The sequence below is a fragment of the Diadema antillarum genome, unplaced genomic scaffold, assembly GCF_040938485.1.
Source record: "Diadema antillarum isolate AM-2024a unplaced genomic scaffold, OU_Dant_1.0 scf00000014, whole genome shotgun sequence".
In the NCBI taxonomy this organism is placed as follows: domain Eukaryota; kingdom Metazoa; phylum Echinodermata; class Echinoidea; order Diadematoida; family Diadematidae; genus Diadema; species Diadema antillarum.
In genome coordinates, this window is record NW_027270903.1 from 2952900 (window position 1) to 3024988 (window position 72089).

At 38.9% G+C, this 72089-nt stretch overlaps 2 protein-coding genes across 2 annotated transcripts; one reads left to right on the plus strand and one right to left on the minus strand.

The window, feature by feature from the left end:
* Positions 1-3045: 3045 nt before the first annotated feature.
* Positions 3046-10996, minus strand: LOC139722858 (methionine adenosyltransferase 2 subunit beta-like). Its single transcript, XM_071634144.1, has 6 exons — positions 10953-10996; positions 9052-9243; positions 7701-7815; positions 6728-6880; positions 5906-6099; positions 3046-3833 (listed from the first exon to the last, which is right to left on the minus strand). Exons 2-6 carry the CDS (start codon positions 9226-9228, stop codon positions 3573-3575), a joined length of 900 nt encoding a protein of 299 aa, XP_071490245.1. The 5' UTR covers positions 9229-9243; positions 10953-10996; the 3' UTR covers positions 3046-3572.
* Positions 10997-11631: 635 nt separating this feature from the next.
* LOC139722868 (PDZ domain-containing protein 8-like) lies at positions 11632-43666 on the plus strand. The gene is made up of 17 exons (XM_071634151.1): positions 11632-11750; positions 15469-15651; positions 17361-17552; positions 22398-22490; positions 23570-23746; positions 26181-26261; positions 28933-29152; positions 31933-32117; positions 32622-32704; positions 33405-34059; positions 34501-34727; positions 35672-35914; positions 38340-38430; positions 39345-39439; positions 40479-40782; positions 42827-42889; positions 43466-43666. The coding sequence occupies exons 2-17, from the start codon at positions 15505-15507 to the stop codon at positions 43664-43666; spliced, it is 3057 nt and encodes a 1018-aa protein (XP_071490252.1). The 5' UTR covers positions 11632-11750; positions 15469-15504.
* Positions 43667-72089: the final 28423 nt, after the last annotated feature.

Genomic DNA, 72089 nt, shown 5'->3' on the forward strand with positions numbered 1-72089 from the left:
TGATAATCTTAGGCGAATCATCTGGTGATTATGAGGAAGCTATTGACAAGTCATATTATAGTCAAAGCAGTGATTTTGAAGATGAAACGGACACAGATGATGAGCTAGATGCTGCACAAGGTAATTTACAATCTCAGCCGGGTACCAGCGGGGGAAATAGCAGCTGGGATGCCATTAGAGCTCGAGCTGGAGGTGATCATATTGGTGATCGTCGAAGTCAAGGGGCGTGGCACAGTCAGGGAGTGAGGGTATTGTTTTTATAGCTAACATTACTATTGTTGATTATCATAATAATTATAATCATTATTGTCATACTGAGCTATTATTGCAGCTCAAATAAAATTGGAGTAATCATAACCACACTTCACAGACCTGTGGTTATTTGTTTTTGTTGTATTTTTTGTATGTATTACCAATGTATTCAGTCATTTAGCAAAATATGCTCAATATGCACAAATAATGCAGGGTGAGGGTCATGACCATCTCAAATAATGCGGGGTTCAAAGGGTTAATCACTGTAAGATGAATTCACATTCACAATTAAATGGCAGTATAAAAGGCAGTCACAATGTACACAGTCAAATTCTGATATGATGACCATAGACTCACTGAGAAGCATTACTCTGTGTCATGTACAGTCAACCTCTTAAGTCGACCTCGCACCGGTCATATGATCGCCTGAAAGTCGAAGGTCTTTTCAGGTCCTCTTCTCTTTATACTCTCTTGAGCTTAATCCCTCTTAAGTCATATTTTCTCTATTTTTCTTCAGTCCAAATAAATTTGACTCAGGCAAGGTTGACTGTATTCGCTAGTTTCCCTCATTTTCTATACTTTTCTTAGTTTGTTTCACCTCTAAGCATCTTGTCATAAGCAAATAAGTATTATATACTTTCATATATTAGTTCCCCTCACTTTCTATACTTTTCTTAGTGTCTTTCACCTCTTAGCATCTTGTTATAAGCAAATAAGTATTAAATACTTTCATATATTTGTTTCTCTCACTCTCTATACTTTCCTTAGTTTCACCCACCCCTTAGCATATAGTCATAAGCAAATAAGTATTACATCAAATTCATTGACGGTGACGGCGACCGACTGGCTATCAAATTCTAAAAGGCTTTCTTTAAATTCATTCACGTGACCCAATTGTCATCCACTTGACATGAAACATAGGTACAAACGTTAAATTGCCTTTAATACTGAAAAATAAACATTGCATGTATCAGATATATGTTGCTAGAATTAGAAAGACTATGCTCATATGTTGTTGTTTTTTTGTCTCCATAATATGCAATGTTCATGGTGTCTGCTGTTTTCCCCTTTAACCAAGATCAATGCAGTCTTACATCTATGATTGCTAAATGTTGTTCCAAACACTTTTTGATACAGTAGTTTGATTTCACACACGTTAAGCATTCATTGAATGCGAGCTGGCACTGCATTAGATTAACCTTCAATGGCATATGAATATAAGCTTCTGCACAATTATTGATTACTCTTGTCATTATTATTTTATTGTTGTTGAGCCAATTTCAATTTCACTTGTTCATGATTTTGTGGACGGAAGTACTTTAAAACATAAAGTAATATTTCTAAAATGTATTCACATTATCATTTTTGTGATAGATCAGTGAAGCATGTATAGGCTGTAACAAGTTGAAGAAAGACTAAAAAGAAAATTGAAGTGTGCTTCAAAGGGTGCGTTCGAGCACTCTAAAGCGAACCAAAGTGAACTGAACCAAAGCATACCGTACCGAACTGTGCCACATTTGAAGCGTTTGAGAGCTCTGTTGAGAAAGCATACCTCCCCGAGTTATTTTTAGAAAAGGTCATGCATTTTTGTAGCAAGAGGGTCATTCACCTGGTGCTTGAACTACTTACAGCTGTCCAAAACAAAGAGAATTATGTCTTTGCATTGTGATGTATGTGCATGATATGCGCATTCTCACATGCAAACTTTTGGTACGCTTTTGGTACCCTTTTGGAGCACATCTGGAAGTGTTCCACTTTTGGCTTGGTTCAGTACGGTGCGGTACACTTTATCAGTGTTCGAGCGCTCCTCTGGCATAGGTTCGGTACGGTACGTTTCTCTTTAGGAGAGCGCTCAAACGCACCCAAAGTCTTTTCTCAGGATGGGTTGTCATATGATCAAAATGTGAGGGGGAAGAGAGGAAGGGCTTCAAAGAGATATGTGCTAGACGTGGGTCCATCACCCAATGAGGAAAAAAGTGGCAATAGCAGTGGCACATGAAGAAGTGAGTTCTCCACAGAAGACATGATGAGAAAATGGGACGGTGTGTGATATTCATTCAAGTTACTAGGTTCCCATACTTGCCAACCTTAAAAACTAAGAAATAGGAACAATTTGGAGTACTATCTTGAGAAACGGGGACATTCTTGCATTTCCTATACATTACTACATACAGAATTTGAAAAAAAAATTGTAAAAAAAATTAATTAAAAAGTCAAAAGATGGCACTTTCCATTGCCAAAAAATAGGGAATGTCCACATCAAATAAGGACAGTTGGCAAATATGGGTTCCTACCAGAAAATTCTGTCTTTCTCCAACGAAGCATGACACAGTCAAACCTGCCTTAAGGACCACCTGTCCATAGCAGCCATTCTGCAGTTTGCAGCCACTATAAAATTCCTGATGGAAAAAAATGTCATGTTCAAGACCATGTGCACAGTGACCACCTGTCTAAAGGTGGCCAGTGGTCACCAATTGTGCATGGCTGCAGTAGATTATCAACTCTCTGTAAAAGCCACAGACATATTAGGAGCTGCAGCTGAGCTAACAATTTATGGATGGCAAACAGTTTAATGACCCCCATCGCTTATTCGTTCGGCATTCAGGCACAGTAATGCATGGGTAAAAAGCTAGCTTGCTCTGCGCACGCTAGTGTATAATAATAAAATCAATAGTGCTACTATTCAAAGCACTACAAGATATTAACTTATTCATACAGATACATATGATTACTTTATACTAATATACATGTACTATGTACCAGTATCAAAAGTACTTAAAAATGTATAGCAACAATAATACATGTAAATGTATGTGGTACGCATAAAATGTGTGAGAACCTGTGTATAGTGGCCACGCGTCTGTAAAGGCCACTCTTTTTTGTCTCCCTGGGGTGGCTGCAATAGACAGGTTTGATTGTATCATGCAGACATCGGTCCACATTGCCCTTGCCTAGTACCTCCTTGATTGATCTACTCTGTTGTGCATACACATGATACGATATAATGAAATATACTGTATACGCCATATATTTCACGAGTGTAAATTTTCGCAAATCAGGACTTCCCAACGATTTCGCGAGAGATTAAATTTGCGATGGTGGAGTGCTGTACTAAACGGAGAAGTGTACACACATACGTCACATTCACATCGGGATCAGAGTCAATATTTTCGCGTGCCTTTAATTTCGCGAATAGCACCTGACTCACAAAATTTGCAAAAATAAAAACCTCGTGAAATATTCAGCGTATACAGTATCAGATTTCCGTGGACAAAGCAACCATAGAAATCATAAATTTAGGCCTGATCACAATATCAGGATTATGTCTTCATGAACGGAGCCAGGGCTTCCTTCATCCCTTCCCTGAAGGAGGTGGTCTGACCGATGCCCAGCTCTTCCAGCTTTGTGCGGTCCATCGTGCAGTCCTTCGGTCTGAGGGTCCCACCGGTTGGCTGGACCGGGTTCGGCCGGAGGTGCTCGTGGGGGAGCTGGAAGAGGTCGGCAATGGTGGTCGCCATGGCGTACTTGGTCATGAGCTCCCCACCACACCAGTGGAAGATCTGGGTGACTGATGCAGGATCCTGTGGGAAGATGATTAAAAAAAGCACACCATCACCGAGATGTACTGTAAAACGAGGAATGTTTGAGTGCATTTTAATTTCGTGAATTTCTTGAGCGCCACGATTCACGAAATTAAAATGCATGCGAAATTTCTTGTATACACTATCTTGTATACACTATATGCACTGAATGGTAGTGGCAATGCACAAAATTTCATGCTGCAAAGAAGGCTGTCAGCTCCAATTTGTAAAAATTTCATGCTGCGAATATATTCTGTTTTACAATACTTGTCAAACAGGTCAGCACTACCAGATGTTCAAATAATTATAAAATAATATGTTGGCTTGTTGCAGTTTGCTGCTGGCATTTGGTTGATCAGCAAGGCAAACGCCAAGCTATGTCTCACCTGCCTGCGTATCGCAAAAGTGATTATAGTGTTTTTCAATGTAAGTTCATTGACCTTTTGACCTTTGAACTTCTTGGACTTCACCATAATCATTATAGAACTTGACTGGCATTTAACTTCTAGGTTATGTACCTGTGTTGTGAGTTTGGTGGTCATAGCTCAAATCTGTTGAAAAATTATTGAGCGTACACCAAAATACTGTGAGTACAGTACTTATCAGAGAAATTTCATTAACATTTTGACCTTTGACCTTGTCGGACTGCACCCATATAATCAAAATTAACCTGCACTTTAAGGTTATGTACCTGTGGTGTAAGTTTGGTGGTCAAAGCTCATAGTTGTGGAAATTCAAAGAGAGCATACCAAATTGTTGACAATGCCGACAACAATGCTGCCAACTAGGACAACAGACAAGGCAATCGCCAAATTGTCTCGCCCATTCGCGTACAAGGAATTACTATTTTTTATAACTCCCAGAAGTTAATTGACCTGCTGATGACCTTTGACCTTGTGGTGACCTTCAACACCCTAAGGGACATTTACCATCCAAGTTTGGTCACAAACAGACAAAGGGATCAAAAGTAACGAGCCATAATCGAAACGCGCCATAAAAACTTAACATTGGGTCCTAAAAATTTGTTGACCCCTTTCTGTGACCTTTGACCTTTTGATGACCTTTAACTCCCCAAGGGACATCTACCGTCCAAGTTTAGTCACAAACGGACATAGGGATCAAAAGTTATGAGCCACAATCAAAACGCGCCCTAAAAACATAACATTGGGCCCTAAAAGTTTGTTGACCCCTGTCTGTGACCTTTGACCTTGTGAAGACCTTCATCTCCCCAAGGGACATCTTCCATCCAAGTTTGGTCACAAACGGACAAAGGGATCAAAATTTATGAGCCATACACGAAATGCGCCCTAAAAACTTAACATTGGGCCCTAAAAGTTCGTTGACCCCTGTCTGTAACCTTTGACCTTGTGGTTACCTTCAACTTCCCAAGAGACATCTACCATCACCCAAGTTTGATTGCCATTGTAGCAACATGTGCTGAGTGTGATAAGAGAGTCTTGCAAGTAAACTTTAACGTATGACCTCAAATGACCTTTGACCTTATCCTGTGACCTCCAACGGCACCATAACATGAAGGTACCCCCAGTGCATCTATGACCCAAGTTAGGTTGTAATCCAAGCAACTTATGTGAAGTTATTTGTAAAAAGAGAGTCTTGCAGGTAAACTTTAACATAGAAAAGAGAGTCTTGCACATACTCTTTAATATATGACCTCAAATGACCTTTGACATCATCACATGACCTCCGACAACACCATAACATGAAGATACCCCTAGTGCTTCTATCACCCAAGTGTGGCTGCCATTGGTGTAACAGTTGCCAAGTTATGCATCATAAGAGAGTCTTGCAGGTAAACTTTAACATTTGTGACCGACGACGGACGGACGACGGACGGACGCCATTTGGATCCCTTAGTCTCGCCTTCACCTCCAGCGGGCGAGACAAAAATTGATGCCTGTGTCTTACTTCTGCTACTCAGGCAAGACAAAAATTAACCAAATCATAAACACTGTCTGAATTTGTCTTGACCATGGTTAGATTGTTGATTTGATCACTTTTCTTCCCAAGGAGAAGAATGGCATAAGACGATGGATGTCATCGTCAGTACTCACCTTTTCCCATCGCTCACACATCTGTCTGCAGACCACAGCGATGTCCTGTACGTGGGTGGGGCAGCGAGTACAGACGTCATCGATCAGGTCTGTCTTGTCTTTATTCCTGATCGTCTTGACCAGTATCGTGACGGCACTCTCCTCTATCGTCTCCAGTGGTCCATAAAGGATGGGTATTCGAAGAACGGCACTATCTAATCATATTGAAAAGAATGAACAATATTCCAGACAATCTTCACTTAATGCACATTTCATCTAAAACATTTTTTTTAAGGAAATCAATATCTAACACTTGCATGAAAAAGGACTGGACGGACAATCAAAATTGTGTAGCATATACAGCAGAAAACAAATAAATTGATCATTTTGCATAGGTAAATATCCTTCCTAATCATTCACAAGTCAAGTGACAGCTAAAGACATACATAGACACAATCATAAATGTGCACAGAGGATGTGTACACATCTACAGAGAGTTTCAAACACGTAAATAAAAGCGCTTGAGCTAACCTTCATTCGAAACTTTGGGTCATGTAGGCTCTGTTGAGTTGATCCACAAGATAAAGGGAGCATTTACTTGTCATGAAATTATATTCCAGGAAAATATCTGCTAAGCACATACTTCTTCATCTACTAAGAAATTTTGGCTTCTTTCCTATATATTAATGGATTTTCTGTGCTTTTTATTTGCAGGTGTGGTGGGGAGGGGGGGGGGACTCAAATGCAAACGGGAAGCACAAATACAAATCACAATAAGAAATGACTTCAGTGATTACAACAATACCCATGTACATTTCAATGTTCCGTGGAAAAGCAACATACTTTGGTTTGTGGCCCGGATGATCTTTTCCCCTTCCAGTTTCTGACGGCCATATTTGTTGAGTGGGTTGGTGGCATCCGATGGTTTGTAAGGCGGTGATGTGCCATCAAATACATAATCCGTGCTGATAAAAATGACATAGGCGCCAAATTCAGCTGGTAAAAGGGAAAAACAAACACAAAGACATAAAAACAAGAGCTTCAAAACATGCAATCAGCTAAAAGCAAGTAGCATTTTCCCAACATACAGTATGGTAGAACTCTAAAATACTGGTACATGACATGATCTATACAAACTCAGTTTCAGCATCAAGTCACTTGTCTGGATAAGGCTATATATTCCTGAGCATGGATGCTTTTGAAATTGGAATGAAACAACATATTCTTTTTGCAAAAATGATTTGCAGCTCCAAAGGAAGAGATGCATATCTAAAGGTCAATTTTTTCAGAGAAATGTGGATGCAACATCTACGACAAATATAAAGTCGCACATACCAAGTGACCCACTCAGGCATGTCTCAAATAACCTACCTCCTCCACACTGTCTAATAACTCCACAAAAATATGAGTAATGCTTACTAAACATTGGCTACCCATTGGCATACACACTGGAGCGTTTTCTTTGTGGATTTCCTCAGATTTCTGGAAACTAACTGTGAATGCTTTATTCAAAAATAGATTATCTAACCCCCCCCCCCCCCCCCCATTCCCATTGTGTCATCACGGTCTTCTTGTGGACTGACGTTCCCAGCTACATCTGAGAGGACCTGCTGACTTTTAAAAAAAAAAGAAAAATGACAGCTATCAAGTCTAACAGGCAGAGAGAGAGAGAGGAACAAATGCCAATAGAGCCTTGAAATTCTTATGGTGACAGCGACAATTAGCAATATATATTCACAATCTGTTTGCATTGACCGCTGTGTGAACATCAAATTCAGTCATAAAAAAAAAGAATAGAATGCACCTTCCAACATACCACTTAATTTTCCAATGACTTCAGTGGCATCACAATTCACTTTCTTAGCTCTCTCTTCATTCACTTCGACGACATCTGGTCTACGTTCTACGGCTGCATGAATGACAGCATTTGGCTGGAAAATAAAAAAAAAAGAAAAAGAATAAAAGAACAATTTGACATTAATTCTAATAATGAAATGTAACTTTTGGAAGATGGTTTATGGGAGCGATTGGCAGAACAAAATACCTTTCTGGCTATATATATATTTGTTTGATGACGGCTTGGAAAGTTGTCATGACGATTACAAAGTTTGAAGTTGAGTAACATATTTATAGGGCATATTGGAAAAAGTACAACAATTTCTATATGTGGGATCAATGTCAATGTCATCATTTATGCAGCATATTTGTGTGGCCTTTTGTTGTTGGTCTGTTTCATCATTTTTTGTTTTTGTTTAAGCAGAAACTATTTTACTCAGAAAATATTAATTTCAGAGTGAGCCTACAGCAATGAATGAGTACATAAGGATTATAAGCTGGAATGCAGCATTTTCCATCAAATACATTTATTGATTTTTTTTTTAGCTAAAGGTTGAAAACACCACTTTTCATTTGGAGCACAATCAAAGTCTTGAGGTCGGGGTGTAGTTTTTTTTTTCATTCTCTGAGATCAAAAGGCATGGTAAAAAGTAGGATACACGGTATATTACTGAATATGGAATTTGACCACCAAATCTGATAGCACCTTATCTCAAAACAAACAAGCTTGATGATGACCTTCCCTCTGGCTCTTGGTCATAAAGATTCTCATCAAAGTCCACTTGGGTCAGTTCTGTATGTATTCTTGATAAGTTATAGAAATTAGTTTGGCTATACTTCTAGTGTGGGGAGGAACTCATTGAAAATCCTGAGCTTTAAATGGATTTAATGTTGTTTTTCTTCTGATTTTTCACTACATTGTTGTAAGCAAAAACATAGATTCAAAGTGTGTGCGTGCAAGTGTGTGAGAGAGAGGGGGGGGGGGGGGACATTAAGAAACGATTCTTGATATCAAAACACTGATCTACTATTCTACTCAGCTTCCTGAAAAGGCTAGGATATGATAGATACCATTACTTTAAAGGGAAGCTCCTGATGTACACTTGTATTCATGTAGAGTGCAATGTACAGCTACAACATGATTTATACTGAATACTGTAGTGCATTTACTTCATATATTTGCGATGGATAGCTGTATGATCTTTTATTTTAATACTGCCCCATCTTCAACAATTTTCCACATACAATGTGTACATTTACATGCAGTTTACACAAATTACTGTAGCTCAAAATGTATTCCTATCATCACTGTTCTATGGTGGTCCTGTTACCTTGAATTCCTGCATGACGGCCCGAACCTCCTCTTCGCTTCTAATGTCCACTTTCCGGAGACCATCCTTGGCCCGAGAGAAGGCCAGTCCAAGAGGCTCGGTGGTTGGACATGCCTGCAGCTCTTTCATGAGGGCACGCCCCAGAAGACCAGATGCACCTGTTACCAGAATCCTCATGGCTTCACATGAAAACTTAATTTACACACATACACATAGAAGAAAGGAGAAAGAAACAAAAAAGGCCTGGAAGTGTTTTGCTTAGGAACAGGCTGGCCCGGTAGCATTTTATAGTGTCACTATAAACTGTTCATTTACTGGTTCTTACTTTTCTACCATATGTATGCAGACCCATAACTAGGATTTTTATGGGGGGAGGGTTCATAAAAAGAAAAAAGTGGACCTTTTTAGTTCAAATTTAAGATCAAGACAATTTAAAAATCACTTGTGATCACTAATATTCTTAGCCTATATATAATATGGGTACAGGGCACCTACTAAAATCAACTTAATATAAAAGAGTCATTATTCTATTAAGGTGACAATGATGGCTACCTCTGAGGCTGAGTTCTTATACACTGAGCGTGACATAAGAATGGAGAAAAAAACAAAAGATGAGGTTGAAAGCACCTGCACAACTGACAAAATCGATTTGCTTCGGGTTTGGCTCAGTGCATTTCTAATTAAACATACATTATACAGCACTTCACGCCATCATGGGAAACAATGATTAAGAGATTTTTATGAAGTTTGTAATTTGTAGAGTTGTACACAATTTGTGCATGACATGCATGACATGACTTGATGAAGACCTTTCCACGCGGGTAGCTACATTTGTAGGGATTAGATCTCTTGAATTGCCCTCTAGTAAACTCTACTCTTTGAATTCGACTTTGTCTTTGACTTACTGTAAAACATGATATATTCGCGGCATGAATTTTTCGCGAATTGGAGCCAACGGCCTTTTTTGCGGCATGAAATTTTCGCAAACTGCCACTGGCATTCAATGCATATACTGTAGACAAGAACTTTCACGTGCATTTTAATTTCGCGAATCTTGGCGCTCGCGAAATTCGCGAAATTAAAATGCACGCGAAAATTCCTCGTTTTACAGTACTGGGCACAATAATAATCTCAAAGAACATTGCTTATAAATCCTTTCTGAAAGTCTGCGGGTAGCATTTTGGTTCATGCTATGTAGCTGTGCATGCTGTGTTGTGTGTATCTGGCTCCCTCGTCCACTACGGACATCAATAAACCCCCCAGAAGGAAAAAACAAAAACAAAGAAAGAACATGTATGTAAAATGTAGGTCTACATACCTATTGACACATGTAAATTTAGCCCACATCATGTGATATCAATTGTCACCCACATCATGTGACGTACGTCAACTGAAGTGCATGATGAACTAAACAATTGCAATAATTTTAATTCACAATAAAATTACCACTGTAGAATTCTACCAGTTAAGCTACGAGTATGAGGTCCATGACATCCATGTCACAAATTAAATATGTTGCATTGTTGGCAGCTTGCAGTGACCTCTCATGCTCTAGCAAGCCAAATGTCTTCTCTAAATGTTCTCCCTGCACTGGCCTGCTGACCCTGAATTACAAATTGCAAATACAACTTAAATTCATAGACTCTAGTAAATTACAACTTTCAAGTTTATCAGTCATCAATTCTACAAAGTACAATTTCTAGAACCCTAGACAATCTAGAGTAGAGATCTCTACACTAAAGTAAACTAGACTGGACAGTTCAGTTGCCATGATGATGGTGGGTGCGGATGCCCATTCATTTGTAAATCAGTCTGTAAATTAGTATATTTTACTTCCAAAATTTTATGAAGTCTGAATCGGAAGAGAAGTAAACTTAAACTTGTGACCAATAATGTCTCACCTTTTTTGACAACGCGGTGACAGAACTCAGAAGCTTTAATTGGCTTGAACCTGTCCTCAGGATGGAATCTATTAAAGTTTATGTTTGCCTTTTTATAACGAGAGGAAATCAGGTCTGAATCCTGGTTCTCTTGCACTGTTGAAGCATGGTCACACACAATTAGCAATTGATCCTTCTTGGACGGATTGCTTAGTATGCCCGGAAAGGCCAAAGTACTGGCTACTCTAGCTACTCACTAAACACCTACGAAGGCGAAGCGGTCATTGTGGCGGCGACCGAAGAAAAATAACTGCGGGATATCGGAGACGAGCGCGCGTGCGGGAGCGCGCGTGAGTGTACAGATCAAATTAGTACAGATATAAATATGCCTCGTTCCTCCAAACTCAGCTGTAAGGAGACATAATGTGGTTATCAATGTATATTCCTCTCCTATTAAAATCATTTTTATCTATCAAATACGTTTAAAAAATATTTCAAATAATCTTTTTTGGCCATAATTTGGAAAATTATTGTAATCTAGGGATAAATAAAACAAAAATAACAAATACATACACTCGGCAATTCCTTGTACTTTCACGGGAGTCGCCGCAGAACTCTACACACATACAATGTATACACACAGTTCTGTGGGAATAATCGCACGGGATATAAACTACAGTGGAGCAGATGAATGCCGAGAATACAGCACTCTTCGCCTCATAGATCTATCATTTGTTTAATAACCTCCCCATGAACAATACGGCGTCAACAGGAAAGAAAAATCACATCTGATGATCTCCCGGGAGCTGCTGCCTTCACGTACGTATGACGTTGGAGTAGTACCGGTATTTACTACGGTAGTAAATAGAAGTTTTAAGAAAATAATTAGCGTCGATAGATTTGCCGTGAGACAATAATGTCTGATCAGCTGGTCTGGTCTGTCTGGTGTGGTGGTGCATGGGCCATGGTCATAGACATTGTGATTGCAATTGTGTCTGCTCAAAATAAAAAAGATGCATTATCAGTTGAGATGGGGCTTCAGGTTTCCAACATTTTTTAATGATAATTTTTGAGATAAAAAGTTTCTGGAGATATAATAAACCTCTTATGTTCTGGTTTTAATGAAATATTGAAGAGCATATATCAGTCCGGGAAACCCGCTCATGAGGACCGCTCCCGCGTACGAGGACTGCCCCGCCTCATGAGGACCGCCCCCACGCCTCATGAGGACCGCCCCCATGCCTCATGAGGCCCGGGGGAACGCCTCATGAGGCCCCCCTATTCACTTCTATTCATCTCACATCTGACGTATAAATTGTCGCAACTTTGCACGGTGATTTTTTGTTACACACACATGTCCACTATCCATGATGAACGTGTTTTAATGGGCGCTCTGCATCGGTTGATTAAAACTCGATTTTTGAAGAAAAAAAAAACAGATAGGATTTTTTCTTCTTTTCATCATCGATAGTGGACATGTGTGTGTAACAAAAAATCACTGTGCCAATTAAGTTGTGATAATTTATACGTCAGATGTGAGATGAATAGAAGTGAATAGGGGGGCCTCATGAGGCGTTCCCCCCGGGCCTCATGAGGCATGGGGGTGGTCCTCATGAGGCGTGGGGGCGGTCCTCATGAGGCGGGGCAGTCCTCGTACGCGGGAGCGGTCCTCATGAGCGGGTTTCCTGGACTGATATGCGAAATTTGATTCTAAGAGAAATTAAAAGTTTAACACAGGATGAAAATTGGCTTTGAAATGGCTGAGATATTCAAAACAAAGTGATCATATGTATTCACATCATTCAAATCACATCATAAGTAATTTAACATGTCATAAGTAACATTTTAAATTTGATTTTAAAAATGGGAACAATCTGTATTTGGATCGCTTTGTTTTACTTTCAATTGTAATATCTCGGCCATGTCAAAACCAATTTTCATGGAAGAAACTTTGAAGTTCTCGCTCTAGAATTGTATGCTCTTTGAAACCAAACATTTATTTATTTGAAGTAGTTTCGTATGTTAATCACAGAAGATACCGTACTAGGGTAAGAGCACCAGTATTCGGTCAGCTACCGGTATTCGGTCACTTATCACTAGTCACCAGCCAGTACGTTCAACTGTCACAACACACACAAATCAAATCACATCAATTCACATACTTGCACACTCATTCACAACAGGTAACTCCCTTAGCCCCCTCCAAAAATCCATCCAAAATCCTGAATGTTACCGTCAAACGTGCAGATTTGGGGCTAATTTCCAAAATTGAGCACAGATAAGGCCCAGGTTTAAGAGTATGGGTCGCGGAAAAAGCGCTAAAAATCGCGAAAATAGGCCGTTCTCTTGCCGAATTTTTTGCTTATCGCAAGCTTGGAGTGTGATGGTATCCTCAAAAATGCAAAAGAAAAACAAAATTTCCGTATGTGCCGATACAGTGTCTCAATGTACAATTTAAGGGTTGAATGCAAGTGCCGAGTCCCCAGTATTTGGTCACGAACAGGCACCATTTTTCAGCTGCCTTGAACAGGCATTGACTTTGAACGCGCATATTGCGTGACCGAATACTGGTGTCGGTGATCGTATACTGGGGAATTTTCAAGGTGATAAATTTTGCGATTTTGTGAAATTCTGTGTGATATTCTGTGTGAGGAAGCGTGGAAAATGAAACAGCGTGGTCGGAGAAAAGTCGTCACGGGCAGGAGCTTTGAGAGTGGTAATTGGCTGGTGAGACTGCACAGCTCGCCACTAATTGGTAGTTTGTGCCCGTGACAGCAAAACAAGGGGTGTGTTTATGAAAATCCGACTACTGGTAGAATGTGAAATATGCGTACCTCGGCAAGATGACAAAGGCGGAGAATGTAGTGCGCACCTGTCAGTGTCGGCGCAGAAAGAAAGTTCGTGTGTCGACAAAAATAACTGGGGTCGCCAGACAGCGTGATTGACAGCAGCCAGACAATTTAATACAGAGATATTGGAAACAGCTACAACAGATTGAAAATTGAGATTAAAGAAATTTTATATATTTCACATACATTGCTGTACTAGTAGAGTTTGAAAAATATTGCAAAAAAGCTTAAGTGACTGAATACTGGGGATGTTATCCTCAATTCAAAAGCTGAATCATCACCTCATCCAATTAATAGTCTATATCTGCACTGGGCATAAATGTACACAAGACTTGCAAGATCAGGGATAGGATAGGCATTGGAAAAAAAAAGAATTGCAGGTTTCTCTGCACAAGTGCATACCATCTTTGTGTGTGTGTGTGTGTGTGTGTGTGTGTATGTAAGGAATGCATCTTCAGATCGTATTTGAACATCAAAACAATAGTTTTTATGCCTCGCCACGAAGTGGTGCTGGAGGCATTATGTCTTCTGGTTGTCCGTCCTGTCCATAATAAATTTTGTGGACAGCATAACTAAAAACCTTTTTAGGTATCATGGAACTTGGCATGTATGTGTATTAGGGGGTGAAGTTGTGCCTATCAACTTTTAGGTGCACCTACTCAATGTCGAAGACCAAAATGTCAAGGTCAAATGCTCAAATTTTCTCTATTTCCCCCATATCTATGCAATGCCTGAAGATACTTTCTTGAAACTTAGTGTATACATGTATTACCCAATTAAGACTCTCTGGGGAAAGTTTGGGGTTGTGAGGTGAACGGTCAAAAGGTCAATAAAAAATTTTAGAATTTCACCTTTTTTCTTCATTTCTTGGAAATGGTTTAAGGTATCTTCATGGCACATAGTCTTTTATGCATGTACTGATCTGGCACTGATTATCAGGGGCAAAGGTCAAGAGCATTGCTTCAAAATTTTACTATTTCTCTCATATTTGTGCAATGCCTGCAGGATTGTTTTTTTTTCTAACTTGGTTTATGCATGTATAACCCAATAAAGATTCTCTGGGAAGTTGGTGTGTTTTTGCCAAAAAGGTCAAAGTTCTTAAGGTCAAAGATCAAGTGAAAGTGCTGTACTTAACTTCTTCCTCCATATCTCAGAAGTGGCTCAAGTTATCTTGAAACTTAGTACCTGGTACATATTTATGCATGTTCTGCCTTACAGTGGTTCTCGTATGAATTTTTGGGTCAAAGGTCAAGGGTCAAAGGCAAGATGAAAATGATAACAATGTACTGTTCAATACAGAAATTGCACTTTTTCTCCATATCTTGAATATTACTCAGTGCATAAACTTTTGAAAGGGTCAAAGTCAAGTAAAAGTCCTAAAATCCCCAAATATATTAATACTCTTCCATTCATCTGATTAAACCTACATGTGTAGGTCAAAAGGAAGGTGAACATTCAACACATTTGTGACAAACATGTCATTTTGATATTTTTCTAATTTGTGAAAATGTAATCATACATTATCCACATGGACTATAGACCTATCATGCATTATGGCGGAGCCATACCACTAGTTATATTATGCCACATGTTTCAATGTACTTCATGCTATAACAAGTGCTGTAATCTTGATAATATGATATCACTCCTCAAATAACAGTGTCTTTCACCTGTCTCATTCTATTCAGTGTTTCTCTGGAGGAGAACAGAGTGATCTAGCAGCCATGTTGTTTGTGATCATCCTGTCTGTCCTCTTTGGAGGAGTCTTGATGCTGGTTCTCCAGGCCTCTTGGCTCTACTGGTACATCAAGCATGAACCTCAAAAACCCATCCCCAAGAAACACCTCTATGACAGAGTCCAGCAGGCAGGGGTAAGCCATTGCTCTGTGTCCCTCCCATCCATTTCATTTTGCCTCCTTTTTTCTTTTTTTTTTCTTTTACACTTTCCATGGCTGGCACCATATTTTCAAAAGTATGGGGGGGGGGGGGTGTGTGGGAAGGGGCACTTTCGGATTTTGCCAGCTGACAAGCAAAAAAAACAAAAAACAAAAAACAACAACAACAACAGACAAACAGCAATGGTCCTCAGCCGTTCACTTTTTTTTTTTTTTAGTGCCACTTCCGGGGTAAAAAAAGTGGGGGGTGGGGCCCAAAGTGGTGACACCCTACACTGTATGTATACAGTGGACATTCGTTATAATAAAGTCCTTGGGACCAGCAGTTTTCTTTCTTGAAATATCAAAATTTTGTTATAACTGAACAAAAATACATAGAGTGGATAATGTTTTGGCCTGAATTTTTACTTCGTTGTAACTGGAATTTCGTTATTTAAAGGACAAGTTCACCTTCATAGACATGTGGGTTGAGTGAATGCAGCAATATTAGTAGAGCACATCATTGAGAGTTTGAGGAAAATCGGACAATCCGTTCAAAAGTTATGAATTTTTGAAGTTTCTGCTCACTCAAGGCTGGATGAGAAGACTACTATAGCTTGTGATGTCACATGAGTACAACGATATAAAGAAAGAATAAAGAAAATTCAACATATTTTCACTTTTCTCGCATAACAAAAGAACACTTGACTTCTCTCTTTCAGAAGGCAGGGGAAATAATATTACCCTTAACATATGTCAGTAACAAGTCGAAGAAATGTACACTTTATTCAAAAAGCAAAGTTTTGTGAAATTCTCTTTTTATTTTCTTTATATGGTTGTACGCATATGACATCATACACTGTAGTAGTCTTCTCATCCAGCAGTGACTACGCAGATACTTTAAACATTCATAACTTTTGAACGGATTGTCTGATTTTCCCCAAACTTTCACTGATGTGTTCTACTAATATTGCTGCATTCACTCAATCCACATTATGAAGATGGACTTGTCCTTTAACGGAAGTGCACTATATCTATTCCTATGTACAGGTGCAAAAATAGTGGACCCTGCTTCCTTCCCTTGAAGTTATGTAGTGGATTTTGTCTCAGTGTAACATTTAAGTTTTACTGTGAGTCTGCACATTGCGTGGTTGTGTTAACGCCAACTATTAACAAATTCTTATAATTTTCAATTTCCACAAAAATACTTTCAATGAAATCACTGTTTACATCTAGATCAATACGTCTCTTACAGTCAATATCATTTAATACATACATACCAACTCCTCCTCCACGCTTAGTTTTTCTATGATTTTCCTCAAATCTATAATTATCAATATTATACAAAGACAATGCAATATTATCATGAAACCATGTTTCAGTTATGCCTACGATAGAGGGCTTTACAGACAGAGAGTCGAAAAACAATATAACAATGCAACCTCATCATATTGGATGCTGAATTGATGATGTCCATTCAGCATCCAATATCAAAGCTTATTTTGTGTAGAGTAGAGTAGAGTCATCCATTAGAAGTGTTGTAATACATGTACCAGTAATATTGGACATGCTCTGATAAGGTACACCCACGAGCCAAGAAGGCGAAATACTCATGTACACTTTGATCTTGCATATGGTCATAAAAGGATCCGCTTCTGGCTGTGTATCAAACGTTGCATCTTTTATATTCCTTGTTGCATGTTCAGGAGCTGCGTAATCCATCCTTACTCCTTTTCAAGAAGGAGACCTGCCATGCTGCCAATGCTCTCATCAGCTTCCTCTTCTGTGAGCTCAAGGACACTGTCTTCGTCCGCCGATGGATCATTAAGAAGATGAATGTAGAGTTTCAGGAGCTGCTCAATGCCAAGACTGCTGGGAAGATATTGGAGCAGATCACCGTGAGTATGGTTACTTAATAGGAAATTTGTACTGAAGATGTTCAAAGTGTATTTGAGAAACTAGACTAGGATGACTTATAAAGTAAAGTCACTCCAATTTGCCAATATAGTATCATACATTATTCTTTTGAACGCAGCTGCCGAATAGGAAAGTTTATTTTTTTCTTCCCATCTCATGCTAAATTGAATAAAGTAATTGACATGTTGTTATTGAGAGATGTGTCAATGATATGTAAGAAAGTGCAAATTGTTTGTATTCTTTGAGTTGGTAGGGTCTACACACTTATTTGCAGAACAAGGGGTTATGAGATTTTATTCACATGATGATATTAAAGTTCAATTATTATTTTGCTTTCATGCAATATCAGGGTTCTCGCCAGGAATTTCTTCATGCTTGTTGGCAGTTATACGCGGAAGCCTTCGCTAATGCTCAATACAACACATATAAATCGCCGTTAAAATGCCACTAAATGCGACATTTTCACGGAGATGTAATGAACGTTGTGAGGGGCATATTCTCACAGAAACAATGCAGAAACTCCATACATTTTGTTGGCGGCAGTTCCTAAATAATAAATGAAAGAGAAGTAGGTGCCGATGGTGAAGGTTCCGATTTCTTTTAGGCCTTTCCTGTTTCACTGTTGCAATGATTAGCCGTCTCCGCATCGCAACAACGCGCGCCGTGTACTAGCTAACTATAGTGTTTTTGCTTTCTCGCCGTCTGCTCGACCACGTGGTAGGCCTACTGCATGCAATTAATGCGCGAGAAGCAATCGAGAACTTTCGGGACATCGTTGCACTTTCCTTTCTGGGTATACTGCGGTAGTTTGGCCGTGACATCAAAGAGACATAATACAAATCATACATGTAATGATGGTCATTATTCCGAAGGTTTGTTTAATCATAAAATGAAACGATTCATTACTGAGTACTTCGAAGGTTTGTAATCGGAAACAACAACACCAAAGGTCGGTATTATAGATGAATTTTCAACATAAACAAAACTGATTTCGTTCGAAGATGAACAAATTTTTTTTTCTTTATTGTTTTCCGATCAACGAACCTTCAGAAAGGAATCTATCATCTATCATCGTTATTGTGTCAGAATAACAAACCTGGCTTCAGAGTAAGAAAACACCGTTTGGGGGCCGTTGTTGTATTCCGAAATTATACTGGCAGAACGTTCGACATAACAAAACTGATTTCGTTTGGATATAAACAAATATTTCTCCTTTATCATTTTTCGATTAACGATCATTCAGAATTAAGAATGTGGAGTATTATTTTACCATTATTCTTTCGGAGTAACGAACTCTCAGAGTGCGAAAACTGTAACCGTTTTGGGCAGTCGTTTCATTCCGAAATTATACTGGCAGAACGTTCGAAATAACATAACTGATTTCGTTTGGAAATAAACGAACATTTCTTCTTTATCGTTTTCCGATTAACGATCGTTCAGAACTAAGAATCTAAAGCATTTTATCATCATTATTCTTTGGAGTAACGAACCTTCAGAGTAAAAGAAAACTGTAACCGTTTTTGGGCCGTCCTTTTATTCCGAAATTTCACAGGCAGAAACGTTCGAAATAACAAAACTGATTTCGTTGTGAAATGAACGGACATTTTTTCTTAATCATTTTTGGATTAACGAACCTTCAGAATAAAGAATGTAGCATTATTTTATCATTAATCTGTCGGAGTAACGAACCCCCAGAGTAAGAAAACTGCAACTGTTTTTGGGCAGTCGTTTTATTCTGAAATTTCAAGGCAAAACGTTCGAAATGACGCACTGATTTTGTTTTGAAATTAACGGACATTTTTCTTTCTTTAATTTTCGGTTAACAAACCTTCAGAATAAAGAATCTACAATTTATTATTTTATCATCACTATTTCTGTCGGAGTAACAGACCCTTAGAGTACGAAAACACGCTGTTTTGTGCCGTCGTTTTATTCCGAAATTTCACTGGCAGAACGTTTTAAATAACAAAACTGATTGCGCTGTGAAATGAACGGACATTTTTTCTTAATCATTTTTGGATTAACGAACCTTCAGAATAAAGAATCTAGCATTATTTTATCATTAATCTGTCGGAGTAACGAACCCCCAGAGTAAGAAAGCTGCAACTGTTTTTGGGCAGTCGTTTTATTCCGAAATTTCACTGGCAAAACGTTCGAAATGACGCACTGATTTCATTTTGAAATTAACTGACATTTTTCTTTATTTAATTTTCGGTTAAAAAACCTTCAGAATAAAGAATCTACAATTTATTATTTTATCATTACTATCTCTGTCGGAGTAACAGACCCTTAGAGTACTAAAACACGCTGTTTTGTGCCGTCGTTTTACAATGTTTTCCGAAATTTCACTGGCAGAACGTTCGAAATAACAAAACTGATTGCGTTGAAATGAACAGACATTTTTCTTAATCATTTTTGGATTAACGAACCTTCAAAATAAAGAACGTAGCATTATTTTATCATTAATCTGTCGGAGTAACGAAAAAAAAATGAACCTTGGTGGTGATATTAACTGATGCTGGTGTAGAGAAAAACAAAGACAGCTTGCTCAAAAGATGCTTCCTTCTTTCAGTTTATTTTCTCCCCAGTCATTCCTATTGTTCTCCTCCCATGAACCCCTGCCATGCACGGACGATGAACAAAACAAAATGTTACCGACGCTGCAGTGAAAAAAAAGAAGAAAGAAACACGTGCTCGTAGCAAATTATCTACACTTTTCAAGTAAACAAATTGATGTTCGTAATGAAGAATTTAAAAAAACACGACCACAAGCAGTGGGGAAACTTGATATCATGGCTTGTGGAAATTTCCACGAAATTTCCACGAAAGCCAGGCGTCGGATAAAGGAATGCCGCGTGTACTGCCACCTTGCTTCAGTGGTCGTAAACAGCGTGTACATAGCATGTAAACCAACTGGGAACTTGATGAATGATATTATCCTTTTATTTTCTGCCCATGAAGGCCCCCTAACCCACCTGTTAACAAACCAAGCCAGAAGCACGTGGAGCATTACGTACGTTGAACTTGAAAGACCATCATGACAGAATTACCATAAATTTCGGCCCGGAGAAGGAAAATGGAATATTCACGAATGACGTTTACAAATCCATGGAAAGTGAAAAGGCTCAAATGGAACGCATGGCTTTTTGAATAAAAAAGAATAAATAAATAACCCGCGGAAACTACCAAAACCAAAATAACAATTTGCATTTGCTTACTCCATCGCACGTTCTTTTTTCTTTTTTAAACGAAAGATGGAGTTAATTTTCTCTCTGCGGCAATGCTTTGAACGCATCTAATTTTGCGTCATTGCCGATGGCCAGCTTCCTAAAGAATTGATACGAATCCTTTCAAATATACGAAACAAAGTCTAAAAATGCTGGATCCTCGCGGGGAATTCCGGTTGTATTATAAATCCTGCTCACTATCAAAATTTAATCATCTGTTCCTTGCGCAATTTTACCAACCAACTGTTCCTGACATTTTCATCCTAATGTGTTCCCAAATTGTGACTCATTTTGCGAATAGAGAGACAGACAGGCAGACAAACGAACAAACAAACTAAAGCAGCAGCAAAAAAAAAAAAATACAACCTTTGGCGGAGGGGGGCATGCATTTCATATCGTTTGTTTTTGCGTAACCCGACAACAAGCGTGACATCAAGCGAGCACGTGTCAGCTTTCCTCAGCCTCCCTCGGCCTCCGACCCTCTCTTTCCGTCCTCTCTCATCTCTTTCTCTCACAATACCGTCGTACACACAGGCCGCTGTGCGGCCGGCTGGGTGATGCATGTGTGTGTGGATCCCGAATCAGATCGCATGTGAGTGAGCAAGTGTGTGATGTGGTGTGTACGTGTATGTGAAGCTAGTACGTCGCTATGTTGAGCCAAGGAGGTGAGTCTCACCTCCCTGGTTGAGCCGAGTTGTTGTGATCGGTGCGTGATAACTTTTAGCGCTTGTAAACTGCTGCTCCTTTCAACATCTAGTTTCTTTTCTAGCCAGATAATAAAGACTGAAAAAGGCGAGAAATTGGTCCGAACTTAGCTTGTCAAGCATGCAGTTCACGCGTGGTGTTACCCTTGTCGGCAAGTTCACGCGTGGTGTTACCCTTGTCGGCAAGTTTTACCCTTGTCGGCAATTGTTTCTTCAAACCGCACACTTGTCGGCGCCGACAAGGGTGATATACGCTGGCGAGATCCCTGAATATACATTTTATATGTTTTTTATTTTTATTAAATGATTAAAAGAAAGTGAATGAATTGACTGTCTGCCAAGAGAGATTCCAGTATCAGGCGTATAGATTTGGGGAAATGTTATTTTTGTGACAAAGAGTTTTCATTATGATCTGTGCGATCTATTCTGATCCGCATGTCATAATATTGTCCTTGAATCAAATTCTTACCTTTGTGAAATGCATCTCCATATACTATATTCCTGACTGGGCACATTGTCCGAGGATCACATTCCCTTGAAAGCACACTAGTCCCTTTTATCTCTGTGTGCAATTGTATGCTTAAGAACCTTTGTATAGCTTTGGGAAATTGCTCCATAGAAATGTAGCAAAAAATTTGACATGCTTCCCCCTCTCCCAACAGCCTTTAATAAGTGGTTTACTGTAAAAGTGGATATTTTCCTGCGACTAATTTTTCACGCTTGGCCTGGTAAGAAGTGTTTAGCGTGTTTGTTATTCTGCAGAATCGAGAAAGCAACTACTTGAACATAATGGCAAGCAAAAATATTTGTAAGCTTTTATTTTTGCGCTAGTCTCTAGTTGCGCGGAATTTCCACTTATACAGTACATGTGCTTTTCGTCTTCTCTGATATCAAGGTGAGAGACTATTGTCTTGGATCTTCATTTCCTACTCTTGATGGAGTCACTCTCATGAAATTCACCTTGGAGGAAGGGTCGCAAATGCCGCAGGTAATATGATAAAGAGAAGCACTTACATTAGATGTCCTGTGCCTGTGATATGAGTAGCCTTTCCATTTCCGAGAATAGTTAAGAAGAATCATTTGGATTGGTCTCGCAATAAAAGCCCAAACCTAGTAGTAAATCACCATGGGCAATGTAGTGCAGCCTAAGTTGGTCTTTCTATCTTTTGTTTGTTCATGAAACACTGTTGATTTCTTGTATTTTGTTGAAATTGTTAAAGCGATTTGAGTCTGTATAGAAAAGGCACTCTATAGATTTGGTTATTATAATTGCTAAATATTGTGCCTTTCAATTTACAGTTCGCATATTACTGTGCCATAGAAAGACAACAAGCTTCTACTGGACTGCCAAAGAGAAAAGATTGTTTGAGTGTGTGATGATAGATTTTTTTTTTTGTGGTAATAGATTTTTTTTTGTGTTTGATTCTCGCAGAACTTGTTTTTTCTCTAAATCCTTGTACCCATGATATTGGGGGAAAAAAATGTGTGTTTATCAGATTTGCTCTGATGTCATTTTGCACATTATATATTCCTCAGCTGGCAAATACTTAGCATTATAATTTACAAGTACATCTTTCAATGTTTTAATTGGCAATGCCTGCTATTGCATTTTGCGAAGCCATTGGTCAATGGTTTCATGATAATACTTCATTAGATATGAATGTGACAATAATTTTAATCTTGTAGAACATTTTATATGTTAAAGGTGTAAACAAACAGATAGTAAGCAGTGTGTGATATAGAGCAGTTCATGCCCATAACCATTTTGTTTTGTCTAAACTGGAATAGACTTATCTATGATTTGAGTATATTACAGAATTTGTAATTCAATATCCATTCTTGCTACAGACAGCTATTGTGTAAGTGTGTATGTATGGGCAATTACATGTTGTTATGTAGAGGACTCATTTCGTACAGTAGGGTAGTCAACTTTATGTGTATTATATATGTGAATACTGCATGTCTTTAAAAAAACATTTTTGATGATTTTAAATGATAAGTGATTGTTAATTGTTTAGCAATTCACAATGTATAATGAAAGACCTTTGTTGTTTATGAATATGCTAGGTTGTTGATGTAGCAGTCGACCTTGACTACGGAGGGGGCTTCCGAGTCTCTGTGGATGTGGACCTTGTGTTTGGTACATCGGCCTACATTTCAGTGATAGTGACCAAACTGAAGGGGAGAGCCAGACTGCAGTTTTCTCGCGAGCCGTACACACACTGGTCATTTTCTTTCTATGAGGTGAATTCATTGTGAGAGCACTGCTGGTTGCCCTTTTTACCTCTGCCAAGGAAGGAGGTTATGTTTTCATTGGCATTTGTTTGTTTGTTTGTTTATCTGTGTGCAAAATAACCCAAAAAGTAGGGAACGGATTTGGATGAAACTTACAGGAAATTTTGAGAATGACACAAGTAACAGATGATTCAAATTTGGTAGTGGCCCGGGAATTTTGGGGGAATTTATTCATGAAGGATTTTTGATATTTTGGCAAATGGGGGTCAATGAACTTGGGAGTTCAGGCTGCACGTATTTGTGGTTTGCATGCGCGCGCTAAAGTGCGTGCTCTAGTTTCTGTTAATTTGTCTATTTGTATGAATTGTCTGTACCTACAATATATCATTCCTTTAAGGATCCGGTAGCATGGAGATACCATGGAGTGGGAAGGCTGGCCCAGCTCGAATGTATTTGAGAATCCCTGTAATAACTTGTGCATGGCTTTATCATTTATCTCCATGTAAGTACATACACAGATAAAGAACCTCAACTGGAGTCATCCGTATGTTACCAATGAACGTACGATTCAATGCACGTATTTGCTGACCGGTGCTACTCTGGTGCTTCTCGTGGATTTTTAATTCACCCAGGTGGGCAGTGAATAAATTGGGCCACCCATGGATCTCCATGCTACCGGCTGTTTAATTGGTGACATTCGGGGAGCTCAAATTGCCACATATGACTAGCATTAACTTCAACTGATCATTCACAGTATCAAACTAGAGAAGCACTCTGAGAGCACAGACCTCCGCCAAGCATGCAGCTTATTTCCACCACTGATCTTGTTCTTCCATAGAGATCAGTGATTTCCACCCATACGTATGCGTGCTGAAAGTCGCCCAATGTTCCAATGTAGAAGCCTTTTGTTACGTCATGAACTTCCAGCTGCATGACGCGCCTCGCCTTAACCCTTACTGTTCTGGGCTATTTGGCTCCATGAAAATACTGGGGGGGGGGGGGGGGGGGGGGCCTCCCCGCCCCCCCCCCCCCCCCATTGATCTCGGAAACGCAATGTCCGATGAACTTGAAAATTTGCATGCTGATAGATCTTCGCGTGCTGAATCTAATGGTGTAATTTATTTTAATCAATTATGCAATTTTTGTGCATAATTAGCTAATTAATTATTCATAATGCATATTTTATGCATTTGGGGGATATTTTCATAACTTCAGCCTAAACAAGTACAAAATTACATGAAAACTGTGTAAAAATGAAGAATAATGTTTCCCAAATGTGAAGTAAATCAATTCTTATCTATTTTTATGAGTACAGCAGATTTGCATAAACTACTAATATGCAAATTTACTACTTATGAATTTTTGCATACTTTTGAAATGTATGACGTACTAAAATGAAACTAGAAGTAAAATTATCCTTTTACAGGACCTATGGGCACTACCATACTTTTGAACTGTATTCTAATGTCCCTGATATTATAAACTTGAAGTATAATTTATGCAAATTTATGTAAATTTCTGATTTTTAAAATAAAAATTAGCTTATATGTGATTTTGCGTGCAAAATATGAGAAAAATCAATGAATACAAAAAGTATAGAAATGTGAGAAAAATCAAACAAGTTATTTGCCATACTCATAAAACATTTTTGAAATTAACTTTACAGAATGTTATGTTTTCTATTGTTTTATATTCCTTATGTATATCATTGTTTCTAAACTTTGCCCAGTTTATTTCAGAACAATATAGAAGCATGAACCAAGTTGAAAACCAATTCCTGAGCAAAATTTATAAAGTAATGCAAGCCATGGTCTATTGACAGTATGTATCTGTACACAAATATATGCAGCGATTAGCCGTTTTAATGACATGCGCATACTAATTGGCCCATAACACCCCCTAGGTAGGTCCGATATGGACAAATGTGGTATCAAAATGTGCGCAAGACTTCAGGGGGAAAAGTCATGAAGCGAGAATCCGAATTTCCCAGCGGTCGCGATGCAATCGCCAAAAGTATGGAGGGGGACCTCCCAGCCCCCCCCCCCCCCCCCCCCCGTACAGTTAGGGTTAAAGGAGAATTGATTGGTGTAGCAAATCTAGATATATTTCAAACAACATTTGAGTCATGCTTTCCTTGATGCAGCTAGTATACACTGCCTGTTTTCTGCCTCCTTCCCCCCCCCCCCCCCGAAAAAAAAAAGAAAAGGAAAAGAAAAAAAGGATCAGGCATGCCTTGCACCAGAGCAAATTCCCATTTCTTCGACCGAATATGTTGTTTTGCCTTCTGATTTTATTTTTTCTTTCTCGGTTCTGCTACACCATGGATTAGTTGGTGTTTCAGGATGCTGAATTTGTCAGACCATCGATGTGTGATTTTTATATGCATCATGTGTAGACTTTACATGTATGTATTGATAACAGTGACATGCCTGTTTTTATTCAGGAACCAGAACTAGAATTTGACATTGAGACTCATTTTGAAGGCCGCACAGTCCACCAGCTGGGATCACTTATTTTAAATCAGGTAAGCTGCAAATTGATAGGGTACCTTGTCGGTAGAATCGACAGTTCAGTTCAGTTCAGTTTATTGCTGCATTCCATTCTTCAATACAATATAAAACAATTTAACAAAATGTCACAAATATTATAAATTTTTCCTATTCATAAATACACATTATGGAGTACAATCGTATGAAGGAAAACATATAAAGAGGAAAAATATAAAGCGACACTATATGATAGGAAACACATTTGAATTAAGCTTTGAGAGAGAAAATGTATTATGTATTGGAAATGCAGGGGACCAGCTTCATAAGCTGAGCTTGACTCGGAAGATGGCCCCAGGTAAACTGACAACATAACATGAACTATCTTAAGTTACCCTATCATATTTCTGATTTCTTTTTCTGTTCTCCTTCACCATATTCCTACTAGACATACATGTGTATTTGAGTTTGTTACAAATGTTCTAGTGAAAGGCAAACATTATTTTTTATGTATCATTAGACTGGAGTTCAATTATGCATCATGTGATTTTAATGGTAGTAGTTATTTGCCCTAAAGCAACAATTCCAGTCCGCCTAGAAGCAGCACTTTTACTGCCACTGTTGTAAATCATGTGATATGAAACAAGATTAATATGATGACCTTCATGATAAGCGAATCAGTGAGCAACTGATATAGATCATCTAAGGACCTTTATGCCGACATGTCATGGCCGCTGAAAGTGAAGGCGATGTAATTGTCCCCGCCGAACGAGTTCGAGCAGGGGACTATGAAACGGGCTCCGTACGTGTGTGTGTCCGTCTGTCCGTCTGTCCGTCCGTCCGTCTGTCTGTGCGTCCGTGTGTGATCAAATTTGTTCAATTTGCTACTTCTCTGTCATTTATGAGCCAATTTTGATTCTGTTTGCTTTACATGATAGCACTATATGGGAGCTTTGAAACTTCTACACAAAATTTCAGTTGTGACCGTTGACCTTGACCTTTGACCTATATTGTACATTTTGCTTCAAAATGCTACTCCTTCGCCATTTCTAACCCGATTTCGATTCCGTTTGCTTTATGTGATGGCACTAGGTGAGGGCTTCAAAATTTCTACACGGAATTTTGACCTTTGACCTTGATTTTTGACCTATATTGTACATTGGCTACAAAATGCTACTCCTTCGCCATTTCTAACCCGATTTCGATTCCGTTTGCTTTATGTGATGGCACTAGATGAGGGCTTCAAAACTTCTACACAGAATTTAGACATTTGACTTCTTTGACCTTTGACCTTGATTTTTTACCTATATTGTACATTGGCTACAAAATGCTACTCCTTCGCCATTTCTAATCCGATTTCGATTCCGTTTGCTATATGTGATGGCACTAGGTGAGGGCTTCAAAACTTCTACACAGAATTTTGACCTTTGACCTTGATTTTTTACCTATATTGTACATTTTGCTACAAAATGCTACTACTTCGCCATTTCTAACCCGATTTCGATTCCGTTTGCTTTGTGTGATGGCACTAGGTGAGGGCTTCAAAACTTTTACACAGAATTTTGACCTTTGACTTCTTTGACCTTTGACCTTGATTTTTCACCTGTATTGTACATTTTGCTACAAAATGCTACTCCTTCGCCATTTCCCCCAATTTCACTTCCGTTTGCTTTATGTGATGGCACTAGGTGAGGGCTTCAAAACTTGTACACAGAATTTTGACCTTTGACTTCTTTGACCTTTGACCTTGATTTTTGACCTATATTGTACATTGGCTACAAAATGCTACTCCTTCGCCATTGCTAACCCGATTTCGATTCCGTTTGCTTTATGTGATGGCACTAGGTGAGGGCTTCAAAACTTTACACAGAATTTTGACCTTTGACTTCTTTGACCTTTGACCTTGATTTTTTACCTATATTGTACATTGGCTACCAAATGCTACTCCTTTGCCATTTCTAACCCAATTTCGATTCCGTTTACTTTATGTGATGGCACTAGGTGAGGGCTTCAAAACTTCTACACAGAATTTTGACCTTTGACTTCTTTGACCTTGATTTTTTACCTATATTGTACATTTTGCCACTAACTGCTACTTCCGGCGGGGACATATGTTACGCACCGCGTAATTTCTACTTTTCCTTGTTTAGATAAACTTTGTGGAAGATCTGCGCATTTTTACACGTACTGTTCGTGACATGCACATTAGGGTTCAGTCATCCTTCCTGCAAAGCACTCAAACATGAAGAGATTGATGTTAGGGTCTAGTTTCTGCAAACAGACCGTATGCAAAGTGAACTGTTAACTGCTAAGTAGTGATTTCTTTGTGCGAAGTGAAATCAATTGAGCTGCAGTGACATTCGGGTCAAAGAAATCATAAAAATTTTACTGAGATAAAATGTTGTATTTGTCTAATATGACACTTCTCCTGAACTCTATCCATAATGCATTTTAAGATTTATATTGAAACCAAAATGCATGAAATCTGATAGTGGCAAAAACTTAAATATTTGATCTGATAAGATACAGTGATATATGTGTTCATATGAGCACATAATCATATCTATGTCTTTTAAGTACTCATATTCATATTTTGATGTGAACATTGTCAACTTGTCATAATAATTTCATTTGTATAAGTGGAGAAATAAAACCAAATGAAACTGAAACATAACCATCAATATTCCATGTTTTTTTCCCCCAACACAGCTGCGAAAGACTTTGAGAAAGAAGCACATCTTACCTGCCTACAAGATTCGGAATAAGCCCTTCTTTCCCAAGCCCCCCGTCCCAACGGATAACGAGTTCCACGTCCACGATGCCAAGATCACCCTGGGTCGTATGCAGGTCACCGTCATCGAGTGCAGCCGTCTGCCAGTCAATCACGAGCTTGGTCACAACTCTGATATTTACATCACATTGTGCTTGGGTGAGTGTGATGGAATTTTGCACTTTTGAAATGGTTAAGCAGTTTGAAAGTTATTTCAAAATAATTTATACAATGTAAATGATAGATTTTTTAGCTCACCTAGTGAGCTATTGCGATCACTCTTCGTCCGGTGTCCGGCATGCGTTGTCCGTTGTCCGTCGTGCGTAAACTGTTTTACATTTTCATCTTCTTCTTGAGAAACCCATGACCGATTTTCACCAAACTTGGCAGGTAGCATCCCTAGGGGGAAAGGATCTCAACTTGTTCAAATGGGCACCATGCCCCACCTGGGGGCCCCCAGAGGGGCCCAAACCCCCCAAAATTAAGTAATCTTACAAAATCTTCTTCTCTAGAACCAGATGTGATAGAGCTAAGTTAATACTATGAGTTAGTTCATTGATGACTGTAGTTTCAAGTTTTTCATGGCAGAATCAGGGATGCCCCCCTTTGGACCCAGGGGAGGGGGTGGGGAGGGGTCCTAATGGGGCCCAAATTGTACATTTTTATCTTTTTCTTGGAAATGCAATGATGAATTTTCGCCAAACTTGGCAGGTAGCATCCCTAGGGGGACAGAATCTCAATTCCATCAAATGGGCACCATGCCCCACCTGGGGGCCCCCCAAGGAGGGCCCAACCACCCCCCCCCCCCCCCAGTAAAGAAATCTTTTTAAAAGATTTTAGATCTCTAGAGCCAGAAGTGATTGAGCTAAGGTAATACAATGAGTCAGAATATTGATGACTGTTGTTTCACCATGCTCCCCTTGGGGGACCCGAGGGGGCCTAATTTGCCCCCCTCCAACATTAAGGAATATTTACAATTCTTCTCTAGAACCAGAAGTGATAAAGCAAAGTTACTTTGAGTTTGTACATGGATGACTGTAGATCCAAGTTTGTTCATTTATAGATCCAGGGCTGCCCCCCCCCCCCCCCCCCCCCTCCTGATGCAGACCTAAATTTTCACCTTCTTGCTGAAAACAACATAATGGATTTTCACCCAAACTTGGCAAGTAGCATTCCTAGGGGGATTAGGATCTCAAAATGTTTTAATGGGCAACATGTTTTCCTTGGGGGCCCCCAGGGGTCGAAACCTCTTAGATTAGGAATCTTCATTAATATTCTTCTCTAGAATCAAAAGTGATAGGGCTGTAAATCTTCCCCCTCCCCAAACTGCATAGTCCAACATTCTATGAAGTACAGTGTACTTGGCAGGGTTTTTTTTTTTACCGATGTGATGGAATATGATCAATATGCAAATGGACACCATGCCCTCAGCTCTCAAAACTATCACCCACCACAAGTTTCCAATGTTCTCAGGTAAGAGTCTGCTAGAATGCACGGAAGGTGAACTTGCGATACTCAAGTGAGCGCGAGACCCCCGGGTCTCTTGTTTTTTTATTAATCTCTCACTAAAGTTGACACAATTGATGTTCATGAAGGTGTTGAGCCAATGAGCAGGTGGCTTTACTGCCAGTCTTCCTAAGAAGAGCCCCATCTTTGTGTGGATATGTCTTTTAATTGTTATTTACTGGTGCATATTCATTTCACGACTGCTGATGAGGCAAAAATGCTATGAAGGGTTCTAGGGCAATTACCACCCGAACAATTACCCCAGACCCTTTCCCTGACCCTAACCCTAATCCTAATCCTGAACCTTATCCTAACCCTAACCCCAATTCTAAACCAAACCTAACCCTTACCCTAATCTTTACTCTAACCTTATCACTAACCAGTATTTAACAAAAAGAAGGGGGGGGGTAATTGCCCTGATACGCTGTGAAGTATGTTAGTGATATGTAATTATCTAGTCTATGATGGGGGAGGGGCACACCATCAAACTGGAGAATCTTCATGAAGGCATAGAGATCACAATTTTTTTTTCTTTCACATGTTAGTGCTATCAGTGTTACTTTTTGATATTCCAATCTGACTTAGTTAAATTATACCATGACCATGCAAGTTTATCGGCATTTTACATATAAAATCAAATTGCCGCCCACTTATTACTAAGATTCAAATTTCCATATATTGTATCCTGCATGTAAGTCATGCTAGTATGTGGCATTCAGAACTTTGCAATTCCTGTATAACAAACATCGTCATCAGTTATGAGTAGCCTGCATCTGGAGTTTTTCTTACATTATCCAGGGTGCGATACTAGCTTTTTTCTTTGGTGGCCCATTCAGGCCACTAACATCTTTACATTTCTCATTTTGGAAACCCTAAAAAAATAAAAAAATAAAAAAATAAAAATTGATTGCCCTGAAATAAAGGGGAACAACAATTCATTTTGAATCTCAGTTGCCTGATCAGGTCACCAAAAGATGGCCTTTTTGGAAGTTTGGTGGCCTGACATAAATTTCAGTAGCCCCAAGCCACCAGGCTATCGCTAATGACAAGCCCTGCATTATCAACAAACTTTTCTTAGCCTTGTTGATGATTCACGAGAATGTACCCAGATCTAAGGCTGAGTGGGTTATTTATGTGCCATAGAAGTTAATATCAGGTAATTGCAATCTTCTGGAAGAACTTCGTCAACATTTTCTCCAGATATCTAACAATTGTGACATTGGATGTTATAATTGATTTGTGTGATAATTGGAGCATGAAGTGGTAAGATCATAGTCTGAATTTGTGTGTTCATCCTGATTTTTCTTTTATGCTGACTTCTCGTCAGTGCTTGTGTATCAGCACACATGTAATCCTTCAAGGAAATATTCATCCGGGATTTTCACAAACTCTGTCACCGTTCAGATTTCTGTTCCTCTTCTTTTCTCCTGCAGACACTCATCCTTGGACTCACAGTGACATCGAGCAGCGTTTCCACGGCGACTCCTTGGAAATAATCATCCTGAAAACCAATCCGAAGAATGTGGGCGTGACGTTCAGCCGTGGGATATACAACAAGGAAGTGGTAGTGGCAAGCATCAGCCCAGACTCGTTAGTCGCTCAGACAGAATTAAGAAAGGTAGCAGTTGCTTGAAGCAATTTCATGGTTTAGTAGTATTCTGTGTGTAAATTCTTCATCACTTCTTTATTTTTCCTTGGGGCATTTTTGTGTTGTTTTTATTTTCCTCCCCATTCATATATGTTAGGTTTATGCACTTCAACATTGTGCATATAAACAATATGCTGTCATTATCATTGCATTTTCGCAAAACAAAATTTGAGATATATCATGTATATTTTCTGTTTAATTTCTTGTCTAATTTGATGAATGAATGGCTATACGTACAGGTCCTCTCTCTCTCTCTCTCTGTCTATCTATATAACCTTTGTTTTGCAGAAAGCATGTTGTTGCTTTGTTTTTGCTTATGTAGGAGTATGAATTACAGGCAAAGTATCCTAAAACTCTAAAACAAAATGTTGTGGCCGAATTGCTAGAAGAAATACTACAGGAGAAAATGGAGCAGTATATACCTTGGGAGCTCATTATCTGTATTATGTCTTGATTGGCTTCACTTTCTCCCAGGGGGATGTTGTTCTTGATATTGATGGTGTAAAAGTGACGTCAGCCCGACAAGCCTCTAAAGTCGTCAAACAAGCAAAAGAGAAGTGAGTAACTCCTTGAGCCAAGAGTTTGACATCATAAAATATAGATGTAGATTAAGCCCAAAGTACATGTAGCTGCAACATTTTGAAAAAAAAAAACCACAAACAAACAACGAAAAAAAGAAACCATTATTTTGATTTATTGTCCCCAGAGAGGCACAATGCAGTGAGCAGGGACCATTTAGCAGAGGTTGCAGGGCGTAGAGAAAATTGCAAAGCATAAAATAACTTATCTGTATTCTTTCTTCTAAAATAATGCTAGAGCTGCACGCACAGGCATGCCTTGGTTGGTGAGGATTAGGATTTGATTGTTGCCGTTGGTGATCTTGGGGGTCATTTCAGCCAACCTACAACAGGAAGTGTCCTGTGAAGTGGTTTGAGGGAAAGTATGGTATACACAATTGTAAAGTTGAAGATATAGAGGTCAAATGCTGTGACCTATGGTCAAAGGTCAATGCATATGAGGATAGAATGTACTTTGGCTGCCTGTACATGAGTATGTACTGATGTTTTGATATAGAATTTGTCTAGATCAACCTGTACAGAGTAAGACCCCTTTTATTTTCATCATTGGGATGTAATAATCAACCACTCTGTGAAGAACTCTATTTTGATGCATGTGAAGTGTTCTGAAGATGACTTTCCCCATTTTGTTTTCTTTTTCTCCTCTTTTGGTGGCACATTCTGTCATCTCTTCATCAAGGTTTGTGATAAAAGTTCAGCGTCCTATCAATCAGATGGAGACGCTGCCTGCTTCCTCTGCAGCGTATGACCAGCCTGACCTTCGCTCTGTGCCAGACATGACCCTGGACAATGACTACGAGGACTTCATCAACGTTAAAATCATGAACGAACTCGGCATCAAGGACGACGATGCTGACGACGTTGCCCAGGGCGACCTGCCCCAGAGCGACCTACCGCAGGCCGCTGCAGCTCACAGGCTCCAGGTGCCGAGCTTGGACTCGCCGCTGTCCCAGCGCAAGAACAAGCAGCCGACGACGTCGGACGGAAGACGGCTGTCGTCCTGCCTGGACTACGAGACAGTGAGGCAGCTGTCGACGCAGCAGGACAACGAGGACCGGCTGCGCCACCTTAAGAGGGTCATCAAGGACACCATCCACCCCAGCCTCAAGGCACCCTCCAAGGAGGAAGGAGCCAGTTTGTGTCTGACACAAAAGACTGATGCCATCAAGATTGCAGACATGGACCTGGACACCATCAGTGTGTCCAGTTTCACCTCTCAGATGGAGGAGACGGATGCACCAGGTGGAGGTCCGCCCTCCTCCGGTGCCACTCCTGCTGAGGTGGGGACGGCAGTGGATGATATTCAAGAAACTTGCCTGGTGAAAAGTGCACGTGTGAGTTCTCTTTGAGATTCTTGTCAAGGCAATATGGTTTCTCCAAGTTTTCTTATCATGACAATTTAAATGATCACACACAATGCGCTTCTTGTGCACCATCTATTTGGTAAAGCTATCCCAAGATAGTGTCATGAAAGTAAAACCAAGAAAAGCAAAAGTACAAGGGGTCAATTATTCTTATTTCTTGGTATGCTTATCTACGAATACACTTTGATTTTTCTACTTGAAACAAATTATAAGGAAGTAATGAAAGATTATATTCTTGTGCTCCTTTCTTTCAAATGTAATGATTTATTCTTGCAACACTGTCATCATTTGTGGCATGTTTGTATGTTTGTTTGTTTTTTGTTTTTGTTTTTTTTTGGGGGGAGGGGAGAGGTACTGCTGTTGTACCTGTTTCTGCTTATAATATCCAAATGCTGTGGGTACTCTCTGCAGGACCCGAAGTGGGACGAGACCTTCACATTTAATGTCGGCGAATCCGACAATTTCTTGAACGTATGTGTGTGGAACCGGCTGGGCATGGCTGTCGGGGAGCGGGACATGCTGATTGGCTACACCAGCGTGTGCCTGGTTGACGTAGCTCTCCAATGCGTCAGTACACTGTCTGGAGAGCACCTGGAGCTCTTCAAACTGCAGCCTCCGGAACAGAGAGGCGGTGCTACGTGAGTAGAAGATTGATGCCAGAATACCAGGTTTTCGTTAGGTTCCTTCGGGCCCTGTTTGCCCAAAATGTAGTGCTTTGTGGGATTTGAGCCATTTTTTTTCCCTCCATATTAACATCCATCCCATTTTGTCCATGGTGGCCTGAAACATGTTTGCCACGGCTACTGGAAATATAATGTAAACCTAGCATAAACACTGAATTGAAAGTGTTAACCCCCTAGAGCACCTGAAGTACCTACAGTTTGCCTTTTTGAAAATCACTCAACAGCCTTCCACCTCTTGTAGACATGTGTATCTGTATGTGGTGATGTGGATTGTGGATACGTCAAACATGTGAGCATCTTTGCTCAATACATATCATCCATGTGTCAGCATACTTCACAGTGATAGTGTGATATTTACAGCTTTCCTCAATCAATAAAGTTTGATATTGCTAGAAGTGTTTGTGTTCTCAAGGGTTAACACCCTCTCATAGGATAAATGATATTGCATGCCACAACTCCTGCTACGGAGAGTTTAGTAAACATCATAGTCCCTGCCAACACTACACACCTTGTTGATATGTTAACCCCGTTGACTGTATAACTGCAGAAAAATGGAAGCATTGCTCGATCAAATGAATGGTATTTATAGTGTGTAGCAATATTTTGTCTACGTAGATAAGCACATCATTTTCTTGTAGAGTCCTGCATATTTTCTTTGTTTCATATTAGAAGAAAGTTGTGGATAAACTGTTGGTACATGCATGCAATACTTAAATGGATTTGTTGGACCATTTAATAAAGAAGTTCGCAGTAATGATAGGTTGCTATGATTGTACTTACGGGAGCAACGATGATACTTTGCATTTGTTCATTTGCGTACATGTTGCTGCCATGGTTACTACAATATATAAAGCTTTTCGAAACAGGCTCCTGATGATAGTCTGACTTTCATTTCACAGGAGGATCCCATCCCAGATGCACCTCTTCACCCATCCCGGATTTGACAGCAACCTCAGCTATGGAGACATCTCCCTCTTCTTCCACCACCAGCCCTTCGAAGAGCCCACCAAGCTGGCCAAGGAGGCCGGAGCGGACCGCCCCGAATTCTCTCCCTACGATGGTCAGAGCAAGCCAAAGCCAGGCGGGGAAGACAAAGGGAAAGCCGGTCCCTCCAAGAAGACCTCAAGACCAGATGATTTGGGGTTAGTAGGGGTGTGCTGGGTCTCTACCCGTTCATTAGTTGATGTAGGAGAGCAGACATGAATGTAATGTTCAGGTGTGAGTTTCTTTAATTTGTCTCCCTCTATTTCCCTCTGTCTCACACCTGAACCTTCACCGCTCTTAATGATATCTTAGTTTCCTGAATGTAATGTTTTGCAGAAAATTTTACAAAGTTTGCACTGCAAACCCTCACAAAGGTGAATGTGAGAAATGTTAGCCATGTGCACAACTCCTCTAGTTGATACTTTTTGTTCTGCCTCGTGCAACTTTATTGTAGCTTCACTACTTTTCCTTGATGTCATTTTCCTATCATCTGTATGTTTATGTGACATTTGTCCTTACTGTGTACTGTGTGCGTCCTCACTAGTACCAATAGTGAATCTTCTCACTCTCGTTTGTGTGCATTTGTGTGTGTGTGTGTGTGCGCGCAAAACCTCATCAATATAGGTATTTACAAACACAACAAATACATACAAGTGAAAATGAACCATTAACACGTTTATATTACACCAGTGATCCATGAAAATGAACCACAAGATGTTTATATAACACATGTATGATGTAGTACAGTTTGTGAATAGATTCAACTCTTCCTTTTTTACCTAAAGTCATGTATGCCTTAAACTTGGATACCCCTTTTTAAATTACTCTTTGCTATAAATTTTAGAAAAGGGATACATGCAGCAACAAAAAAAATAAGAATAAAAGGAGAGAGGAAAACAGCTATCTCTCAGTTAGTATTTGCCAAAAATGTCACACATTCTATTCATTTTAGGGTGCATCCAGCTAAGTGAATTTCATAAGCTGTCATGAAACATCACATGTAAAAACCTTAAGTGCACAAATTTTACCATCCTTTATTTATTGTTGATTCCAGATTGTTGTGATATTTGATTGCTAAAATACATAAAAATACGATCTGTCATATGGCAAGAAATATTCTTTTTATTTGCGTGTCTTATTACAGCAAAATGTTTTGAATCAGGAATCCCATATTAGGCTGTAGTCTTACCTACCAATCATTGTGGAAATGATTTCGCTGAAATAACTTCTGTTTCTTATCCACTGTTTTGTAATATCCAGTTCAGTCACTCTGTTGCATGGATATTCTCTACTTCAAAGACTTTGAAATATGTTTTGTTTACCATCTTATGATTTTTGTCTGAAATTGCACATTTTATACCTTCCTTGTGTTTATCCCTTTTAAAAATCTCTTACCCTCTCTCTCTCTCCCTCTCATATCATCTGTATTTCTGTCTGTCTGTGTGTCTGTCTCTATTCTTCTTTTTCTTTTTCTTTATGGTTGACTTGCTGTATCAGACAATGAGCAGTTTCACAGGGTATGTGGGATGAAAGGTCCTTTTGAACTCTGGCCATAGGTATTTTCCGTGTGACATTTGTGAGTGAATCATTTCCAAGATTGGCTACTAGCATGCTCCCATGCATTGTATCAGAAAAATTGCATGGCTATTGCCCTAAATGTAGCTCAACAGAATATTGTACATGTATTCATTGTAGCCAGCATCTGCAATTGGAGTGAACTTGGCATTACAACAGTCATAGTTTCTATATGTTTTCCATGTTTTCAAAGATGATATTGATGCCTATGCATTTTAATGCTCTTATGCAACCATTCTCTCACACCTACTGTATACACTGTTATTTTTGCGTACAGATATTTTCGCAAATGAGGAGGTCATAGACATTTTCGCAAGATGTTGTTTTTGCAGACTGGCGGCAACACTCATGTATAATTCACTATTACCCTAGTGAATGTAGACATTTTCGTATGTTGTCATATATGATTTGCGAATTAGCCCTCGCGAAAATAACAGCTTATACAGTATTCCTTCATTATGGATATTGTTGCCCAATTCACCTAAATTGCATTTTGAAGGGTGAATTAGCCTTGCATTTTGTTTGTGGTGTGATTTGCTCATGCACATTCTTTCTATGTTTTCTATCATCACTTCCTCTTGCCATGGCTTGTAATCTATCTCAGTTTCTCCCATCTGCTCCGTCTCTTTTTATATCTATTTTCATCTCTCTCTTTCTATCTCTTCATTCTCTTTTCTTCCGTTTTGGTTCATTCGTATTAATCTTCATGTGCTCTCTTATTATTGCATGATTTTTACAATATTAAGTATTTCGCTGTAGTACATTGAACATAAATCTGATTGCATTTTGTCTTGCCCCCTCTCCTCTTTCTTCTCCTTCTCTCTCTCTCTCTCCTTTTCCAATCTGTCCATCCCTTCTTCTCCATTGCTGTCTTCCACCCATCCTACCTTGATCCTTCCCCCCATCCTCATTGGCATCATCATGAATTTTGGCGCCTGTTTCTGTCTGCCTGGGGTCTGCCTGCCCACCTGACATGTCTTCTTGCCCACTGGGTTGCTGCCATTCCAGTCTTCATGTTCCGGCGGCTGGTCCCCACCCCCACAGGCTGGTGGGAACTCAGTTCTCAGCCCCCACCAGATGCGACTTCTGTGGCAAAAAGGTGAGGATGAGGCACTCACACCTCAACAATGACACGGAACAGTAAAATATCGCATTTGTATAAAGTCTTTTATATGAAAATCATCAATGTGATTGATAGATTGATTTGTGAAATGAGTGAACCAAGAGCAGAAATTTTCGAACTAGTAATGGTAACTTTGTAATGATTCGGCATTGGTACGGGGTGCTCTAAACCCACTGTAACCTGCCTGGTCAGTGGAAGAAATAATGTTTGTGATGCCCTGTTGTGTAATCACTTCATCAATCACATTTTCTTCCCCCACCCCCATATCAACCACTGAAAGCTTTTTCCAACTTGTACATCAGTTTGGTTCTTGATTTTTAGCACAGCATGCACACTACATGTTTTAATGCTGTAATAATATTTTCTTAATCATCAGTATTGATATGCATGTAAGATTGAAATACAAACTGTGAACAGGATGTTGTGGAGAGCAAAAAGTTATTAAAACATATTTTTCGACCGTTCCATGTCTTTCAATGATTTTTTTAGCATAAAATACTTTTCTTTTCTAGATTGCAATAAGTTAGTTGTTGCAACCATGCCTCCAGCTGTCTGCCACCCTCCCCCCCCCCCCCCCCTCGCAAGCTACTATGATATGTGGAATATGGCTAGATTTGTGTCAGTATTCAGCAAACTAATTTTCTGGTCCTCTCTTACCCTTTCTCTTTTTTCTCTGTGTCTCTGAGCACAGTTACCCTCAAGTTTACTTTTACCTTTTCTGGGAATGTTGACTAAATATTCACCTAAGGTGTCTTAGAGTGACATGTCTTCAGACATGATCAAGTCATTTGGTCTTGTATCACTCCATGCATCATAATCATCATCAGTCCCTTGAAAATGAAAGAAAAAACAAATGCCCTTTGCCTTGTCTGTATGTTTCACTCTTCCAGGTGTGGACAAAGTATGCTCTTCAATGTAACTTGTGCAGACTGATATGCCACAAAAAGTGTTCTGAAAAAACCCAGGCCAGCATTCCATGTGACAGGTAACCAAAAGCTGTCTTTAATGGACAGTCTCCGTTACCCAACCCCCCCTCACTTTTTCCCCCTCTGTACAACAGATTTGACTTTACATTATCATGTTCAGTTACTGTTGCCAAGCAGGAGATTGCGGGCGTGAATTCAATTCATGCAGTCATTAAGACTTGGAAGTTTTCTTTAAGGCTTATGTCATTTACCTCAAATCTTTGACAATGATTTCCTTGTAATGCTTAAGCCAGGATTGTAGGTAAGCACAGGAAGAATGAGCAGTAAGACGCAGTCTGCTGTCTGTCCACTGTGGCTTGTGGTCTTTCATTATGATCTTCAACCAGTCAAGCTGTTTCACACATTTTGTAATCAGAGGAAAGATGGGTTTATGTTTGTTTTGTTGTTGTTGTTGTTGTTGTTGTTGTTGTTGTTGTTGTTGTTGTTGTTGTTGTTGTTGTTGTTGTTGTTGTTGTTGTTGTTGTTGTTGTTGTTGTTGAGTAGTGGCCAGAGTGGCCTGCTAATTTGTGATGAGTCATTTTATGAATTCACCATACCACATTAAATACCAAAGAATGAACCAAAAGAGCCAAGGTATTAAGTACTATACTGTGTGGGGTTTTTTTGTCATCAGTTTGTGATGCTCTGGAGTAAAGTATACTTTCTGTCAGAGAAACAGGATTTGTAGTCAAAAGGGGCCTGAGCATTTGATCCTAGCAGAATCTTCATCAGGGGCAAAATGATCAGAAACAGAATTTGCTATGTTGACCTTCACATGGACGTCTTTGTTGACTATCAATTACTTATGCTTGCTTGATGCTTGCCAAAAAGCATGGTTGTAGGGGACTGTGAATGTAATTTCCTGTTGCAAGTCTGCGGTGTGCATTGCTTGCTGGAATGCAGAAAGGAGGCGTAATGATAATCCTCAATGCCTTGATACATAGCATGCCCTGATGTTGTGAGAAGTGGGTTCAGCAGGTGACAATGATGAAAAATGCACATCTGCTTTTCTTTTAATTGTGAAAGTGAAATCACTTTCTGTTGCTCAACATTTTCTAGAAACAAGGCTTTTCGCCGCCAGGATCAGGCCTCACCTGTCAAGGACGCAGCTGCTACCAACCAAGGCCTTTCATCCGTCGCCGGGCGTCGGCCCACCCCGCATCCGTCACCAAACCCCTCCCCAGTGCCGTCGCCACACGAGTCGGAGGCCTCGTCGGAGGACGAGAAGGAGAATGAGGAGGAGAACGTGGAGATGATGGTGAGGCGGCTGAGCAAGCTGAAGCGGAGACTGAGGCAGCTGAACGCCGCTGAGGGCAGCAGAGTCGACGACACCGATGCAATGGTCATGACTGCCGTTAGAGAGGTCCGTTCCACATCCCAGTGTACTCACACTCACACTGCATAATACTCGTATGCGTCATGTGGAGAAACCCATCGAAACACAAACTAAATTTACCAAGCAGATAGTTACACAAAAATCACATTCTTAGCTTTGCGAACTTTAGTACAGTTTTAGGGGGCCAATACGATTGTGCTAGAAAAGGGGAAAAATTTAAATTACCGAGAACTCAAATAAAATTCATGTCAAAACAGAGGTAAAGTAAATAATAATTGCCTGAAAATTGTACAGTGCATCTTTCCGTAACATCTACATTTATCTTAACAAACTGCTATTTATCATATCTATTCTTTATTATGCTAGGCCTACTTTTAGATCATATACCACAATATTTTCATAATCGCATCACTTGAAAAAAAAGTATGCAGTGCTTCTGTTCTCAGGGGAGAATTAATAAAACAAATTTCTTGAAAAGAAAAAAGTTAGAAAAGCACTATGCAGGAGATTGATGTTTGGATAGTGGAACGTGATTAATGCCAATAATATAACTGTCAACACCTAAGCAGGTGCGCCACGACTATTAAGAAATCTAAACGCACAGCATGACTATCACGATCGCAAATCAGAACACAGTGGTTAAAGATAATAAAAAGTTTTGGTACCTCAAAAGCTTCCCTGAATTTCCTTGTCTTGGTTTGTGTTTCAAGTTAAAGTACGTTGTCTGTGAGAATTACTCGCCCCAAAGTGCTCTCATGTCTTAGTAATCATGCAATAATGGTTTCGTACCAGAGCCAACGCTGTACAGCGTCGATAAATATTGTACGAAACCACTGACTGCGACCAGCAGCGTGCAGCCCATTGTACGCATAGCTAACTGCGACCAGCAGCCCCATACGCATAGCGTAATGGGGCTTCGCATTGTAGCATTCAGGATCATGACAGAATTAGTATCGCGGGTAAATGTCAACTTAAAATCCAAAAATTTCTTCGATTTGAAGACTTACCAGTTAAGTTGAAGTATTGAAAACAGGCTTCGAACAACGTTTGGTTCTGCCAATAGTCCCTTTCTGTTCGAATTGATGACTGAATGTGACTCGGTCGAGAGGACCTTGGGAGAGCTACATACACTGGATACCATGGCCAGCGCATGCGCACACAAACATCTTATCCGTTCATGGATTTGAAATTTGTGTGCATGTGATGTGTTCGCATGCACTGGCTGTAGTATTCAGTGTACTGTATGTAGCTCTCCTAAGGTCCTGTCGACCGAGTCACATTCAGTCATCAATTCGAACAGAAAGGGACTATAGGCAGAACCAAACGTTGCCCGAAGCCTGTTTTCAATACTTCAACTTAATTGGTAAGTCTTCAAATTGAAGAATTTATGGGATTTTAAGTTGACATTTACCCTGCGATACTAAATCTGTCATGATCCTGAATGCTACAATGCGAAGCCCGATTACGCTATGCGTATGGGACTGCTGGTCGCTATGCGTATATGGGGCTGCTGGTCGCAGTTAATTGCATGATTACTAAGACATGAGAGCACTTTGGGGCGAGTAAGTCTCACAGTGTTAGTTATATGAAAGGTACTTTAACCTGAAACACAAACTAAGCCAAGGAAATTCAAGGACACTTTTGAGGTACCAAAACTTTTTATTATCTTTAAAGAAAAGAAGATGCTGGGGCAGAGCGTAGCGCTATCGTAAGCACTCCATTGGCACGGGTGCTATGTGAGTTTTAACACACAGAAACTCCATAGGAACAATTGGAACTTTCATTTTGCCCCCGAGATAAGCGATATTCGGCTAATCCGATGTCGAGGTAAGCAAGGTTTACTGTACTGAGTAAGGGTGGCCAAACAGTGACAGATAAGAGGATGACCCAATGAACTCGATAATTGCATGGGAGTAGAATTAGTGTATTGCCACTCCTAATTGTTACATTTGATTAAAATCAAGAATAAAAGAAAAAGAGCCAAAGAAAACATTGCTGGTGCATGTTACCCTGTGCAGAGTCTAATTTTACTTGTTTGTTTCTTCTATTTGTGATTTTTCTTGGCTGCTAGATGGGCCGTGAGCTTTTTGTCGAGATGCCTGTTGATGTTAGAAAGCAGAAACTGGAAGCTATGGTGAGTTCTAGATTTTTCTTTCCATTATCTTATTTCTCATTTGTATAATTGTATAAAATTCATACTTTGAGGTTAACCAGGATGATTACAAATGGATAAAGACTGGCATGTTTAAGCTACAATAGGAAGTTACTGTGGGTTTTGCATGTCCTTTTTTTTTCTCCTTGCAGATGTTGATAGGAAAAAATGTGAAATGATTCATGTGTTTTTATGCTTCCATGACGATGTGTCACCTTTTGGTGAAGTGAGAAAAAATGCTCAGATAAAAATTGAAAACGTGTGTGCTTCACATTGGTCAAATATTGCCAAGTTAAAGTGTTTTGTTTTGTAAGGTTTCTTTTATTACTTGCGATTGATTCAACTAATGCTTGAGTTGCAACTGAATAATAAATTGCCCTGCATTGACGTAGATAAGCACTGAATTGATCAGTGTTGCAGAGCAATTTGTTAATCAGTTGCAATAAAAACAACCCGACGGAAGAATTTCATGAATGGAATAATGCTTGAGTTGCCTGTAAGATGATGAGCATGGACATGACCATGAAATGTTGCTTGCTCTCATCATTCTCCGTTCAGATCGGCAAGCTGCAGACAGAGATCGACGACGAGGCTGACCGCCAGCTCAGGCTGGCCAAGGAAGTCCAGCAGTCGCGCCGCCGCAAGCAGAAGCAGGCCCTGGAGGACGCGCTGGCGCACAGCGAGGAGCGCATGCAGACACTGGCTAATCTCATGCTACACTACTGTGCAGGAATACAGCACTGCAACGAGACGCTGTGAAGTGAGCAAAACAAGGGTGGAGCATATTCTCATAGTGCTTGTACGTCACTTCCGGTAGCTGGGGTGAAAACAAACAGCTGTATGCACGTGGAGCTTGAGCGTGAATGCAGTGCACACTAGCAGTGTACAAATCTACATGGTGATAAAGATGAATCAGTACGGTGTTCGGGAACTTTGACTGTCGGCGTTCAGAATCCGTGTTCTATCATTCTTTTCCATAATTTGTCAGTAAAATTTCTTGTGGCTATCAGAAATGTGAAGATGGACCATGTCTGATGGTTTCACATAATATTGAAACCAATTACACAAGAAAAGTACATAATTTGGTCTGAAAAGTATGCAGATTGTGTGTGTGTTTTCACTCTAGCCGCCACTGCTCTCCTTGACCCTGGGTCACATGACTGCCCAGATGTCCCCGCCATGAGAACAGAGAGAAATAGAGAGGGAGAGGGAGTTAGCGAGAGAGAAAATGAACAGAAGACAGAGATTTTTTTTAATGTGATATTTCCACTGAACCAAGTGCCAGAGTTCTGTGGGATTTTGCATTTTCTCTTGCCCACTGGGGCTAGTGTGCAGAATGTCTACTAGCCCAGTGACCAATTGCACCAGTCCATATACTTGGAATTGGCCATGCATTACCAGACTTGATAAGCCAGTGATTGCTTTATACTCTATGTTTATGAGCTCGTATCTGTCTTTTTATATGTGAAATGAAATATTTGGATGCAAGTTACTCAGTATGGCGCTGCCCATGATTTCTTTTCTTTCTTTTCTTTTTTTTTCATTTTAACTATATGATACACCGATGACATCCTTTTTTTTGGGGGGGGGGGGGAGAGGGTTGAATACAAACCTTCCTTTTTCTCCCACAAGCTAGATTGATGAAGTCCTATTGCACTAAAGTATTTATACTTACAAAGGATCTAGGGCAAATACCCCCGGGCAATTACCCCAGACTCTTCCCCTGACCCTAACCCTAACCCTAACCCTAATCCTAATCCTAATCCTAATCCTGAACCTAACCCTAACCCAAACTCTAACCCTAAACCAAACCCTAACCCTAATCTTTACTCTAACCTCATCACTAACCAGTATTTAGCCATGGGGGGGGGGGGTAATTGTCCTCAGGGGATGATTGCCCTGATACACTTTCTGGAGTAGCCGATCAGTTCACTTTGATAGCCTCATGCAGTAAAGTGCATGAAGATGATTGCTTGTTAGCTCACCTGAGCCAAAGGCTCAAGTGAGCTATTGCGATCGCCCTTCGTCCGGCGTCCGTCGTGCGTCGTGCGTCGTGCGTCGTGCGTCGTCCGTCGTCCGTCGTCCGTCGTCCGTCGTGCGTCGTCCGTCGTGCGTCGTGCGTAAACTTTTTACATTTTCATCTTCTTCTTGAAAACCCCATGACCGATTTCCATCAAACTTGGCAGGTAGCATCCCTAGGGGGTTAGGAACTCAATTTGTTAAAATGGGCACCATGCCCCACCCAGGGGGCCCCCAGGGGGGCCCAAACCCCCCAAAATTAAGGAATCTGTAAAAATCTTCTTCTCTAGAACCAGAAGTGATAGAGCGAAGTTAATACTATGAGTTAGTACATTGATGACTGTAGTTTCAAGTTTGTTCATGGCAGAATCAGGGGTGCCCCCCTTGGGACCCAGGGGAGGGGGGTGGGGAAGGGTTCTAATGGGGCCTAAATTGTACATTTTCATCTTCTTCTTGAGAACTCCATGACCCATTTTCACCAAACTTGGCAGGTAGCATCCCTAGGGGGTTAGGAACTCCATTTGTTAAAATGGGCACCATGACCCACCCAGGGGGCCCCCAGGGGGCCCAAACCCCCCAAAATTAAGGAATCCGCAGAAACCTTCTTCTCTAGAACCAGAAGTGATAGAGCTAGGTTAATACTATGAGTTAGCACATTGATGACTGTAGTTTCAAGTTTGTTCATGGCAGAATCAGGGGTGCCCCCCTTGGGACCCGGGGGGGGGGGGGGGGGGGGGGGGGTGAGGAGGGGTCCTAATGGGGCCTAAATTGTACATTTTTATCTTCTTCTTGAGAACCCCATGACCCATTTTCACCAAACTTGGCAGGTAGCATTCCTAGGGGGTTAGGATCTCAATTTCTTAAAATGGGCACCATGCCCCGCCTAGGGGGCCCCCAGGGGGCCCAAACCCCCCAAATGAAGGAATCTTTAAAAATCTTCTCTAGAATCAGAAGTTATAGAGCTGAGATAATACTATGAGTGAGTACATTAATGACTGTAGTTTCAAGTTTGTTCATAGGAGATCCAGGGGTGCCCCTCTTGGGGGTAGGGGGGAGGGGGGTGGTTGGAAGGGTCCAAATGGGGGCCTGAATTGTACATTTTCATCTTCTTCCTGAAAACCTCATGATGGATTTTTGTCAAACTTGGCAGGTAGCATCCCTAGGTGGTCAGGATCTCAATTTATCAAACTGGGCACCATGCCCCACCCAGAGGGCCCCAGGGGGCCCCAATTCCCCCAAATTAAGGAATCTTGAAAAAATTGGGCCCTTATTGTACATTTTCATCTTCCACTTGAGAATGCCTCGTCAAATTTTGGTAGAGCTGTGAATAATTTAGATTAGTGACTGCGTGAAAGGTGAACTTGCGATACTCAGGTGAGCGCTAGACCCGCGGGTCTCTTGTTGCAGTAAGAAGTCTTCTTTTAATTATCACCTCCTCTCTAACAGTACCATAAGTGTCACATGTACCTGGTGATGAAGCCAAGTTTGTGAAAAGGTGATGATCATGGTGTACTCCGTGTACTACGCAACTCGTTTCTAAACTCAAAGGATTTCACGTATACCATCATTGGATTAATCAACGTGACGTTTGGAGTCCCCACCACAAACTGCAATTACAAGTGTATGAACCCACTTCTTAAAGTCTGTATATGCCCATCAAGTGGGTTGGACATCAAAGATGTTTATTGAGGTTTTAACACAAGTCTTGAAATGAAATTCAATATGAGGCATCCCATGTGAATGAAAACTTCATACTTTATTTGTTTCAGACAGTTTAATGTAGTCCAGCTGCGCAGCTGACCTTTTTATTTCCTTGCTTCATGCTGGAATTATCCCTGCAGTAGCTCACTTATCTTTTGGTGAGGGTATGATATGCATGTTGGTGGCATTTGACATTCTTGTAAGGAGTTTTGCACGAAAATCAACGACTTCCTGTCTCTTTTCACAGTATCATACATTGTAAGCATTTTGCTCCACTCTTGGGGAGATTGCTGGTTATTAATGTAAATTTTGACCAAAGAAAGATTTGGATCTACGTGCTGTGTGTGTAGAACCTGTCTTTTTGCAGCCCACAATACTTACACATAGCTTTTATTCCTCCTCTTGTTTGCAAACTACATGTAAGCAAACGCTAAAGACAAATATGACCAAGGAAATGCGTGAAGAACTCACTAAAACGAACATTTATGTAACAAGATACTGCAAATTACAATGAAATTTCCATGCTTTCAATCTTTTTTTTTTCAAATAAGTGTTTTATGCTTCTCTTTTTAGATCCATGACAATAAGCTAATAGCTATGATGGGTTTAATCTTGTAACTTCAAAATGAAGATTAACATAGTTTATTAACTCATTATGGCGAGACCAAAAAAAAAAAAAAAATTAATTGCCAACTCAACCGTAATAAAGTTCAAGAGCCCTCATGCTATTTAAAGAACATCTCCCCCATATACCCGCATTGCTAGTATTGGTGCCATATACAACACAATGCTCATGCCAACTTATGTATAACACACTGAATTTTCATGATATGTAGTTCTGCTTTAACACCATGCATCTCGTATAATGTCTATGGGGCTTCCAGATCTCCAAGGAGACAGGTTAGCATGGGCTCATAAAACACTGTCATTGCAAGCGAGGTCGTATATCTGACAGAGTTATAAAGTCAACAAGACAGTTGTAGATTGTGATATTACAGTTTTGCTTTCCACACGCTGTGAAGCTGGAATGTAAGCTGTCCCTATAGATGCCTGATAACATCACCAAACAGTGGTTTCATAATCGTGTCATATTCAAATTCTAGGTTTTCCAATGGTTTGAAATTGTCTCAATTTTTTCCGAAGGGCTCAAGATTCATCTTCCACCATTTCGAATTTGCTTCCAATATATCTAAGGGTCTACCAAAAAACCTGGCTGACATGATTTGCCAGGATGAGTTGCTATGGAGTATTTTGAGATCAAACATGTAAAACAATTTTGATCAGCATACATGACTTTTAGTCCAGAAGAGCCCTCCCTGTTCAGTAGTGGCCAGTGTTAATCTATTGTAACTCGATACTCCATGTGTATTTTTTTTTTTCCACGTAACCCAACCGCATGAAAACTTGCCATGATCCCCTCGTTTACCATTGTAGCAAGTGATACTGTAAAACATGATATGTTTGTGGCATGAAATTTTCGCGAATAGGAGCCAGTGGCCTTTTTCGCGGCGTGAAATTTTCGCGAAATTGCAGCTGGCATTCAGTACATATAGTGTAGACAAGGACTTTCGTGTGCATTTTAATTTCACGAATCTTGGCTCTCACGAAATTAAAATGCACGCAAACATTCCTGGTTTTACAGTGGTTAAGACAGCTGTATAGGTGTTGCTAAAACACAAAAGACACTGCACAGTGTAGTCCCAAGCATCATCATCATCATCATCGTCGTCATCAATGTTGCCGTTCATCATCATTGTTGTCATTGTATGTTTAGTGGGCATCAGTATTGTAACTATTATAGCAACCTCTGGGAAAAGAGAGAGAGAGAGATTTGCTATGCTGTAATAGCTGCAATTATTGTTTTCAGTGTAACAACTACAGGTGTAGTGTATTATACTGTGGTATTTGTACATGCAAGAGGTCTTCTTTGTGTGTCTGCTTTGGTTTACAGTTTAATGACCTAAATATATTACAGAGTTCTCTTTTATTTGTGGATGAAAGGCATTCCAAATGTCCCGAAGTCTTGTGTATAGTTTCTACTGCTGCATGACATCTACAATTGCTGCGATGTGGTGCGTAAGTTATTGTTTTTTGTTTGATAGATGGGGGTCATGGAATTGTTGATATAATCATCCAGAAATATGGCTTATTACACATTCATATGCAACAGCTCAAGTTGCAACATCGAAGTTCCTACATCGATATGTTGTGAAAATGTAATACAAATGTATGATTTTATTGAGCGTGTAGTACAATGTATGTTGTATCGAGATGTCCAAGCTGAAATCACACCAAATTACATACTCTTAGGAAAGCCTGACCATGTTTTCTTCTTTTTTTTTTTGTCCTTTGTTCTTTTCCCAAATTCTATGCAGGTTTTGAGCTTTCAAAACATGATACAGAAAAAAAAAACATGAGTGGTGGTTTTGTGGTATATGCAAATTTAATGTAAGCAGTCTTCAAAGGCATATATATATATATATATATATATATATATATATATATATATTTATGTTTGTCATGTTGATTGTGAAATCATGGCTTAGAATCACTGCAAGCATGGATGTGAAGACCTGTGAATAAAATGTTTCAGAGGATATTTCAATAAGTCATGCTTATTACTGAAGAATTAGATGTTGCTCCGTCAAAGAGCCAACAGTGTGGATTTTTTTCCCTCAAAATTATCTTGACATTCCCTTTGAAGAGTACAAGTTACTTTTCACAAAACTTAACGAAGATTCCTGTCAAAGCCAGTACCTGGTCATTTTCCTACATAGTGTGACATACTGTAAAGAGTCCAGGAAATATTTATGAGGAGTATATAAGTTTATTTATTGTAATTGTGAATACAAGTAGAATCTTTATGTGAAAAAGAAAATACCTTCTTGAAGTTGAACTTTTTTTTGGTCAAAGTTGTCTGTGATATGCATTTGTGTATATTTCTTTTATTAATGATTACATATTCCATGTTTTGGAGATTGTGTGTCTGTCTGTGTGTTTAAAAAAAAGAATGTACTTGGCGCACAGGAATTTCCTGGCTTGTATACAGTGTGTGAGGAAGACATCTTGAGTACTGCGGATTAAATTATTCATATCAAATGCCAGTAATATGTTTGTAAAGGATACTTCTAAAGGCACATGGCAGTGGGTTTTTTTTTTATGTTTTGTAATAATTATACTGTATGTTGTCCATGCAACAGTTACACAAAGATGACTTTCATTCAACTTATCTAGGGCTTGCAAATTGAAATTTGGAGATATTGCCATGGCCTGGCTGCAGCCTCCTTGTATATTTGTGCTTAGAAAAATTGTATTAAATGCATTACAAATGTAATGTATTGTTATTATTATTATTTGTTTATTATCATATGTAAGAAGTGATTACAAAAATGTAAGGAAAAAAATACAACTCACAAATGGAGTTCTTCCCATAGAACATCAACTCAAAACATGTGAATTGAAAGATATATGTGTGTTCAAGTCACTATGTCATCCATTTGACTCGATGGTGTGTAAGATTTTAATTGAGCAGTAGCACAGTCTTAAGTATACTAATTATCTGTACAGAGTACTAAAGTGATGATGTCACAGTCTTTTGTTATAGCTTGGGATGGAACCAGGTGCAAACATGGTTAGCAACAAAAGTGTTCACACATTTTCAGGCCAGGTGAGGTTGTTTAGAACCAGTCTCCATGGCGATAAATGACTATGACATCACACTTTGGTGCTGTGTTGCACAAGGTAGTACAGAGTAGCATTCTAGAATGCATTCAGTTTTTCGACAGATAGCAGTCTGACATCTACATCAATGAAAGTGTGTACACATCACAAGTTATCCTGTTTTCAGCTGATATCATGACATGCTGTGTTCCAATCAAGAGTTAGTACACCAAAGTATTCCTGTTAGCAAGTTTACAAGTATTAGTATCTTGAATGGCAAGTTCTTGAAGGAGTTTATATCTGCCGAATAGCCACAGACTGTAAGGTGCCATTTCAGACTGATGAACTCTTAACTCGTTGCATGAGGAAACAAGCTGAGTCCTGTACACAAAGTGTGTGGAGATTTCAGATTGTTGTATGGAGTGGGTTAACGGATGTGTCCAGATGGTTTGTACAATGTAATATTAATTCATATTTGTGTATGATACAGATGACACTTGGAGAAGGAACGTTTGACTTCCTACATACTAATATTCATATTGCGCATGAGCAATGAATCAGGTATCATCATTAACTGGTCTGTTCATGGTGTATTCAAATTCATGGACAATTTGACCAAGAACCCACAAAATGCATTGCATTTTTATACTTTGAATACACTGATGTAGATTATCATTCATCCAGTCGAAGTGTAACTCCAAAATTATGATAAATCACAAAACTGGAAAGAAAACTTACGTCGTGCGACATTTCGCCGATTAATAATCAGGTTTTTTTGGCGTCCTTCCAGTGGGAGAATGGTCCTTTGATGACCTTCTATGCAAAACGTTGCACAACTTAGGTTCCCTTTCCAGTTTTGTGATTTATGATAATTTTGGAGTTACTTTGAATACTGTTTTGCTAGCATTGGTTCTTGCCATGTCAGGCAGGTCTCAGACAGGCCTTCTAGTTGCTAGGAACAACTGTTGTCAAAAGGTATGCTTGAATTTTGAATACGTTAAGTTGACCAGGCTTTTGACAGCTAGTTATGTGGATCTGGAATGTACTACTTGAAAGCCATGTTCAGACGTATTTCTAGTCGGATTAAAAATTTATGGCACGGAAATTAAAATTCAAAGTAATGCATATCTTAGCACGACCCTTGTGTCCACACAACGGTCGTGGGAAGAAACTCCGACCAATTTATGTGCGAGGGTCGGTGTGTCTTCCGGAAGTGGTAGCGCCGCGCTCGTCGACCATGCGATTGTTTTTTACCATCAGTGGCATTTGTCTTCTCAATTCTTGTTGACGGAAATTTCTGCATGAGCGCTAGCTTCTTCGTCGCGATCGACTAAGTTAGAATTGCACTACACGCGCACGTGTAGTCGCAAAATGTCAACATTGCGATTTGACCCAGGAAGTTTTACCTAGGTCGTAAGGCATGTAATTTCATAGATGCTCGGAGGGCTTGTCCGCACGGGCAATTTACTCCGACCGGCTAGTCGTGGTAGCGAGATACTCCTGAGAAAACTCAGGAGTATCTCGTTCGGAGGAAGAGGTCGTGGTAAGTTCCTCCGATCGGAGGAAGTTACCACGACCTTGTTCAGACGGGCACTACTCCGACCTATCCTCCGAAGTTACTCTGACCAAGCTTCCTCCCACCCTTCCTCCGAAGTTACTCCGACCAAAACTGCCTCCGTCTGAACACAGCTGAAGTCATTCTGGTCAGACCTAACTTGATGACTTCATACAGCACCTGTGAGCTCATGACCCAGATAGACCTCCTTCCAAAATGCACGCCACCAATGAGAATATCGTGTTAGTGCATTCAATCAGCAGTCTAGACTGCATGTGCATAATGTCCATTTGTAGCAATTGCAGACAGTGTCGTGAAATCTTGCTTGGTGTGGTTATCCATATCTGTTACAAGCTAATACATGTATCATGAATATGTGCAATATAACTCAGAAGAGAAGATATGCTACTATGTGTATTGTGGAATTTTAAGTGTTACAAAGTGATTACTGACTTTTTTTTTCTTCTTTTTTTTTGCAAATAAAGAGCTGTGCTTCAAAGTGAGCGGAACAGTGTTTGAAAAACATGGCAGTCGTGTATCATGTTTGTGTTGAGATTTTGTGTTCATCCTATTCTGTTGTCCTATTGGTCCTGAAAGTCTCTTTAGTACTTATGTACAACAGTTATTTAAGAAATGTCGAAAATGAATGGAATTACAGTAGTACTTTCCTGTCGTGAGCAAAATGCTTGTTTAATGACAAATGGGTTTAGATATAAGCCAGTGAAACGAGGCGAGGGAGGGTTGAGGGAGAGAGGAAGGGGTTACCAATACCATTCTCTCAAAGGTTACAAGGGGTCATTTGAGTGGGCACAAGTTTCGTGTGTATATCTGTGTGTGTGTGTGTGTGTGTGTGTGTGTGTGTGTGTGTGTGTGGTTGTGTTGTGCCACTCATATGTTGCTAGCATTATAGCAAGTTTTTATATCGCGCATTTCAGACTTGAAAAGAATTTCAATGCTCTTATCCAAAAATTATAATATAATACATGAACAAGGACAACTGCAATTCACTTTTTGTTATTTCTCTATAAAATATTGATTATTTGAATTTGGCTTCTGTCAGCATACACTAGGTACGTCATTGTAATTCTGCAACCAACAAGGCTTTCTATGGTATACAGGAATCGGCGTGTGGTTGGTTGGCTGCTCAGTTTGTCAGTCCATTGCATAAACTGCTTCTTCTACATGTTTCAATGAATGCACGTAAAATTTGGCAAATGTATTGACACCTTCGGTGACATGTTTGTCTTTGAAAATAATTTAAGGCGTCTAGATGCTGGATAAATCGAATAAGTCATTTTTCTTTAAAGTTAAATTGAGACCCTTTACAAGTGGACTCTCTGTCTTTCTCAACTAGTATACATACATACACACATACATAAAAATACACATACAAAATATAATGTGTTTTGATATAATACATTATGTTATATTGTATTATATTATATTATATTATATTATATTATATTATATCATATCATATTATATTATGTTATATTATATCATATATTATATTATATTGTATCATATTGTATCATATTATATTATATTATATTATATTATATTATATTATATTAATTATATTATATTATATTATATTATATTATATTATATTATATTATATTATATTATATCATATTGTATTATACTATATTATATCATATCATTTCATTTCATATTATTTTATTTTATATTATATCAAATCATATATTATATCTATCCAAATCAAATCTGGATGTATTTGTTTGTTCACTCTCACAAGACACACACTCCCATCTAAAGCATGCGTGCTTATATTATTTTCAGGTATACGTAATTGTCTCAACTGCGCAGACGCAGTGTAGGTATAGGTCCGAGCTTTCGGGATGCATAAAGACATCCATAGTGTGTGAGGCGCAGCATTGAGCCGAGGATAATGCGACCACTTAACGGAGTACAGGATGAGGGTTGAATGCATCTTGTATGACCGTTTCAAAGGAAGTGTTTCAAAGGAAAGATGTGTTTTCGGTACGTGGGCGTCGACCGCATCGGCGGTAGAGGATGGGGCATAAAGTACCCCGAAAATACATATTACTCATTGTTGGTGTTTTGTCTTTGTTTTGTCTTGTTTTGTTTTTGTTGTAGGTGCTATATTGTCATTGTTAACCAATACAACAAACAAACAAAGAATCACGAACATTAACGGGGAAAAAAGACACACACAAGTAACATTTCAACGTCAAATTGTCATTCAAAACACAACCTCCCAGTTCATATGTATTTGGGCCACTTCGACTATTAGAGAAATTTGTACCTATATCTGACTCTGCCGCGTGCGTCGCTCGCTGCTCATTAGTTGTGGGTTTTTTTTCACAGTGTAGGTCTGATAAAATCAACAATCATCACACAGTGTCAGCTCAGACAATTTGAAAGCGAATGACATAAGATGGCACAAGGACTAGAATTCAATGGAAACTGCAACACTTTTAGTAGATTAATTTCATATTCAACTGCAGGCAATGTTGTAATGTTGCTTTGTCATATCTGTGTCTACTGCCAGGTGACTGCCGTGAACATTGTTAAACATTAATCTTGTAACGATATATGCTTTGCTTGATTATCATAATGCGCCAAACTGTGTGAGTTGGTTGGGTTTTTTTTTTTCATGTCTTTTTACGCTCATGTATTATCACTGCAACTCAATTTGTTGTTGTAGATGCAGAATGTTGTGAGTATCATTAGGCAATGAGGAGGCCACACTGTACAAGATGTACTGGATAAATGAAATTAAAAAAATCCAGCGGTCGGTCCAGTGGTTGCTTACTTACCGTAAAGCGGTCGGTCCAGTGGTTGCTTGCTTACCGGAAAACGGTCGGTCCAGTGGCTGATTGCTTACTGGAAAGCGGTCGGTCCAGTGGTTGCTTGCTAACCGGAAAGCGGTCGGTTTAGTGGTTGCTTGCTTACCGGAAAGCGGTCGGTCCAGTGGTTGCTTACTTACCGTAAAGTGGTCGGTCCGGTGGTTGCATACTTGTCGTAAAGCGGTCGATCTAGTGGTTGCTTACTTAGATTACCGTAAAGCGGTCGGTCCAGTGGTTGCTTACTTACCGTAAAGCGGTCGATCCAGTGATTGCTTGCTTACCGTAAAGCGGTCGGTCCAGTGATTGCTTGCTTACCGGAAAGCGGTCGTTCCAGTGGTTGCTTGCTTACCGTAAAGCGGTCGGTCCAGTAGTTGCTTGCTTACTGGAAAACGGTCGGTCCAGTGGTTGCTTACTTAATTACGAACACTGCTTCCTCACCAGCCACACTAAAGAGATTATAACATAATACTAGTGCAATGCAATGAAAGGCAAGTTAGAAACTAGTAATGCTTGATAAACGAAGTTAGTATAAGGCATCTGTAATTCCTTCGGGAGTGGATATCTTTCAGTCATTGGATAGGATATATTTCAGTCATTGATGAATGTGCCGTATGGAACGCCATTAAGGAAACAATACAAAATTTATTTCACTCCAGCCAATATTCATTTCACTTTTAACAAATACATTTCACTCACAAACATTGATTTTACTTTTTATAAAAATACATTTCACTTTTCACAATAATACATTTCACTTTTAAATTAAAATTCATTTCACTTTTCACAAAAATACATTTCACTTTTGAATTAAACTTCATTTCACTTTTCACAAAAATACATTTCACTTTTGAATCAAAATTCATTTCACTTTTCACAAAAATACATTTCACTTTTGAATCAAAATTCATTTCACTTTTCACAAAAATACATTTCACTTTTACATAAAGATTCATTTCACTCTTCACAAAAATACATTTCACTTTTAAATACAAATTCATTTCACTCTTCACAAAAATACATTTCACTTTGGCGTACCATATCACTCAGACGAAACCATTTCACTGCGCTAAAACCATTTCACTGCGCTAAAACCATTTCACTCTGATAAAACCATTTCACTCCGATAAAAAAAAATACGTTCCTCTTTTTTCCCGGCCAAAAGGTGGCGCCAGTCTGAGAGGAGTCACAGTGCCATGGCACTTTGTTAGCACTGAGCTGAGGTGAGTGGCCGGCCAGCTGGCCGGCTGGCTATGCAGTACCTAGATTTAGCGCGCTACGCTGGCGCGGAAGCGACGCGAGGCGAGCTAGCAGTCGACGGTCCTCGCCTCAGCCTCACTCACATGCACGCTCGTGCCGTTACATGCATACTACATCGAGAATTGAATCTACGCCTGACTTGCTCAACGTGTGGTTTACAACGCTTTTCAACAGCGATGTTGTGGGGTAAGTTTGATGTCTGACTTCTTGTGATCGACATGCTATTTTTTCCGGTTCAAAATGAGTATTTTTTGCCGTTTAAATAGTATCTCGAAGTTGACATAGTATTTTTCCTCTTTCAAAACATTTCCGTGTTTATAGCTGGCTGCTGACCCATCTAAAAGGGGGATTGATGTGACTTTTTGTTCATCACTCAGGTCGGTAATACTTCGTGCTTTACGCAGATACCAAGATCGACGGTGCCCTAGAAGCATAACTTGTTAAAAATTAGGCCTGAAGATTGCATTTTTAGAGGCCAAATAATGTATTCTAGTCCTCCGGAAGGTCACGTGATCGCATCTAGTGCGGAAGGGGACTTTTTCGGACCGTAAATGCACCGTTGTTAACGATCTCTGCGGAGGTGCAGGGTCAGTCCCATATATTGAAATTAGCGTTGTTCATTCGCTCAATTGGAACTTCGTGATATCGTGTGTTGTGTACAGTGAGTCAGTGTAGGCCGGTGGCGGTAGGCCTACAATTGTATGTGGCGATGGCAATTTGTAAATTTGAATTTACAACTTATTCACAAAAATTGTACAGTGTACAATGTGTATGCTGTCTATAATATCCTTCGTGATAGGCTGCATTTTATAGCCCTTTGAAGATTATAGAAGAAGAAGAAGAAGAAGAATAAACAGGATCTTAGTCTTCATCTCTTAGTAGTTAATTATTATATGATTTACTCATCACTTAATACAAACAAGAACAGTATAGATTCAATATTATTATTATTATTAGTTTTTTCTTTCGCATGGAGAAAGAAGGCACAAGAGCGATTCTAGTATTTGATGTAAACATAATTTTCATGACATGTTTAAGAGTTGACCCGGCTGCAATGTTAACACTAATACTGCATAGAGTACCAGGCTATTTGAATTTTTCAAGTTGGTATACAAGTTGTCAGTAAATGTAGAGATGTATTATTAGTCTTCCGCATCTACAATTTGTAACAATAAAGTTTACGAGGATGTCTGAATGAATGCAATTATTCTCAGAATAATATGAAGAGTTTGTTCGCAAAAACCAATAAGTCCATATTTGCCAAATGGAGATATTTGCGATTAAAGGTCAGGAAAAATAAAGAGAATACTAAGAAAATTTTTGCTTCTTTTGACCATAACTTCAAAAATGCCCTTTTATATGTAGTGACCAATATCTCATTTAAAAGGTGTTATTTTGTACTTTATGACAGAGACTGTACTTGAAAATCTTCAAAAATGGACTTATCGGTTTTTGCGAACAGACTCTTCATATGTTTACCATAGTACAGTGCATGTCTGTAGTTTCTCTCTGCTTGAATTGGGGTTTACTCCAACATAATGTTTTCGGACATGTTATTGTGAATAATGGTTTATAATATCATCTATGATTAATTTGGAGTAATATCTGGAAAAGTTGTTATGCATTTTCTAATCCTTTCTCTATTTGTGTCACATTGTATATGTAGGTATCCCCAGTACCTGACATCACACCGATGGAACATGCATATTTAAGGTGATTCTCTTCTCTGTGGCCTCCAGGAAAATCTGCATGACATAAACGAGAAGATCTACACTGTCAGTTCTATAGTGTATTTGTTTTCTTGGATTCACACGTACCATTCAATCTCTGACAGATTTTTATCAAGGAGAGCACTGCTGTTTTGCAAGCGCTGAGTGACTTCCTCACAAGAATAGAAACAACTGATTAGTACACCTGTCAACTTTTCCATTTCATTGAAAAACCTAGAGCAGTATGTGATCATGATAACCTACCTCAGAAAGGTGCTAAATATGTGATATGATACAATAGGAAGAATGAAGTTGATATACAATTGTAACATATTACAGTATGTTACTGTATATCAACTTCATTCATCTTTACGGTAACATCTTTAGTAAAGAGGATGTACATGTATATTCTTTGAAAAGCACGATTGTTGTAGTAAATGTGAAGTTCGACCATTACAGATACATCAATGTGTGGAACTATGCAAGATAGTATATGTTAGATTATGTGCATATAAATTACTTTGGAGTCTGTACAGATGGCAGAATTATGAGCCCTGATTAAACTAAATAGTATCCTTCATGATATTGATAAATGTTATGGAAGCAAGTACATTGTACAGTATGAAGTAGTATCTGGACGTACAGCCATTACTCGACAGGGGGCATGTCTTGTTGCTGAAGGTATGAATTTAATTTGTACATCATCACTGAAGCACTATAAAAGGTTTAGTTAGTACATGTATGCATGTTTTATTGCTAATATTTTGGTTGTGACCCATTTCAGAAGAGGTTTCAAAGATGTAAGAATTCTATTCGATCAGGAAGATACACAAGGTATGTCACCAAAAGGAATTGAACGGTCAAGAATTAAGGGATAAGGAAGATGAAGATTTTGACACAACAGTTAGATAGATGATACATTACATTAGTACTCCCCCCAAATCAACCAAAATTTTGAACATGTTCGCATTGAACGGGCATGCTCTTATTAGATACCTATAAAGAAAAATTGTGGACCTTGTGAAAGGTAAGATGAGCAGATTTTTATAACACCTGGGGGGTTTCATGTTGGCCTGTAGTCTACCCCAGGGTTGTCGAGTGTTGTTACTGGTAAGGGGTTCGAATACACATTTGTATCATTCACTCAGTCATAACCATGAAGAGAGTGTCACACAGATATTTTAAATGTGTATGATACTGCTTGTGTACATGTACTGATACATGTGTATTCAGTTGACAGAGATATTAGGATGATTACCTGTAGTTGCCTTTTGACATTTCAGATAAGATTATATACAGTCAATGCTAAAGTTGGGAATGAAAGATTTCTTCACATAGATGTTTTGCAAGATGCTATAAGGCCAAATCTAATCTGTCTGCTTCGATTTCCAGTAATATTGATGTTTTAAAGTTACCGGTACTTTAAATTTTTTATCTGTTTAGTTTCCAGTATAAAGTGTACTTCATACAGTGGCGGATCCAGTTAGGACCGCAACTGGCGCACGCCCCCCTTTATTTTTTGTTTAAACAAAAGAAATTAAAAGAAAAAAATGGGGGGAGGAGTGCATGCGCCCCCCTTTAATTTTGTAAACGCGTCCCCTCTTTACGGAATTCCTGGATCCGCCCCTGCTTCATATGTAGTATGTACACTTCTGAATTGTTGATGCAGCTGCCAGTTCATGTGTTTGAAACAATGGCAGTGTGACCAATAGATACATTGTACTTGCCTTCAAAGTATTTAAGGGCATATGTACACCTTCAAAACATTCTCTGCTGTTTGGACTGTCAATGAAGTTTATATATTTTGTACATGTTTCATTTTGTTTCCAGTAAGTACACTTCATATGTACAGCTGTATACATGTACACCCTCAAATTGCTCTTGCAGCTGCCAGTTTACTGTCACCCTCTATTCATGTGTGTGAAACCTTGGCGATGTGAATACTATAGTAAATACACGTATGTGTACCTGCCTTCAGAGTACTCAAGGGCATTTGTACACCCTCAAACATTCATGCAGTTTGAACTATTAATGAAATTATCTCTGTACATGTATCATTTGAGTGAAACCTTGCCAAAAGTGTAGATGGCATGTAATTTACAGAGTATTGCCTCAAAACATTTGTGGTATTCTTGCTTGATATTATTCACTTACAAAACATTCAAGCAATATTCACAACTGTTTCATGTTTGTGCAACATCGGTATCAGTATAGTTTGTTTATTGCCAGTGTCAAAATTTGCCCGCAAATTATTTGTACAGATCTGCTCAATACAATGTAGCTCTGCAATTGTTCAAACTACCTGGTACATTCATTTGCTCTTGTCTTATTACTGAGCTTCACCAGAAGAATTTTTTTTTTGAAATGTTCACTGTACATCACTGTTGTAGTCAAGACAGACTGATCCTACTCGCGTTCCTACATGTACTCACAAGTCCGCTGACAGTTGTACCTTTCGTAGGTCTCTTACATGCCACTTGGCTGGAGACTGAGTCCAATACCACCACCAAAAAATAAATTAAGAATAATTAATAAATGGATGAATAAATAAATGAGAGTTATAAATAAAAAAAAAATGATCTAAAACTGCATTTGACTATACTGCTAAAAAGTAGATAAAACTGTATACTGCTTATGCAGCTCTTACTTTAGGTATTATTTTTTTTTGTTATGTGTGTGATACATTGTCATGAAGATTGGTGGATACCTTGAAACTTAACTGCAATGTAGTTCTTTCAACACTTACATGTAATAAATATATATATATATATATATATATATATATGGAGATATATATACATTTATAAAGAAAAAAACTTGTGGATTGTGCTCCTTTCTCTGTTGTTATTAATGAAAAAAAAAAAGGTATTTTATTAATTGATGAGAATGGCACGTGCAATAATGTATGTAAATTTCTCTGCCTAGTTAGGTAGGCCTATAGTAATAGAGTGAAGTAATGTAGTGAAGTCCTTGGGATCAACAGCTTTCTTTTGTTATATCAAAATGTTGTTATAATCAAGCATGTAAAAAAAAAGTGGATAATGTAAGCGGAATTTCGATATAATGTAACTGTGTTCACTTTAGCGGAGTGAACGGTATAAGTAGTGGTTATAATGTATTTGAGTGGATGCTTAGGATGCTTTGAATTGAGAGAGAGTGATGTGAATGATTGATGGCAGAATGAAACTCAGAATCAGACACTTCCTGTTGACGAAATCAGAAGGGTGGACAAAGCAAACAAAACAAACATACATTGTATTATGAATAACAAGAACAAGACATATAATCAAAAAAAGAGAGGGAGAGAGAGAGAGAGGCCCAGCAAGAGGCTGTAAACTATTAGTATGTAATGTCTAATGACAGACACAAGTACAGTATATCACAGCTAGACGCTCGAAACTGACCACGTGTATTTACGCTGGGTTCGCTCATACAGTAACACACACGTATAAAGGCATCGAGGACACACGTCAATTTCTATATGTGGGACAGTACAGTACTTCGCGATTTCGTGCCGAGAAAAAAAGGAATGACATCCCTATATCAGCTGGCTGCTGACCCATCTACAAATCATCACATTACACTTTTAGGTATCATCTTAAAGCTGAATAAATTTCCTTTTACATGATATAACTTTTGTTGGTGCCCCACAATGAAAAAGAAGACTTTTAGGAGAATTTTAGAAGAATATCTGTACCCATTATTTCCGGAACATCTGCAATTAGTTAGCCACGAAGTTGATAATCTTTCATGTCGTTCTTGGAAAAATGAACAAGATAGCATCCAAGTTTTAACCTTTACCTATCAAATAAAAGAAAAATCATGTGAAAACGTAATTCAGTGACCAAGATATGAGCATTTCAAAACGATTCTCCAATCGCGCTCTCTATGACTTGCGGGGTCAACTCGCGTGCGAGGACTTGGATATTCTAGACGGGTTTTTTCGGGCTTGCCGACTGACTGGCTTCTCAGTAAATCTAGGTACTGCATGCATAGCCAGCCGGCCGGCCACTCACCTCAGCTCAGTGCTAACAAAGTGCCATGGCACTGTGACTCCTCTCAGACTGGCGCCACCTTTTGGCCGGGAAAAAAGAGGAACGTATTTTTTTTTATCAGAGTGAAATGGTTTTATCAGAGTGAAATGGTTTTAGCGCAGTGAAATGGTTTTGTCTGAGTGATATGGTACGCCAAAGTGAAATGTATTTTTGTGAAGAGTGAAATGAATTTGTATCTAAAAGTGAAATGTATTTTTATGAAAAGTGAAATGAATCTTTATGTAAAAGTGAAATGTATTTTTGTGAAAAGTGAAATGAATTTTAATTCAAAAGTGAAATGTATTTTTGTGAAAAGTGAGATGAAGTTTAATGCAAAAGTGAAATGTATTTTTGTGAAAAGTGAAATAAATTTTAATTTAAAAGTGAAATGTATTATTGTGAAGAGTGAAATGTATTTTTATAAAAAGTAAAATCAATGTTTGAGAGTGAAATGTATTTGTTAAAAGTGAAATGAATATTGGCTGGAGTGAAATGAATTTTGTATTGTTTCCTTAATGGCGTTCCATAGTGCCGCGTGATTGTTACAATGTTTTAACAAGATTTGTCAAACAATCGTCTCATTTTCGTTGGCACTTGTTACAGTGTCCCTCCTCTCCCCTCCCCCCCCCCCCAAAAAAAAAGAGAAACAAAATCACCTATCACCTATTTTGTAGCATTTTCCTTCTTTGCTGTCCTATATAAAGCCGTGGTATTCGGAATGTTTCTTAAGTCTTTTGTGGAGTTCATATAGAATTCTTACTAAAATCAAGCATCATCCAATTTGACAGACAAGACGATTTTCTCCTATATTCACCGCTTCCCCACTCGAAAATGTGCATATTCAATGAGGAAATTTTTCAGACTTTATATAGGATTTTGCAGCTGTGATCTACAATTGGCCTATAGCCAATGCAGGTGTATTCACTCATTCACCATCACTTTAACGTTCATTTTCATCCTTTCAAGCTGGCCTAGAATCGCACAAAATGGAAGCGACCCGGCTTGATCATAGCAGGTTAACAGAACGTTTCGATTCATGCAGCCATCGGAGGTACCAAGGCCATTCCGGTGTACATGGTAAATAGCTGTGCTAGCACTAAATACGCTATAATCCTGGGTCAATAAAACGAAGTTACGACTATCATTATCATAATCACCATATATAATTGGCATTGCCAGTGTACGCAAAGAAATATATTAGATTTGCCTTTGTGTATGTATAAACATAATCCTGTGCATGTATAAACATAATTATGCACTTATGTATAATAAAAGAGATAGAGAGAGAAACACAAAGAGGAAAAATGGGAGATGCATACAGCCAATAAGATTAATACCCGAGCGTGGTTCGAATTGGAATTGCCCTCTATCAATTTTGCGTACTATAATTCATAAAAGTTGATTTTACGTCACTTTCGTGATCGAATGTCATCAGTTAAATTAAACATCGCCTTAAAAGGATGACAATAGTTTTGGTTGAGATGAGATTCAGACTTTATTTTTTGCAAGATTTATTAGAAACTACTTATATGCAATCTAAAATCCATACACTTCTATAAGAGGAATTAAAAGTTTATTTGATGAAAATTGGCTTGGAAGTGGCTGAGATATCCCAAAACAAAGAGATCCTAATGAAAGATGGGACCCAGTTTTTATTAGAACCACTTTGGTTTATTTTGTTTGTGGATACGTCAACCTTTAACAAAACTAATTTTCATTGACTAGACTTTAAATTCCTCGTACAAGTATATGCTCTTTGATATTTCATATAAGTGATTTCTAACTATCTCGCTAACAGTTAATATCTGAATCCCTATCGCAACCACAACTATAATACTCTCTCTGTAATACACATTCTTTTCCCGCAAAATTATATTCATCTCTTGTCATTGTTTTGTTTGCGCATTTTTTTTTTCTAGGGAAGATTTGAACCAATGACAGGCATGCGCACAATGCAATGCCTTAAATAGAAACAAAGACTTGTCTCACCAAGCGATTTTTAATTTTATTTTGCACATTGCACGAAGAGTGTACACCAGAATTAAGATTTCACGACTACATGATATGGCGTGTCGTATTACAACATAAAACACAAGCATGTTGCGCCATCAGTTTCATCGCAACAGTCTATTATAGTTCTATACTGAACTAATGGCGTGTTAGCCCCGCTTTGCCGCGATACAAGCTCGCATCATCGTATAGTCAATGCTTCCATGGCCGTGTTCGACAAACCGCATCGCCGCGATAAAAAAGGTCAGTTGCTATTGGAAACGCTCTATACAGTACATGGATAATTCACACGCAAATTACTCCCTGGAGAGACGTCTATAGGGAATTCGCCGAAGAGCTGGAGAGAGCGTTTTCTACTGCTTCTCGGCGGCTAGCGCATACAACACAAAAACCACCAAGTATCTGATGACCATTAACAGTATGTGGCTGATTCGAGTAAAGCCTTCGATGAGAGCACTAGTGGTTTCCTGTTGAATACGTTTTGATGATTTCTTTTTTATCTGTATATGTCGAGACTACAACTAATGTCCTTGCCGTTGCTGTTTCTGCTGATATATTTCATTTGAGGTGCTAAAGTTGTCACTTTTTATTGGGTCTTGTGATATTGCATGCGGTTATTAATATCTAACGCAGACGTATACGCTGTAACCCAGACTGCACAAGTTTTGCGGACGTCAGATGATCAGAAAACTTTGTTTTCACCCAATACAAACCAAACACATTCCGTCCTGGAAAGAAAAATATAATGAAGTTCACAATGATTAAGTACAAAATCTAATTGGTATGCGATATGAAGTTTTTGTGGTAAAGAATTTAAAGAAGCAACAAGAATGTGACTATATTAAAGACCTAACAATGTATGGTCAATGTCAAAGATAGCAAGAGTAATACCGTCTCACATGCCATGGCATATAAATCAGGTCATTTATATATAATTAAACTAGCACCCACCTTATCACTCTTCTGTCATAGACGCTGATATCACAATTATATCACTCTGTAGACGCTATAAAACACCGTCGACACTGACAGATGAGTGGGTCTTACGTGCATGAATGTTAACCTCGTATGAAAACTGCAAATATAACATATCTGCCTAACCTTTAATGACCCCAACTTTGCAGAACATGAGAACATGATTATAATGATACTGATCATGAAAGGACAAGAATGATGATTGTGATAATCGTTGTGATATTAAAATGAAGAAAATGAGGAGTAATGACCATTGTTAATAATTGAATTGTTGTCATTGTTATTACTTGTCTGATTATCATATCGACTTGCAATGATTATATTCATCGTCACAACATAAAATGAAGAAAACAAGGAATAAAAAAAATCGATATTAACAATCTAATTTTCATTTTTTATTAACGTCTTTACAATTATCATTATGATAATCATTATCATAATCGTCATGGGTGATGATAGATGTCGTCGTCGGCGGCGGAGGCGGCATCCATTCGTCTCGAGAAACGATGGCGTAGCGCCAGGCAATGGGTTCGCATCGCCTTAAAGCGGAAATCCACCCCAGAAATAAATAAATTTTAAAAGAAAGACAAAAATATTCCCTGCCGAATGATACAAAAACGACTAAAATCGGATAAGAAATAAGGAAGTTATAACATTACTTTGAAACTTCCAATTTTTTCAGAAACAATTTCTTGACCAGTCCTCATGGATATTCAAATCAGCAAGTTGACGATGTCACGCTCCCACAATCTCATATTCATTTCATGTACAGAAATGACAAAAATCTCACTGATTTTTAGATGTATGAATATAAAATTTGCCTTAAAATTACCCAAAATAAAAAAGAACAAATGTTAACTCTAATATATCTTGATATGACAACATGCTTTTACTGCGTGTTTAGCTATAAATAACAATATTTCCAAATATCATTTTATACAACAAACATGAAAAATTGTGAGGGTATGACATTATCAACTCGCTCATATGAATATTTATAAGGTCTGGTCAAGAAATGTTTTCCGGAAACAAAAAGTGAAATTTCAAAATGTCATATCTTCCTTATTTCTTATCCGATATTTGTCATTTTTTTATTCATTCTTTAGGGAATATTTTTCTCGTTCTTTTGAAGTTTATTTTCAGAGGTGGATTTCCTCTTTAAGCACCTGAATAGTCCCACTCTTGAGTACAAATCCGAGTCGAGAACACGTCTAGCAGATGTCATGACATGAAATGAAGCAAATAAATAAGTAACGATCATTATCAACCATCGAATTGTTGTCATTATTGTTATTGAATTATGATGTAATGATATCGTATAATACTGTAATCGTCAAGGATGTAACGGATATTAGAAGTAACGACAGTTATCAATCGAATTATCGTCATTATTCTCTTTAATGTCTATAGGATTGTTTTGATTACATGTATCTTGATAATCGAAATAATCATCATCGTAAATAATCGATTTGTCATTATTGCTATCAATGTCTGTACAATATCTATTATAACGAAACAACAATGATAATACTTATTATCATATGTAAATTATTGATAATATAGTAATAACGATGGTAGAACTCAAGGTTATAGTATACTGGAAGCCAGGCCTCGAGTTTGACCAAAGGTACTCTTTACCATTTGGAGCAGAGGTAATCTAAAAATAGATATTCGAGTTATCCCTTTTGACACATAGTGTAGGTCAGTTGTACCACAAAACATCCTGCAATATTAAAAGAAAAAATGCAATGAAACCTAAAATATGAGGAGATATGACTATCTTTCTCAATAAACCATAACTGTAGACGGTTTACTCTCGAAACAATTTCATTATTATAACTATTGTTCATGGTGCACATTAATATTTAACAACACTTAACATTGATGGTACTTACTAACATTTTTACATTGGTTGTTTCTATGCCTAACTAACTTTTTAGAACTATTTTGAAGCATTGATGCTGGGTTTTTGTTCATCTACAGACGGTAAATAACGCTTTTAAAGTTCAAGGATAGTACAAATGTACTGTTTATTGAGATGGAGTGGCAGCTCTTAAGACTCGCCGGAAGTTAATACCATAATGAGCCATGCGTAGTGTGTTTGTATGTAGCTATTGGAGCCGATAATAAGCATTAGAATATTCGTGTCTTGACCCACGTAGAATTCTATCATAATCTGTACATCTTTGCATGTAACTTATATGTATCTATGAAGATGCTTGATGTATACCTGTTATTCATTGGTCTGCTCGAACACATGTATTTCACATGTGTGTGTGTGTGTGTGTGTGTGTGTGTGTCCGTGTATAGTGTGTATGTGTATGTTTGATCTATCTTTCTGTCTCTCTGTTCGTCTGTTTTCGTCTTCACACATATCATTTTCTTTTTCATGTTTTGTGTATAGGCCCCTACAGTGTATTCAGTGTATTATAGTTTGATTGTGAATATGGGACCCTGTGGAAGAACAATCATATTTTGCAAATATGGCTCGACGGGCAACACACCGATTCTTCATCTGCTATGTATACGGGTTTTTTTTTTCTTGCAAATTGCGCATATCTTATCTGAAGATGGAAGTAAAAACGACAGCATCAACAACGACGTGGGATTATATCCCTTTGAAGGCAATGGTGTTTTTCATATTCAACCTTGTGTTCTGTTTTCAACTGCCGTTTATGGATACAGTCCATCGAAATGGTAACACATCGAGATGTGTGGCTTGTAATCCATATAATAATCATGATTTATGATGACTGATCACTAATATGAATTGGCTTTAACTGAATGGAGTTCAAAGAGCAAATATAGGCCTTAACACTCTGAATTATTTCATCTCAAACGAACCCAAGTGATGTGTTCATTTCACATTGTGCAAAGTCAAGGAAAGGAGATCCAAATTTGCACAAGTCTTTTATTATGGTGAATGCATCAAAATATAATGACAGTACTTCGAAGTGATGTCTACAGATTGTTCTGGCAGATAAAGATAGTGGTGTTTGCGTATAGTCTGGGTCGTGTGTTGGGAAATTGACCGCTGATAATAATATGACGCATGAAAAATGCCTGTAGGGCCTAATAGTCGCCATAAGCTGAAAGGTAATATAACGCTCTCGGTCACTATAGTGTTCATTTTCCTTGCTTTTTGCTGTACAAACTACTTAGGGTCAAATTATGTTCATATCTACTCACGAAGTTGGAATCTTCAGTGATAGGCCTAACTACCTTGACTTCATTAACACGCTCATGAATGCGTGGTTGGCCGTAATCGAATAAAACGCGTGCGTGCTTAAGTAAATACGAGAAAGTGTGTAGCAAGCCTGCGTCCGTCTGCGCCAATCATTTTTCGCCCCTATTCCTTTAAACTCAAACCTACACCGGCTTAGCATCTAATATCGTACTTGGAAAATCTCGCTGTCTCCGCGTGCAGCCATTATAATGGGAAGCACTTCATTATAATATCATGACGAACAAAGGCTATTGAAAACAGCCTGTTAGAAGCGGATGACACACACACACACATACACACGCGTGCGGCATGATCTAGCTCACAAACAAACAACAACAATAACAAGAGGATGAAATGAGCCGTAATCTCAGCGAGCTAGCTGGCCATTAGATTATGATGTAGGACTCTGAGTCTTCCTGACGCTTCAGCTCACTGACTGGACTGGATGAAATAGTTCACGCTCAGAGAGAACATTCAATTAACTTTCTATTCTCTAGGACTGTGTACCTTCCCGCACACTGCCTTCATTTTACAAGCACTCATGTTTTCAGCCGTATATTACTTCCACCAATACGTGTTACCGTCAATAGGGAACACTCTACTAAATCATTTTCTTCATTGACAACGCTGTTAGCGTGAGCTGACAACCGTCGATAGCTCCAACTCACTCCCAATTGTCCTGAGCAATCGAAAGTGCGTATCATTAGTAGAGAGAGCAACAGCCGAGCACATGAGCACCGCGAACTCAGTCACCGACTTGCGAGAAAATACGCCAAAACACCCGGGCTTCAGAATTCATGGAGCTTGAACTAGCTGTCGGATTGGTGTTACAGACTTCTCTGGCACATGGGTTAACATGGATCATCTCCTGGTAATTTTGACACGGAACATTTCTTGCAACTTGTGTCCTGAAAGATTTGTCATCTCAATTCTATAGTTCGTCATCGAAAAAGGGGGAAAACGGTGAGTATAAGGTATGTTTCTTATCATGCAAAGCACTTGTTGCTTCTACGAAATGGTAACTAGAACTCACTGTTGACGTGCGATTTGTTTTGCGTTATATTTTAGTATACGTATATGCATTATTGCCAGCATAACAACGGCACTTCTATCTTAGTTAGATATGAAACTATTGTACGTATATCGTATTATATAAATCTATGTAGATGAATACTAATATAGGTAGATATAAGATAGCATGCTATAGTAAATGTATAATATGACTTGTGTGTATGAGTGTAAGTCCAAGTGATAGTATTGAGTAGGCCTATATGTGGTTGTGTTTGTTGACAGTCAACGCACTTGCTAAAACTGCGTGAGTGATTTTATGCACATGCTTTTTGATGTTTGCCATCGAATATACGTGCTCATTAATCCTTCACAGCATTAATTTTGTCTTAAAAATGTGTCACCAAATAAACATATTATAATATCATTACGTAATACTTTATGATTGTAGGCATAAGTCACGTCAAAGTTTCCTTTCGAGGTGTTAACATGAGCATTGGTTCTGAGCGAGAAGTCATGCTTTATTCATTGTGATGTTTACATATAGTTTGCATAAATGGAATATGATATCACTATTAGAGTATGGACATCTGCACGAAACTCGACAAAAACACATAGTTTGGTTTAAAAGCAGATGGATCGCAAAAGTCATCACACATAATCACACATGCGCTTGCAATGTTGGCGTGCTGATGTTATACCTCGCCTTGATCTAAAACCTGCATGCTAAAAGCGACTGAGAGAAGAGAGCTGTAGATAGAGGGAGAGATAGATCCTTGAGAGAGAGAGAGAGAGAGAGAGAGAGAGAGAGAGAGGGAGGGAGAGAGAGAGAGAGGGAGAGATGGAGGGATAGAAAGGGAGGAATATAGAGAGAAGAGATAGATAAGTACGAATCATATGAAATTTGCTCTGGGCATCACCACACTTAATTAACTTTAACTCCATGGGGTGGTGTTAAGCGAATCGGGATGAGCAAATACAAACTGCTTTTCGATTGACATTAGGGCGCCCTAACAACCGGAAGCGAACATGATGCACGAAATAGAATGGCGGGCGTAAACCATAATCACTTGTACTATGATAAGTTCATTCGTTCGAGTCGCTGTTTGTATGAAATCATATTGCAAAATTGTATTTGCATTTTTCACGTTTATGAATATAAGCGGATGAGTCATAGAATGGATCAACATAACGTGTCTCCAAAAGATGATATGAAATGCCGTATGGAATACTGTCAAAGATTTCTTTTCTCTATCTTTATTTTGTTCTCTATACCATATCTTATTCTTTTCCTCTTCTCTCCATGTTCTTCTTCTTTTTATCTTCTCCTTTCCGGTGACACAACATTAATTTTGCTCCTGCGACAATTGCTCCGGTCTTATTTCCTCCAAGGACTTAAGGTTAGGGTTGTGATAGGGTTTTAGGTTAAACTTGATGTGAGGATTGGGATTAGGCTCAGAGTTGAAATAATGAACGAACGAGTAGATAAACACATAACCATCGATGTCACGTACATTATTTCTGGCCTTGTTTACTCAGTGACACGGTAGAGAAAAGAAAGCTAATTATTACAGGACGAGCGATACCTACATCAAATTATACTTTTACTTCCGATGAGAGAAAATTGCCCGATTAAATCTCGTCCTTTTTCATCCGTAAACAAAATCTACTTCTTTGTTATCCTTGCAAATATGCATTGTTCTCTCATTATACATTCATTAGTACATAATTATGATTATCATGATTATACTTCTTGAATTGTACTTTATACAGATTGCGAAAACAACGTCAATGTATGCCTTGTATTATTTGTTGTGTTTTTGTCGGATATAGAAATACGGTAACTCGGTTGAATTGAATCGGAAAAAAATGCACAGAACGGAACACCACTGAAGAATAACATTACATGCATTTCTAAATAATATCCTAAAAAAACAAGGGAATATGGTATCTATTACGGTCTAAGGTAACCTCTTTAGTAGCACGTAGTTATCCTTGAGGGCCTCACTGTTATTAGCGTTGACATAATCAATAGGCCTATACCCACTTATGTAACAACACCTGTGTTACATAGGATACAGCGGGTACACTGGTTATCTCCTTCAGGGATATACACGCGCCGTTTGGGATTCGAACCTGTATACCAAGATCTTCTAGGTAAATATCCGCACCTGTGCATCCATGCCATTATCAACACCAGTATACCATGGGGTATGCAGTGACCCTATTCGCAAAATATACAAATATAGTCCGACCTCTCCTATCCGACCTCCCTTTATCCGGATCTCTCTATTATCCGTACGCAATCTCGCCGTGATAATTTTTTTAAATCTAATAATTGCGGGGGAATAGGGATTTCAAACTCAAACAAAATTCCTGCACAAACTCACATGAATTACATAATATTTCCAACATAATTAACTCACCTGACCAAATTTTCATCTAAAATAGCATGAATTCAGACATGCACTACGGCCAATAGTAAAGGAAGAGTTTCAGTGTACGCTACCTGCAATAGGTTACATGTATATAGGCCTATACGTTTGTAGCTACGTGTATTAATATTAATCATTGAGAGCTCCCATGTTCGGCCAAATGCCTTATCCGGATGAGCGCCGGTCCCGACATGTCCGGATAGGAGAGGTCGGACTGTATCTCTTACCCTTACACAAGCAGTAACATATGGACTGGTGGACGGAATCAAAGGTATTCCTGTCGACATTTTGCTTCAGTTCAATCTTGAGGCGCATATCTTGTATACGTCGCAGTGTTGAATGTTTCTTGAATGCATGAATATTATTACACAATGACGACATTACCCGTCACCTTTCGTTCTTGTGAGCATCATAAATCATGGCCATCGGGCCATTTATTCTCTACCAGTGAGTGCCCTGCATGGGATTTATTTGTGTGCTATTTCTATGATTAATTTGAAGTTTTTGTCACTGTTTTTTTTTTTTTTGTTATCAATATATTGGCACATCTTTATCGTTCTGAACTGATGTATGCTTGTAAGTGAAAGTTGATATATACTGTCAGACATCTTATGATACGCATTTCTTCGTTTCATGGAAACGTTAAAGGTGGGGGTTATGATCTTTATCAGTGCAAGTGTCCTCAACCGCTGAAAAGATGCTAAACAAAGAAGAAGGCAGACACCCATTTTAGTTGTGTTCATGTCTCTCGCAACCACT

Excerpts from the sequence above, each read along its gene's own strand:
- LOC139722858 (XM_071634144.1), bottom strand. The coding sequence starts at position 9,228 with ATGAGGATTCTGGTAACAGGTGCATCTGGTCTTCTGGGGCGTGCCCTC. Across the intron at positions 6,100-6,727 it reads CATCCGGGCCACAAACCAAA|ATAGTGCCGTTCTTCGAATA; the intron begins GTATGTTGCTTT and ends CAATATGATTAG. Across the intron at positions 3,834-5,905 it reads TGTGTGAGCGATGGGAAAAG|GATCCTGCATCAGTCACCCA; the intron begins GTGAGTACTGAC and ends ATCTTCCCACAG.
- LOC139722868 (XM_071634151.1), top strand. The coding sequence starts at position 15,505 with ATGTTGTTTGTGATCATCCTGTCTGTCCTCTTTGGAGGAGTCTTGATG. Across the intron at positions 26,262-28,932 it reads GATCACTTATTTTAAATCAG|CTGCGAAAGACTTTGAGAAA; the intron begins GTAAGCTGCAAA and ends CCCCCAACACAG. Across the intron at positions 40,783-42,826 it reads TCATGACTGCCGTTAGAGAG|ATGGGCCGTGAGCTTTTTGT; the intron begins GTCCGTTCCACA and ends CTTGGCTGCTAG.